The 72,089-nt window shown below is 34.3% G+C and overlaps 4 protein-coding genes across 5 annotated transcripts; 3 read left to right on the forward strand and 1 right to left on the reverse strand.

Annotated features, from left to right (window-relative positions):
* Positions 1 to 2,227: 2,227 nt before the first annotated feature.
* On the forward strand, positions 2,228 to 4,050 carry LOC126698634 (ammonium transporter 1 member 1-like). Its single transcript, XM_050396004.1, has one exon. The coding sequence runs from the start codon at positions 2,369 to 2,371 to the stop codon at positions 3,854 to 3,856; it is 1,488 nt and encodes a 495-aa protein (XP_050251961.1). The 5' UTR covers positions 2,228 to 2,368; the 3' UTR covers positions 3,857 to 4,050.
* An 11,172-nt stretch (positions 4,051 to 15,222) lies between these two features.
* LOC126698637 (alcohol dehydrogenase class-3) lies at positions 15,223 to 21,658 on the reverse strand. Its single transcript, XM_050396008.1, has 9 exons — positions 21,487 to 21,658; positions 21,207 to 21,343; positions 20,062 to 20,108; positions 19,647 to 19,972; positions 18,053 to 18,135; positions 17,902 to 17,977; positions 15,997 to 16,154; positions 15,757 to 15,918; positions 15,223 to 15,553 (listed from the first exon to the last, which is right to left on the reverse strand). The coding sequence occupies exons 1-9, from the start codon at positions 21,518 to 21,520 to the stop codon at positions 15,437 to 15,439; spliced, it is 1,140 nt and encodes a 379-aa protein (XP_050251965.1). The 5' UTR covers positions 21,521 to 21,658; the 3' UTR covers positions 15,223 to 15,436.
* Positions 21,659 to 26,386: 4,728 nt separating this feature from the next.
* LOC126698638 (WD repeat-containing protein WDS homolog) lies at positions 26,387 to 34,540 on the forward strand. The gene is made up of 4 exons (XM_050396009.1): positions 26,387 to 27,951; positions 29,363 to 29,464; positions 33,456 to 34,091; positions 34,177 to 34,540. Exons 1-4 carry the CDS (start codon positions 27,298 to 27,300, stop codon positions 34,360 to 34,362), a joined length of 1,578 nt encoding a protein of 525 aa, XP_050251966.1. The 5' UTR covers positions 26,387 to 27,297; the 3' UTR covers positions 34,363 to 34,540.
* A 9,722-nt stretch (positions 34,541 to 44,262) lies between these two features.
* On the forward strand, positions 44,263 to 56,622 carry LOC126698640 (uncharacterized). 2 transcript variants are annotated; one of them, XM_050396010.1, is made up of 14 exons: positions 44,263 to 44,628; positions 46,572 to 46,715; positions 46,861 to 46,977; positions 47,059 to 47,143; positions 51,936 to 51,977; positions 52,461 to 52,569; positions 52,693 to 52,760; positions 52,903 to 53,028; positions 53,105 to 54,144; positions 54,508 to 54,708; positions 54,838 to 54,898; positions 55,997 to 56,110; positions 56,252 to 56,365; positions 56,448 to 56,622. In XM_050396010.1, the coding sequence occupies exons 1-14, from the start codon at positions 44,549 to 44,551 to the stop codon at positions 56,544 to 56,546; spliced, it is 2,400 nt and encodes a 799-aa protein (XP_050251967.1). In that variant the 5' UTR covers positions 44,263 to 44,548; the 3' UTR covers positions 56,547 to 56,622. The 2 variants fall into 2 exon arrangements, with proteins under 2 accessions (XP_050251967.1, XP_050251968.1); XM_050396011.1 differs by lacking the exon at positions 51,936 to 51,977 and having other exon boundaries at positions 44,264 to 44,628.
* The last annotated feature ends 15,467 nt before the right edge of the window (positions 56,623 to 72,089 follow it).

Consider the following 72,089-nt stretch of genomic DNA (forward strand, 5'->3'; position numbering starts at 1 on the left):
AACTATTCCTATGTTTAGTTTAATTAGGAATCTAATAAGATTCTTAGGAATGTGAGATTATAATGTTTGGTTTATTCATATTAATCTTAATTGAATTATTTATTTTTCCAATTCTATCCTTAAATTTGTAAATTCAATATAAGTCTTTAAAAAAAAAAATCTTCCTCTAAATAAAAAAAAAAATATATAAACTATAAATTATGACAAATTCATTTAAACTATAGTCTAACATTTCATTTTTTTTTTTTCATACGTGAAACCTAAATAAAACTTTGTTAATGAATATATCAATAGAGTTGTCTTTAAAACTTTGTTAATGAATATATCAATAGAGTTGTCTATCCTATTTATGTTGTTTTGGTGGGAAAAGATAATGTTGTTTAGGTGGGAAGAGATAAAGACAGGAAAATATATTACTGATTTGTTTTATATTTTATCTCAATTGCTTAAATGATAAGAAAAAAGTGTTAAAATTGTCAATTTATTAAAAATACAATTTCCTTTGAGTTTGGGAATCTAGATATCCTCATGTTTTAAAGGAAATTCACATTCCTACTGAAATGGGGTTAAAGAGGGGAATTTAGATTCCCTGGCCTCTGATTCCCCAGTGTGATTTGCAATCAAATATGAGAATCTTTAAACATTCCGAGGAATCCTAAAACATTACCCTGTATCAAACACTACATAAGATAATTTATGTAAAGTTTTATTATCTAAGTTTCAAGAAAATTAAAATTCTACTACCTTCTTAAAAAAAAAAAAAAAAAAAAAAAATCTAAAACAGGCCTTTTGATAGATTCTACAATAAAGTCATGAATATCTTTTGAGACAGAGGTATTAAGTCATAAATGTCCAATCCCTTCTAAAAAGAAAAGAAAAAAAAAAGGTCACAAGTATCCAATCAATAGAATTCTATAGAACATTTTTTTTTTTTTTTTTTAACATAGTGTTTCACGAACATTCTCTAGAATATTAATTGGGCCCATTTGAATGGACCAAGGAACCTCTCTTAATATATAAGAAAATTAAATTTCTATTTCAACTAAAACTCTATTTCAAAAAAAAATTCAAAAATTTTAAAATAGATTATGTTTGCATTTTGATAATTTAATCTAGATGACACTTTATTATAAATTTTCAAAATGGCTTACCAAGTTTCAATAATATTTTAAAAATATATATTTCTTTTATACAGAATTTTGGAATAATTCGTACATTGGTCATAAGTGTGTGTATATATAATCTGATCTATATTTGTGATTCTTTTTCAGAATAATTTGTGAAATTGGTTATGGGGTTTACCAACATTTTAGATTAGATAATTATGATTATAAAAAAAAATGATGATTATATAGGTATAAATAATGATACCCAAAAAAAAAAGTCTCTGTGACTTGTGAGAGTAGGTGTCTTTCTTTTGTGTTTTTATTTTTTTGGGTTTTTTTTTTGTTTTTTTTGGTTTTTTGGTTTTTTTTTTTTTTTTGTTGTGTTTTTTGTTTGTTTTATTTATTTATTTATTATTATTTTTTTTCACATTGTAAATGTGAGCCTTGATGAGGTTGGCTTAGCGCTAGAATTGGATCTTCTCTAATTAGCAATAAAAGTTGTATCTGAAATAACTTTCCACCAAAAAAAACCCACTTTTTTTGGGGTTGATTCTTAGCCCCTGGATTATGATTCCAAGGGAGGCTCCAGGTTGTCAAGGAGTATATTCATTCAACAGGAGAAGATTCAGATTCATTTACCTAGATTTAGAAAATATCATTTACAGCGCAAATGGAAAAATTAAACAAGGAAAAAATCGGTAAATCTGAAGTGTACGCTACCATATTTATAGATGTATTTTTTCCAAATGACTTTGAATGTTGCACGCTTCTGGAGTATTTGGTAAAAATATACTTTGTACAATTATAGTCCAGTTTGATTTCATTTGAGATCCTATTAAGTAGGGAAATCAGTCATGATTCTAAGCAATATTTTTTTGTTACGTATCAAGTGTCCTAGTTCAATTAGGAATCTGTTCAAATCAGATTTTCTTAGACTATAATTTTTGTGTCACGACTTTTGTCACAGCTGTGATATTCCAAATAGTAACGAACTAACTACTTTTTTTTCCACCACTCACAGTCACGAGTTTGCTGATTTTTCTCGTTTTGTTAAGCATTAGTGTTCAAGTCCAACTAAGAATTTATTGGAATCATTTAAAGCCAACCTAGTCCAACTAAGAATCTATTGGAAGCTTTTAAAGCCAACCTCAATACGATTCTATATGATACCACTCCATCAAAGCCTGAATTTCTTGTGCAGCCAGAGCCCTTCCTGATTTCTTCTCTTAGATTCTGTAGTCTAAACCTCTTTCCATCCTACCATGGCGGCAGCGGGTTTTTCATGTTCTGCTGCTGATCTCAATCCTTTATTGGGTGCTAATTCATCAGCTGCGGCCGAATACATTTGCAGCGGATTTGATGCAGTCTCAAGCAAGTTTGTTGACACAGGATATGCCATTGACAACACATACCTTCTCTTCTCTGCATATCTTGTGTTTTCCATGCAGCTTGGTTTTGCTATGCTGTGCGCTGGTTCTGTACGTGCTAAGAACACCATGAACATCATGCTGACTAATGTTCTTGATGCTGCCACTGGTGGCGTTTTCTATTATCTCTTTGGCTTTGCCTTTGCCTTTGGTGCTCCATCAAATGGATTCATAGGCAAACACTTCTTTGCCCTGCATGAATACCCTACGGCGTCTTTTGACTACGGGTATTTCCTTTATCAATGGGCTTTTGCCATTGCAGCCGCTGGAATCACCAGTGGTTCAATTGCAGAACGAACCCAATTCGCTTCTTATTTGATCTATTCATCTTTCTTGACTGGTTTTGTCTATCCAATTGTTTCTCATTGGTTCTGGTCTGCTGATGGTTGGGCAAGCCCTGCTGCGTCTGATCTGTTGTTTGGATCTGGGGTTATTGATTTTGCTGGCTCTGGTGTGGTTCACATGGTTGGAGGCATTGCTGGTTTTTGGGGTGCATTCATTGAAGGTCCACGAATGGGCCGGTTTGATCATGCTGGCCGTGCCGTGTCAATGCGTGGACATAGCGGGACATTGGTTGTGTTAGGCACATTTATGCTATGGTTTGGCTGGTATGGTTTCAATCCTGGTTCATTCCTAAACATCTTGAAGGCCTATGGAGAGAGTGGTTCTTATTATGGACAATGGAGTGCTATTGGGAGAACCGCAGTTACAACCACACTTGCTGGTTCTACAGCTGCACTGACCACATTGTTTGGGAAACGCTTGCTTTCTGGCCATTGGAATCTAACTGATGTTTGTAATGGTTTGCTTGGTGGGTTTGCAGCAATTACCTCAGGCTGCTCTGTTGTTGAACCTTGGGCAGCAATCATATGTGGGTTCGTAGCCGCTTGGGTTCTCATCGGATTCAACAAGCTTGCTGAGAAACTCAAGTTTGATGATCCATTGGAAGCAGCACAACTTCATGGAGGGTGTGGTGCATGGGGGATAATCTCTACTGGCTTGTTTGCAAGGAAAGCATATGTCAATGAGGTTTATCCGGGGCAACCGGATAGGCCTTATGGGCTGTTTATGGGAGGTGGTGGAAAGCTCTTGGCAGCACAAATTATCCAGATTTTGGTGATTGTAGGGTGGGTGAGTGCTACCATGGGGACCTTGTTCTGGTTGCTGCACAAATTGAAGCTTTTGAGGATTTCACAAGAAGAGGAGATGGCAGGATTGGATTTGACAAGCCACGGTGGAGTGGCTTATGAATACAATGGATATGCTGCTGAAGTTGTGGATCAGAAGAACAGATTCGAGATGAAAAGTCCCGTCGCTTTTTAATCTTAATTTATGGTTTGCATTCTCTTAATCGTTAGAATTGATCTGCAAAGCATGTACAGATTTATTATTGTGAGAGCGGACAATGTAATTTTAGTGCCTGGTTTCTTTTAGATTTCAATTAAAATGTTGATGTGTGCTGAACCTGTCAATCTTTCTTTGACAATGCAAAATTTCAAATCAAGATGGTAACAAGTGTTTGCAGCACTATTGCAGTGCAAAAGGAAAAAGGTGCTGCTCTTCAATTTGCATTCAATATTTCCTCCCAAACTTGTCCCACTTATAACTGAGTTTGGCATATTTTTTACATTTAGCAACAAAAATGATCTAAATTGAAGTTTATTTTGACCTCTTATTTCAATCATAAATAGTGTTTGGGGTTTTTTGCTACTTCATTCTTAGTAAAGCGTGTATTTAAGATTGATATGTGGAATGGAAGACTATTAGTTGCGTTTGAGATCAGACCAATACACCACCATTAAAATTGCGGGTTTTATCATATGAGCATTGCCAGACCCAAGTAAAACTGTGTGCTTCTCAGAAAAAATAAATAAAATAAAAAGTAAAACTGTGTTTATATACATGGTCAAGCTTCCCAGCATGTGAGGATGGAGAGAATAAACAACAATGCAAGACTAGTTGTAATTTTGTTACATTAGCCGATATATTGTTCGTGGTACATTTTAAAATCATATCATATACTATATAATAAAAGTTGGGCTTAGAAGCCATGGTTGCGTCAAGTGGCTTCACCAAATTGTAGGATTTTTTTTAGATTTTTAAAATATTATATATATATATATATATATTTGTTCTTATCTTCTTCTCCTATAATTTCTAAGTTGATAAAAATTTTGATTTGATTACAATTCAAATTCTTCAACTAATCCTTATCTTAATATAATTTATAAGTCGATAAGTAGAACACTTAAAAACAAAATTTAGCTTCACACTTTCATAAATTTTTTACTACACGTAAAAAATTGTAGAATTTTTTAGATTTTAAATATATATATATAATTTTTCTTCTCCTATAATTTCTAAGTTGATAAAAATCTTAATTTGATTACAATCCAAAATTTTCATCTAATCCATCTACTATAATTTCTAAGTTGATAAAATCTTAATTTGATTACAATCCAAATTCTTCATCTAATCCATCTAATCCTTATTTTTACGTGTAGTGTATTATAAAAAAAAGAAAAAAAAAAAGCAATTTTAACAAAACATGCAACTTACATTCAAAAATAAATGTTTTAATAAAACATACAACTTACATTCAACAAAAAGTAAAATCTTAAAAAGAGATTAAACTTAGTTGGTTTTCTTCTTTGAGAAGTAAATTTAGTTCATTTGTACCATACAACTACAATCTACAATTGTGTCTATCTAAATATTATCAACAAAGTCTAAAATAATATGATAGAAAGAAAAAAAAAATCCAAGCATAAAATATTAAAATTTGTAGTTGTGTATGTAGAAGTATAGCTAATCCCATTTCAAAAAAAAAAAAAAACCACTTTCAATGGGAGGATATACACACAGGTGGAATTAATAATAAATTTGTTATCTACTTTTTTTTCAAATATATTTTGTTTTAATTTATTTATTTATTGGATAAATATCAAATTTTTGGATAACAAAAAAGAAGAAGCTAATTACGTTAACAACTTGATCTTTACCGTATAATTGGGAAAAAAAATTGTAATTAACGTTAACAACTTGATATTATGGTATTTGATTTTAAATAAATTCCTTCTCTTTTTTTGCTTATAACAAATTCTTCACAACTAATTTTTTTTTTTTTAAATAGAAACAATTTCTTATCTTTTTTTTTTTTTTTTGGGTTAAAGTTTACCATGGTTGAAATTTTGTTTGCTAGATAAATATAGGAATGATTATGGATAATAGTTTTATTAAACCATGACTCTCGTCTTTAGATTTTCAAGTCACTATAAGTAATAAGGCCAGATTCATGATTTTTTTTTTCATTAATATTTTGAACGTCCAAGTATCTATCATTTTTTTAGGGATATTTGTTTTCCTCTCAAATTTAGTCCCTCTTCACTTCAAAAAATAAATTCCCAATTTTGTTTTTATTTTTTATTTATTTATTTATGTTGTTTTTTACTTCTTTTTTTTTAGGGAGTTTCCTTGAGGTTTTGAAGCACTCGATCAAAAAAATTTCTCAAAAAAATTTCTTGAAGTTTATATTTACACATTTTGTTTTGATAGGGTGAAATTCGATGCATCATCTCTCACTTTCAAAAAAAAAAATTCAATTCTTATGTAAGTTTATCTACTTTCATTTTTTAATGTTTAGTAATTTGGGTTGTTCATAATTCTTAACTATTACATTGAGGTTACCACTTAAATATGCTTTCAACTATTATTTTTTAATTATTGAATTTAAGGTTTTTTACATTGAGGTTACCACTTAAATATTCTTTCATTTTTTTTTAATTATTGAATTTAAGGTTTTTCATTTAAATATGCACTTGAGTTTTAATTATGTAAACTCCCTTTATATATTTTAGGTATCTCCTTTTATATTAGTTGCATAGTTATCTACCATATTCCATTCAATTAATTTTGGACCTATATAAGATTTTTTTTATTATGAAAACTTAATCTTACACAGTATACATTCATTATATAACTTAAAGTAAAAGGTTACTTTGTTTAAAAAAAATAGAGTAAAAGATTACTTTATTTTTATTATCTATTTAATTTTAATTGATTTAATTTTTTTTTTCCATTAATTTATACATGATTCTTGATTAAGCCGTGCATCGCACGGGTACAATACTAGTATTTTATAAGAATATACTTATGATCCAACCCATGTTCAATATTTATGGTTGTGTTATAATAATTTGGGAGTCGACATCAATAGTATTTTCTATGCATTTGGAAAAATATTTTTTTACTTTTTTGATTTTATGTTTGCTTGTTTGTTTAGATCTGTAATTTTGGGTAACTTATTTGCATAATATTTATCAAATAAATTATACGAAATTACGGGACACCCAAACTAACATTTGTCAAAAATAAAGGAAATGAACACTATTAAAATTAAGAATATGAACCTAATGCCATGTTTGAACAAGAATGTTATATTTCACATCAATTGTTTCTCACATAAATCTTAGAAGCATAATGTTGAAATTTCTTTTTACATAAATAATGGTTTCATATATATATTTATACATACATACATACATACATACATGTGTGTGTGAAAATGTGACTTTTGGTTGACTTCATAATATTTTTTCACATAAACTTTTAAAGTCTCATAATTTTATATATTATTATTCTATTATATATATTTTTAATTGATTTTAAATTCTATTATGTGTTTAAACCCTTTATCGAAAACTTACCAAATCATTTTTCTAGATTGATTTTTTACATTTCAATGAATTAAAAACTTACCAAACCACTTTCTCAAAAAAAAAAAAAAAAAAAAAAAACTTACCAAACCATAGTATCTTTTTTTTAAGAAACATTTCCATAGTAGCAAAACATGAGGAAAAACACATCTTTCTGGAAAAAAAAAAAAAAAAAAAAAAAAAAAAAAAAAAAAAAAAAAAAAAAAAAAAAAAAAAAAAAAAGAGGAAAAGCACATACTCTAAATAAATTATTATAGCACAAAATTTACTTAAAACCTTATAGTTTAAGGCTAGTCCAAATTAAATCCTATAATTTCAAATATACCAAAATAAATCTAGAATTTTTGAAATGTAACAAATTAAAACCTTTACAGTTTTTACCCAATTTTGACTTAAAAGTTTAATTTGTTACCTATAAAAATTTCAAGTTTTAATTAGGCTACCCTGAATCTATAGGGTTTATAGTAAAATTTTCCCATTATTATTATTATTATTTGGATAATAAATATTCTACATAAAATAGTTTTATATAAATAATTATTTGATTCCTTTTATATAAATAATTAATGCATACATATAGAGAATTAATACATGCATTTATTCTATTGGCTTTTATGTCAATGAATTTATACTTTGACATAAATGCAAATTTTGATGAGATGGAAGCCAAAATGAAGAGAATCTTAAAGAATGAGTTACTTGGTAGAAGTTGGACAGAGTTTGGCTACAAACTTAGTTGTAGTCAATAGTTACAATGTCACTCAATATATTTTTATTAAATATGAATTTTGACAAATCCATAATTAGATTAAATTTTCTTCTTATATCCTTTATACTTGCAAAATTTCTAAAAAAATCAAAGACCAATAGCTATGTTCTATCAAATATTTAAATTTTAAGTTTTTGTATTTTAAAATTATGTATAAAAAATAAGTATATGGATCAAAAAGTTAATAATATCTGATTGGCACGAAATTTATCATATATGTTAAGAACATAAAAAATATGTGATCTAACTGTTAGAATTTTAAAAGATGTCATCATGTTAAATTTCTTTTAGTGGAAGTTTTGTAGCTAAACTTTATCCATAGAAGTTTAGGTTATTACAATTAAGGATTTTGTTTAGGACAATGTTTGGCTACAAACTTGGTTGTACCATAAAGCTATAACTTCACTCAATATATTTTTATTGGTGTAAATTTTGACAAATCTATTATTGGATTACATTTTCTTTTTACATCCTTCATGCATGCAAAATTTTTAGAAGATCAAAAGTCAATCGCTATGTTATCAATCAATTGTTTAAATTGCAAGTTTTTGTAGTAAATACATCTTATTGGCCAAAAATTTAACATGTGTGTTAAGAACATAAATAACATGTAATTTAATAATTAGATTTTCAAAATATGTAGCAACATTAATTTTTTTTTTTAAAAGGTTGTAGCCTATACTACAACCAAGTTTGTAGCCAAATTTTTTCCTTTTATTTATATATAAATTTGCTAAGTTGGTCATTAAGGGTTGAGTTGTCATTTTAATTAGGGAGTTAGCATTATTTATTTGTTTATTTATTGATTGATGTAGTTTGCTATTACAAGACCTAGCTAGTTCATCAATTACACTAGTATGTAACTTGTGCTTATGCATGAGAATGATGAATTGTAGTGGTGCTATTGATGTTAGCTTGGGTTATTAAATACATAGGACATAGTTTGACCAGGACATTTGGAGGTACTAAAATAATTTTTTCTTGCAATTTTCATGATATTTGTTATGCCAAGTTTCTCATTATATTGCTATTACATATATAATTTTGAAAATCACTATTAGATACTACATAAACAATATCAATTTACAATTATTGTCTGTGAAATTCTACTACATACAATACAAAGTAAAATAATAAATTTGTCAAATAGTATCTTCTAAATTGAATGAGGATAAGAGCATTGAATTGTTCATCTTAATTACAATTTGTTACGTTCAATATCTTTGCATACAAAATATTTGGATAGAAACTGTATAAAAATGTGCTCATTAGATTAGAGAAAAAATGACAGCAAAAATCTAAACAATTTAATTTGTATGGAAAACTAACAAAAGTAAAATCCAACTTGGATTCTAATTGAATTTTCTCTAAACTTTGGTTTATATATATATATATATATATATATTACTTAGTTAGTAATGAACCATACATAGTTGTGGTAATGGTATATTATCATAAAGAGATTAAATTTTGTAAGGATGTGATGTAAAACCCATGTTTTACCTATCTAATCTCAATATGCCACATCATTTTATCACATATTTAAGAATAAGTACAACCACGCTCAATTAATTATAATACCCATATATAAATCTAACCAAATTGGGAATTTATTGAGATGTTATTTGATATGGTAGAATGTATTGAAATTTACGTAAAATGTTGATTTGGCAATCCATTATTGGATAGTATAAAACCAGTTTTACACTCAATCCTTACCAAATTCGGACTCTTATATAAAGAACATATAAATTTGAATTGTTTTTAGTTATACAAAAGAAAAAAGACTAATAAATATAAAATTATTCAAACTCCCTCTTCATCTAATTTTATATATAGATTCATATATATGATTAGGTTCTTTATGATTTATTTATATTAGATTCCTCATTTTTTACACTGAATTAACTTATTTAGCACAAAAATTAAAAATTTAGATTAGATAGAAAACGTGGTACTAAATTAAACTCTAATTCAAATCTAATTTTTACATTAAATTAACTCACTTGGTAGAAAATTTTGAAATTCAGATTAGATGGAACATGTGGCGCAAAATTAAACTATAATTTAATTCTAATTTGAAATCTAATTAGATTTTCTCTTAACTTTGTGTGTGTCTATATATATATATATATATATATATATATATATGCCAGCTTTTAATAAAGAGAGCATCTCAGAGATTCTTGGTCATGGGATTGGTACCAAAGTTCATTTAATAATTTTTTTTTTGAGAAACTAATATAAATAATTAACACTTGTTTGGTTGGGTGTTTTCCAAAATCTAATCCTAAAAATCATATCCCAAAAATTCTGTGCAGATTTGTTTTTAGAAAATAGCTTTCAAAACCTACTTTTAGTTGCTAATTTAGGGGTGAGCACAGATTGGATTGGGTCAGTGGAGGGAAGTTTTTTTTAACTAATTTGTCATTGGTAGGTTGAAAATTTTTTAAACCATCGCCAACCCACCAAACTACAAAAATGGTGAGTTGGTTGAAAATTTAGGCATGTTAGTTTTAGTTGTGTTGTATACTAAACTTTAATTTTTATTTATTTTTAATTTTTAAAAATAATTTAAAATATATATATTTCCTTTAAATCTAATAAACTATTGAAGGACTTGCAACAAAAATATAAATATTATAAAAAAAATCATAAGAATTGTTTACTTTCTATTATATCAAAGTACATGACCTTATGGTGTGAGAATTTTTAACTTTTTCTTAAAAAAAAAAAAAAAAAATCAAGTCTATCCATGTCACTGTGTATGCTTACGAATATGTTGGAAAAATATCACATTTTTCATATTAACATATGAAGAGTTTGGGTTGGGTCTTGGCAGCTTTTAAAACTAAACTTGCCACCCAACCCAACCCAACCCACCACTCTAATAGTTGAATTTGCTCAATCTGCTTGAAAATAAATATTATATCCAGAAATGGTGGTGTTGCACATGTCTCATTGCTATTTCTACGCAATGACATTTTTGTTAATTTTGGAATCGATTTTAATTTGCATTTTCTTTTTGCTATCTTCTATCTTATTTTTTACATTATCTTTCTTTTCTCTCCCAATCACTGATCCTCTCTCTCAAACAATACTTGTTAATGTTGTCGAATGTTCTCCTGAGTCCAAAATGGCGACAATTTTATGTCCCCGATTACAAGGATTGAGAAATGGACTGGTTAATAATGGGTGCATCCAGGGACAAAGCTATTCCTAGGCTTTGGGGGGCAATGGCCCTTGCTAGCTTAATATATATATATATATATATATATATAATAATTAATAAAAAAAATCCAGTATATATATATAGGTATTAATTTTAGCAATTTCATCAATAAAATTACATTTGGCCCCCTTGACAATATTATTGACCCTTTTAACTAAAATTCTAAGACTACAAATTTTTGCCACAATTGCCCATTTGGCATATTGTGAATGGTAGAGAAAAAGTGGCGGGTTTATGTAAAAGTGACAAGCAATCAATCACAGTCTATTGTGTAAGATAATTATAGATTTGTGGTAAATGTTGTGGCTTTTTATGTGATACTAGAATTACTCTCATTTTCTAAAGGCCATTACAAATTTTATAGACCTAAAAACTAGAACAAAATTAACAAGTCCAAAAAAATTAGTTCAACAACAAAAATTACCAATAGCAAAACTAAAAACAACTAAGCCCAATCAACTAATTTTACTAAAAACAAACAAGATGGCTCTTTAAATAATTTTTAAAAAAAATTATTTTGCTCTTACACAGCAATAGATGCACTTATCAAATACAAAATAAATTCCTTCTCAAAAAAAAAAAATACAAAATAAATAAATAAAAATATATATATATAGCAACAACAAGTCGAGTTCTATTTTCATAAATGATAACATTATAATGTATTAAGAAACAATTATTTTGTATCTTTTTTTTCATTGATGATTTTTTAATATTAAATGGATGCTTATTTAAAATTTTATATATATATATATATAGAGAGAGAGAGAGAGAGAGAGAGAGAGAGAGAGAGAGAGAGAGAGTTACACTTGGTGTAACTTCACAAGTGTTACACCTTTTTTTGGACTATTGATTTATATTATATCTAAGTGTAAAAAAATACTCAAGAGAATGTTATAATTGTTCCCTAAAAATTAGTAATTAAGTCATTAACTCTTCTTATTAAAAAAAAAAAACAGCATTAACTCTCTACTCCCCATCATCATCTTCATCCTCTCCCGCTCTCTCACATGGTCTCGTGTTCTATGTACATTCACCCTCAACCATGGAAACTAAGGGCGAGTTTAGGAAGCAAGTGAAAGCTTTTATTATTATTTTAAGTTTAGGAGTGTTTGGTTGCTTCACTCATTTGCTACCACCTGTGAAGCCGTTCTTTCTTGGGGCCATACTTTGTGTGTTGCACCACCAGTGATGGAGCAGGATAAAAATTTTGGTGATCTGTATATTATATCTATTCTTCCCTTCCTCCCACTCTTATAGATATAAGCCTCTCATTCAATTTCAGTTCTTATAAAATAATTATTATAACAAATCTTTTTTCTTTTTACATTTATTTCCTATATAGTTGTAGCTTGTATATGAAATTTGTGAAGTCCCTTTGATTTTAATTAGAAATAAGTTCTTAAAGGTAGCACATATGCTCTAGCTTTATGGTTGAAAGGGTGATTGACATGCTTCTACAGCTTTATATGCAGTTTATGTAAAGACATTTGGGGTTAGCCTAACAACTTTTTGTTCTTGTTCTAGAGCGATTTGTCCTTAGATCTTAGTTGGGTATACAATTTAACAATAGTATAATTAGAGGTTGCCCTGAAAGTACATAGAACACAAAGGCTGTGTGAGAGAAGGAGAGAGGATGAAGATGATGAGTTGGAGAGTAGAGAGTTAATGCTGATTTTATTTTTAATAAAAAAGAGTTAATGTCCTAATTACTAATTTCTAGAGAATAATAATGATATGAACATGAGTGTTTTTTTTACCCTTAGATCTAATACAAATCAATAGTCTAAAAAATGTGCAACTCCTATGAAGTTACACTAGGTGTAACTTGAACCTTTCTCATATATCTATATATTTATATATTAAGAAAATTCAGAAAATTAGTTATGACTACAAAAAATATAAAAAAATACCCCTAATCTAATTAGATAATTCTTATTCTTAAAAAATAAAAAATAGGGTTAAAATTGTAATTTAACAAAATTCAAAAACAAAAAAATTATCAGAGAAACTTTTTTTTCTAAAAATTAGCACTTTTTATTTAAATATATCTCACGCACGTTTGATACATTTTTTTTTTTCCTAAAACCTAGCACACAATAAAGCCAAGCAGTTTACTTCATTTCAAATATTAAATTTTAGTTTCTTAAAAATTCATTCATGTGTAACCTTACTAATATTAGATAAATTCAAATTGAAAAATTACATTATATATATACACACACTTCTGTCTCCTAACTCCAAATCCTAGCTCCAACCTTAGGTGCATTTTTTGGGTTTTCCAACGTGAATTATGTGGGTCTTATGGCATGGGAGAGGCGACAGTGATTTTAGAGGGTTTATCTAGGTGGTCTTTCGTCTTTGGTGTTGTTGACGACGGGATTTTTTTTTGCATGTTTTAGTTGTGGATGGGTTTGCGTGGGCTTTGTTGTGGGTGGATCATTGTTGCTATGGGTTTTGCAGTCAATGGATGAGTAGGGTTTGTTATGGTTGCTTTTGTTGCCTGGGCTTATTTTCTAAAAGTAGTTTGAGTTGTACTATTCCATACACATTTTTAATTTTGGAAAAAAAAAAAAAAAAAACAGTTTCTATTTACAATCTTAAAAAAATTTTATCAATGCTTTTTAGAACATTTTTTAGAAATTGCTACCAAACAACACTACCATTCATACTTTAATAAATCTAAAGTGTTAAAACAGTACTCACTATAATTTGCCAAACACTCAAAAATACTACAAAAATTTTCAATTAAAACTCTAAGATGAATTCCCTTACCATACTTGAGATTCGGCCTAATGCCAATCAAATCCCAAAACATTTCAAAATTGATCAATTTGATTCCTAAGACCCAACTTGGTCCCTAAGAGTCTAAGATAGTTGAGAAAAATGACTAATTGGGCTAACAATATTTAGGGCCTACGTTGGCATTAGGGACTAAATTATTCAATTTCTAAATGTTTTAGACAAAATTAACATTAGCCTTACCTGTTATTGGAATTTACTAAAAACTCTACTACTTCCTCCACAGTAAACACTAAATTTAATTTTTATAACTTTATCCATGGACCTTCTTTGTTTCGAAGAATATTAGATCATTAAATATTAAGAATGGGGGGGGGGGGGGGGGGGGGGGGGGGGGGGGGGTGGTGGAACTTACCTTTAAAATTCGCTTTTATTTTTATTTTTTTTAACCAATGTAAGTAAGTGTAAAGAAAGTCATATGATATCTCATCATATGCTTAAGGGGGCTTACTTTATAGAAACTGTAGTTTAGAAACTAAAGAGTGAAACAGAATGATAAATAACGTAAAAGAATTATTGATCGGATTCATAATCCAAATTGCAATTCGGTATGGATAAAGTAAAAGAATTATTGATCAGATTGATAATCCAAATTGCAATTCGGTATGGATAATAAGCATCTCCCTTCAACTCTTCTTCCCCTGGTTCAAAGAGGATTTAATCCCAAGTTTCTTGCATGAAGGCAAGAAATTATACTGATTGAGTTGACCGACACTTGGACAACTTCAAGACTCGTTAATACAAGAATTGAATTAATAATGGGAAAATATCATGACTTTCACAATGACATTGGAATGTGCCATTTGAAATCCACATTGTAAAAGGTTCTGTTCAGCAATACCCTCTCTTTCTATCTCTGCGAATTACAACATTATCCGGTTAGCCAAATTTCAAGTTTTACACTAATGACCTCTATCACAGATGCATGAAAGTAATTTGAGATTCATGCCAATTAGATGAAAACCGGAGTGCACAAGAATTCATAGGGAAGAAAACCCAAATATAACCGTCAATATTATCATATTCTTAAACTGTATATAGCATTTCAAATTTATTTATTTATTTTAAAATCCTGCTGGATGATTTTACTCTGTTGTCATTTGTCATTAGAAGAAGATGACATTTTGGCGTCATGGCGTCACGTATCTCATGCATGCTCTGTACCAGTACCAGATTGAAAAATCCGGACTTCCATTCATATAACCATAAATATAGTTTATAGACAAAGGCAGTAATAGAGAAATGGACTTACACTTGGAATTCTTCACATTACCCATTTATACTAGTTAATAGCATCCACACTCAGTTTATTTTTACTTCCATTAAAGCAAGGCAAAACAGTAAATCCACTCCACAAGTAACTCACGATGAACACTTGGATCACCTTATTCATGCACTTTAAGCACACAGCGGAGACATCCCCCTTCATGCATCAAATGAAATGCCTCATTAATCTCTCCAAGAGTCAGATTGTGAGTTATGTACTCATCAACCTTTATTTCCTGCAATATGAACAAGGAGGATGGATAAGTTCATGGCATTCGTTTTGGTGTTTTTATAAGTTATTTTGGCACAAGTGGAGGGGGAAAGGAAGATTCATATTAACAGCTCCGCTTCATGGGGGGTGATCCTTAGTTGATTGTGCTACCCTTGAGGTTTAAATAATTTACTTTAGTGTTAAAGAAATATGTGTAAAATGTGTTACCTTCTTCAAGTACTTTTCCACAAGCCAAGGAACTTGTGAACGGCTCTTGAAACCACCAAAAGCTGTTCCTTTCCAGACACGCCCAGTCACCAACTGAAAAGGACGGGTGGATATTTCCTGTCCCGATGCTGCAACACCCACAATAACCGATGTTCCCCAGCCCTAAAAGATTGTGGAAAATCAGTAGTGTTCTATAAATATACATACAATTTGAGCCAGAAATTCACACAGAATACTTGCCTTATGGCAGCACTCCAAAGCTGCCCTCATCACTGAGACATTTCCAATGCACTCAAAACTGTAGTCAACACCACCGTCAGTGAGATCAACAATAACCTGCTGAATTGGTTTCTCATGGTCCTTTGGATTCACAAATTCAGTAACTCCAAATTTCTTTGCTGCATGTCACAATGCAATATAAGCAAATAATCAAGCACTCATAAAAACATAAATTCCTCCTTGAGGTTGGTAGACCCATCTAACTTAAAATGACAAGAACAACTCTATTAGTTTATCTACGAGTTCACAACCCTTTGCAATTAAGAACAACTTGAAAGCTGCATGTTTAATAATCAAATAATCCTTCCCTTTGCATATTACTCCTTCTGGAGAAGGGCTTGAGAGTTGCCCATGGGCCTCTTTTTCTTCTATTTCTCTCAGGTTAGATGGTTTTAATTTTGTGGGAATAAATTAATTAAGAAATACACTTAAAAAAAAAGACAAAACACAAGTACAAAAACTCATTCACTCATTGACTGACATGCAAAGACAAAAAAAAGATAAAGAAAAAAGAAACACAATTAAGCAGAAAAGAAGTGGCTGACAAGTGATGAAACTAGAAAAGGATGTTTAGCTAAAAAAATAATAAAGAAAGAAGAGAAAGGTGGTGGACTAAACAAGAAAGAAAGACAAATCAACAAGAAAAGCGGAGATGAAGGGCTTTGGTGTGGGCTGGCAAAGAAGACGATGTGGAGTAATAAGAAAGAGAAGAACAAGAAGTGATGCGGGGCTGTGGTGTGGGCGACTTGGAAAAAGAAAAAAAATTCAGAAGTGTGTCCACTTGCAGGCCCAGCACCGCTATTCCAGTGAGTTCATCCACCAGAAATAAATGTATGTTTAAAAAAAAAAAAAAAAAACACTATTTGTACTGGTATGACAACATTTCACTGCCTGAAACAGCCCAGTATTGAACTGGTATAATTCATTATGGGTAAGTGTACTGGATTTGTGGCTGGCATGCAAAATTCCGGCTGTACCAACCGATATGGTGCGGAAGGCTGGAAGCAATAACTGACAGTAACCCATATACCTGGCAAGGTATGTTGGGACTTGGTTTAATTGGTTCTCTATTTGGGCTCATTTCTAGATCAAAAACTATTTGTTCCACAAGTGATAAGCCTTTTCACAATGAATCAATAAGTGATCCACTGTCTACCCATTATACCAACACATACATCACCGATCTACAATAGAAAAAACCTCTTCTCCTCAAATTATCACCAGTGAGTATCTTTCCCCATACTGCAGTCCAAACAAAGAAGGAAACCCGCTTAGGTGCCTTAAACCACAAATACCTTTTCAAGGAAAGATGGCAGAATAGGATCCTCTTAGCATATTATAATAAGAGCAGATATCGCAGTCCCCAGATGCACTTTGAGATTTATGAATGAACAAACACATAAAATTTCTCAATAAAAAGTCTTTATCTCCTTTTCTTTTCTTTAGCTTCTGTAAATATCAGAATTTCTCCTACAAAGTTTTAGCCAAATTCCCCTTTTTTATCCGACAATGATGAACAAACACAACTTATCAGGATGCATGACTGGCTTTGCAGTTTGTAGGATGTGTAGTCTAGTAACTCTATTTCGTTGTTTGAGGGTAGAGGGTAGGGACCCAGAAATATTCTTAGGAAAGAATTTCTCCTCAAGGGCATGGCAATTTTTTCTTTCCCTACATTAAAATAGATAGAATTGCAACATTCAAATGATAACTTGTAACCAACCATGTACTTCAATACCAGGTTGGATAATACCAATAAAGAAGTTAGGATTAGGAAACTTTATACTGAATCAGCTCAGAATATCATCCTATACCAAAAAAAAAAAAAAAAAAAAAAAACCAGAAATGGGAGAACTCAAGATATACCTGTGTCAAACTTTTTGCTGTCTATATCTATGCCAATGATTCGTGAAGCACCAGCTGTCTTTGCACCCTCTGCAACCTGTCCAGTAATTACTTTAATAGATAATTTATAAAATACATCAGCTGTACAAGAACATGACTAATCAAGACTTACCGCAAGACCAACAGTCCCAAGCCCAAAAATAGCAACTATTGACCCTGATTCTACTTTTGCTGTGTTCCAAACAGCTCCAAGACCTAAAAGACAGCACATAATAAGTGGCTTATATAATTTAAATTACTTAGAAAAAAAAAAAGGATAAAGAGAACTACTTTATGGCATTATAATTCATAGCATACCACATTCCAAAATACAAATATATCTTATGAATAGCAAAACAGAGTTGATAAATATAATCCTTTTACCAAAGGAGTAATTACATAAGCCCAAAAAAATTCCAGCCAACAGCCCCAGTGATCTATAATTAATAACTCCACAGTTTTTTTTTTGTTGGGGGAGGGGGGCGAGGGGGATATGATGCCCATAAACTCCACCACTGATGTATTTCACAACAGATTTCAAAACCAAGTCATGACTAGAGTCTTCAACTGATTCATCCACATTTTAATGTCTACAAGTCTTTTATAACTAGTTTGCAGCCAAGAAAAGGGATGGTGAACACCATTAACATATCAGAAAGCAAGGCATGAATCAAATAAGTTCCATGCATGTGAAATGTGAATGTCTACTGAATAGACAAGATCTCAACAAAACATTTGTCAATGCCAGCTTCAAAGAAAACAGAATACGTGAAGGTTTCCATTTACCAATGAAACTATAATGAATGCTTAACATAAGTTGATAACAAATTCAAAAGTATGCTACTGCGTGCTTAAAATACTCACAGATAATTGTGTTAAATCCATTCTTATCCACTAATACGCATTCATGTGGGAGGTACTTTAATTAAAACTCTTGCAACACAAAAGTACAGAATGTTTTAAAACTCTTACTAAATCAATAGTACAAATTTCATGGAATTATGAATGAGTTGGTTTTCAAGCAATTAAATATGAATAAAGAAAGGCATGGCATTTTATTAAAAAAAAAAAAAAAGGAACAAGACTGGTTTTTGGCCTTTTAGCCAGTTAAAGGAGTTGAATGTAACCTGAGAGACAAGTATTTATAGTAAGGAAAGCATAGCAATACCTTTCCAATATTTTAGATCATGACTAGCTATCATCTTTTATATCTATAGTAAAGCTTTTGCATTTTTTATTTATTTTTATTTTGATAGAAAAGATAGAATATCAGCCAAAACACCTATCAATTTCAGCCAAACCCAAATCTCTTATTCAACAACAAGAGACTTTACCAATTGAGCTAACTAAAATCCACTACATTGTTTATTTTATTGATTTGTTAACATCAACTCACTAATGCTGAAATATAAAAAAGGAGAAAGGGGAGTTGACATAACAAGCTCCTCAGATATGAGGTTATATTGTGCTGAGCAGGATGATGAAAGTTCCTCTGCATGAAGTTTGACAATCTATCTAAAGGGCAGGAAGGAAAATACTTTTATACCACAGAAGGTTATAGGCTTCAAAAGCCCAACGTAAATCTCCATAAGCAATTGTAATATCAAAAGAGAACACGTAGGATTTATGGGCTGATCAAACAGGACTATCATAATAAACCAAAAGATTAACTACTTTAAAGTAAATTAAGATATTCCAAAGAGGGTATAAGTGTAGTAAATTCTTACCAGTAGGAACACCACATCCCAGAAGGCATACTTTCTCCAAAGGAGCTTTAGGATCAATCTTTGCAACACTGACATCATGAACAACAGTATACTGGCTAAATGTTGAGGTTCCCATAAAATGATAGATAGGCTTTCCGTTTACGGAGAAACGGCTCTTGCGATCACTCAACATGACTCCAACTCCGGTTGCAGAACGAACTTTGCCACAGAGGTTTGTCTTCCCAGATTTGCAAAACTTGCATTCTCGACATTCTGCCTGGTAACAGGGAATAACATGGTCCCCAGGCTGAACTTCAGTTACACCTTCCCCAATACTCTCCACAATCCTGTGTCAAAAAAAAAAAAATGCAATTTTCAGCACATAACATAATATAACAAGTCAATATCTAACATGATGCATGTCCACTAAACATACCCAGCAGCCTCATGACCAAGAATGCATGGGAAGAGACCTTCAGGGTCCTACAAGACAAGAATCCATATCAGAACAAATGATAATAAGAAACAAACTAGTTTTCTTTTAGTGAGTTGAAAGAGGGGCAAAAAGAAGAAGAAAAAAGAAGAAAGACATCATCCAAAAACAATGACATTAATAATCTCAATGCTAGAAGCACAGAAAACGCACACAAAAGTTTGGTAACATACCCGTATAGCATTTAGTTTACACTACACAACTCCCTCACCTCCTCAACTACTACCCCCCCAACAACAACACCTAAAAAAACCCCAAACTCCCACCTCTCCGCCTCTCTCTCTTGTCTGCGTATGTCTGAATCTATATACACAGATAGAAATTGATAGTGCATACAAGTAACTTTAAATCAAAGCCATAAGGAATAGGCAGTATATTACTATGCTTCCTCCACAATGTGCTCTAAATTTCCATATGCTGTAAACCCTTCATTTTCACAATGGAATTGATTGGCTCATCATATATCAATGAAGGAACAAAACCATCATGTGAAATTTTGCCTTTAAAAAAAAAAATTAGAGTTAACACCATTCACCACAACCACTAGCATGAGTTCAGTTCCATTATACAATGCACCCTAAGAGTTCTTACAATTGTTTACATCAATGCCTGCCATTTTTGCCAATCTCCCAATGCTCAATTATAATGAAATATAAATGGGTTATTTGAATTTCCATGCAATGTCCACAATTTTATTTAAAAAAAGCAAGCCCATGATCTGTTTGTTTTTTAGGGGAAAAAAAGTCTAACTTTACAAGTTAGCTTCTTCAAATAAGGTACCTAATATGAATCCCGCCTACCAAAGAAACCAATTGGTGTCTAGGCATGATGGTAAAAGGCATTCATCTTCGAGTGGACACCATAGGTTTCAAATCCTATCGAATTTATATTAAAATAAAACAAAACCAAAAAAAACAAAACAATGCAAAACAGTCAAACAAAAGCATCTACACAGATGCCCAAAACTTACATTAAAGTACCAAAATTTAACACGAGACATGAACATAGTAATTTCCACTTATTATATTTTTGAATCTGAACAAAAATGATAATATTTGGGAGAAAAAAAAAGGTGGGTATTACTATACCTTGCCACTCCAAGTGTAGGCATCAGTGTGACACAGAGCAGTGAAGAGGATCTTGATTCGGACCTCACCGGCCTGCGGCGGAGCCACCTGCACGTCCTCTATCACCAGTGGCTTATTGGGTTCCCAGGCCACCGCAGCTTTTTTTATTTATATTGTTTATGCAAACAGATCAACCAATCAGAATCACACACACCCATTTCTGGGTTTTCTCATATATATTCAAATATATGTTCATATATGTAAATGAACAGAAAAATAGAGTGTGTGAGTGAGAGAGTACCTTTGCAGGTGATGACTTGACCTTGAGTAGCCATGGAAGGAAACTGTGAGTGTGAGAGCACAAAATGCAGAGAAAAAGAGAAGGGATTTTAGAGGTTAGAAATGAGAGTTAGTGGGACACACACATCAAATACAATAATGCATTTTACATCCCTATTTAATAGACTATAGAGCCACCACTCTGATCTTACCCAATGGCTTTGGTCATTAGGATTTTTTTTTTTTTTTTTTTTTATTTAAATTTAAAGGATAGCGGTCATGAAAATAAATAAATTATAAAAAAGATAATGAGTTTTTTTTTTTTTTTTTTTTTTTTGAGGAATAAAGATAATGAAATCTTTTTTCTATTTTTTATTTTGGGGAATAAAGATAATGAAATCTGAGTGTTGTAGCTGCACTTGTCTGGGTAGGCTACGTGTTATTTTCAATGAGTTAACAAAAAAGCTAACAGTATATGACAAGGTTTGGTAAAGTTTTTTATAAGAAAAGAAAAAATAATATTAGTGATGGATAACAAATGATAATTTTCTGAAATGAAAATTTAAAATTTTTTGTGTTATTACCTATCAGTTATGTATTATTTCAGCGCAAAATAAAAAATAAAAAAATAAAAAAAAGATTTGTGTGTGCATTGTATGCATTATCAATATGGGAGAGGATTTACTAAACTTTTATATGTGGTAATTGTTGTATATGAGATTAGGCAACAGTCAAAGAAAAGTGAAGTATTCAATGGTCATGCACAATACACATAACCAGCTTAACCTATGATTTATTGTTACTTCTTTTTTATTATCACTTTATCTTATATGCAGTAATTGCTACATATAAGATTATAGCATATAAGGTTGCTGCAATGAAATTCCATGGGATGTTTCAAAATTCCAATCGGTCTATGCAATGAAATTGAGACCATGATTAAAAAATTTTGGTGGGGACAACGTGGAGATCGAAGGAAGATACATTGGGTCAAGTGGGATGAGTTGATTAAAGCCAAAGGAGTGGGTGGCATGGGCTTTAGAGACTTAGCAAAATTCAATGACTCTCTATTAGCAAAGCAAGCGTGGAGGCTCTTGCATAATCATAACTCCCTTTTCTACAAAGTGTTCAAGGCGCGGTTTTTTCCAAATTCAACCATTATGGAGGCCAAGGAATCAAGGATGGGGTCTTATGCTTGGAGGAGCATACTTGTAGGGAGGGATGTCATTCGAAGGGGTGCTAGATGGAGAGTCGGTGATGGAAAAAAAATTCGAATTTGGCAAGATCATTGGCTGCCAAGAAAACATCCACCACAAGTACTTTCTTCTCCCTTGACAGATTTTGAAAACTCTAGAGTTGATATTCTTATAGACCCAAGTACGAGGAGGTGGGATGAAGAGATGATACACGGTCTGTTCAGTGCAGAGGAGGCAGATCTAATCAAGACCATCCCCTTAAGTAGTGGAGCTTCCGAAGATATCCTATATTGGCCTCACTCAAGCAATGGTCACTATAGTTGCAAGACCGGTTATAAATTCTTAAAAATGGATGAGGAGCTGCCTGCTGCACCACAAGTAGCCGTAAATGAAGAGAAGAAACTGTGGAATGGAATATGGTCACTCCGAGTTCCCCCCAAGGTGAAAACACTGCTTTGGCGTGCATGCCGTGAAGCTATGCCGACAAAGAAGGCTCTATTCCGTCGAACTATTGCAACGGACTCAGACTGTGTTAGATGTCACGGCCATGTTGAAGATTCATTGCATGCTATGTGGTCCTGCCCAGAACTAGACACGGTGTGGTCGGACTTGGAGCTTTGGAATTTCAGGTGTGATGTTCAGTTCATGACCTTCAAGGAGCTGCTGTCGTGGTTAATTGCAAACAACCATCAAACAGAGGTCTTTGCTGTAACGGCTTGGACAATCTGGAATCAGCGGAACCGGGTTCGTCTCAACCAACCGGCGGACTCACTTCACCAAATCCCTCAGATTTCAAAGTCTTGGCTAGCCGAATATAAAGCTCGGCAACTTCCTGTGACTATTCCAGTGCAGCAGAACCGGAATACCAGAACTCTTTGGAGGCCACCACCATCGGAGCTTTTCAAAATAAATTTCGATGGCGCCGTCTTCAAACATGAAAAGAAGTCTGGCATTGGAGTTGTTATAAGAGATCACCAGGGCTCTGTTATTGCCTCATGCTCAAAACCGGTGCACCAGGAGCTAGGCAGTGAGGATGTTGAGGCAACGGCTGCGGCATGGGCTCTGTTTTTTGCTTTGGACGTGGGGGTGAAAAGGGTAGTACTTGAGGGTGATTCTTTGTCTGTTATCAAAGGGTTAATGGGGGAAGGAAGGCTGCTAACTCCAATGGGATTGATCATTGAGGAGGCCAAACATTTATCTAGACATTTTGAAGAATTACATTACTCTCATGTTAAGAGGGATTGTAATATTTTAGCTCATAATCTGGCTAGACATGCCGCTGGCATTCCGGATTTATTAGTTTGGATGGAGGATATTCCTTCACATTTTCATGATGTACTTCAAGCCGATTTATTAGGCTTATCTGAATAAAAGTATGTTACGTGTCTTTCTCAAAAAAAAAAAAAAAAAAAAGGTTGCTGCATATCGTCCCCTATTATGATACACCACTCCCACACAATTTTGTTGCAACTTTGGTCTCGATGAAGTGGCACACACAAGTGGTCAACTGAATCAAATTTTACATGACCCATTACCATTTTTAAAACAAATAGTAAGAAGAATTGTAACACAAGAATTGTCCTCTTTCAAAAACTCTCTTATAATATGTATATATGAATATTATACGAATGGACTGGCCCACATGGATTGAAACATCAAAATAATATATTGGATGTGTTTAGAGCATTTTATTGCATTGGTCTTCCACATGTCACTGTCATCCCAGCCTCCCTGCTAAACGTGACGCCCCGTTTCCACATGTTGCTGGCGCTACCAGGCCAAACACAAATAAAAAGAGGTAGAGAGGTGTTTTTTAAGGGTAGCATGTGGATGGTTGGTAGGGACAGCAACTTGAGCTTTTTGGCTAGAAAATTGGACGAAGAAAGGGCCTATTCGTCATCTGATTCAAGGCCCCTTAAACTCAGGAAGCATCTCAATGCGAAGTCAAGGATGTTATGTTGGACACGGGTTGGGACTGGAACAAAATACCCTTTGATCTTCCTGAAGATATTAAGTAGATGATCCAAACCACTCCTATTTCAATGACAGGTAGAGGTAGCGACAGATTAGCATGGGTGGATGATCCAAAAGGCAACTTTGACTTAAGGAGTGCCTATAGTATTGCAGTGGGTGCTGCTCCCAGCCAAACCTTTACTGTCAGTTGGATATGGAAGTCTAAAACCCTGCCTCGAATCAGAACGTTTTTGTGGAAATGTGCTCATGACAGTATTAGAGTGAAGTATTGCCTTCTGCAAAGAGGGGTGGTTGATGATGATATTTGTCCCATTTGTCCAAGAGATCCAGAAACAGTGCTGCATGCTCTCAGAGATTGGTCTCGGGTTAAGGCTGTTTGGATCCATTTGGAAGTCAAGCTGACGAATCAAGGCTTTTGGTTGACTAACTTGCAAGAGTGGCTTAATGTGAATGGGAAGATTAATAGCAGCTAATGCCCATTCTTCACACCCCAACAAGTGACTCTCTTTAACGAGTTATTATTGGGTACTTCGAGAATATACTTTTTTTTTCTCTCACATAAAGGTGAGTTCCACTCATCATAAGGTTCACCCTATGTGAGAGGGAGGAAATATACTATTAGAGTATCTAATAAATTTTCCTCTTTAACAAGGGTTTGGTTGCTGTGATGATTTTCCATATAAAAAAGTTTTTTTTTTTTTTTTTTTTTTTGCTTTTGAGAATCTAAGAAAAAAATATATATATATATATATATTTGGATAGGGATTTAGGGTCTGTTTGGATACTGTTTATTGTTGAAAACTGAAAACACTATAGCGAAATAATTTTTAAATGTGTGAATAATGCCGTGAGACCCAGTTTTAAAGTTAGATTTACGTTTTTTCGTACTTGCGGGTCCTTTGAACAGTACACTGGACCTAACCAAAAAAATATGTACGCGCGAAATGTTGGGTTTTGCGGGTATCCAAACTCACACTAAGATTATGTGCAATACATTATGATTATATGTGATAGTTTTTAATAGTTGAGATTATGTATCAAAAAAATAATTGAGATTAAGAGTTTAAAAAAGTAATAAAAAAAAAGTTAAAAAGTAAAAATTGTTGTTAGAATTTTTTTTTTTTTAAATTAAAAAAAAAGGAGTAATTGCATGCGGTGCAATACCGGTCTATCCATGGCATGCGGTATCCAAGAAGTGGCTTTGTGCAAAATATTTAACTTTGAAGCATTTATAAAATAGAGAGTCATGTTCATGTAAGAGTTGCCATAACAATGCCAAATTGAATGCTTTGACATCACCGAAAGCTTATATCTCCTTTTGCTTTAGGAAAATATAGAATAAAATTCACCTTTACTTAATAATAGTGTGTAAATTAGTAAAGTTTCAAAAGTTTACGTGACACAATATAGATTGAGATCGCATATAATATCTAGAGTATTGCATCACATGCATTTACTGTCATTCTTCTCACAAAAATTTTTACTCCTTTACTTTTTAAAATTTTTTTATTTAAGAGTTGAAATTAAAAGCTGATTTTCTTTACTCTCAACCCACCATCCCCTAAAAGTTACCATAATTTTTTAGTAGAGTTGTGGTATGCTTTTGTGTTAAAACCTCTTTCCTTCTCCCTTGTGTGTGTTTGTTTCTCAAAAAAAAAAAAAAAAAAACCCTTAGCTATTAAAAGCTTTTTTAGGTTGAGAGAGAAACCAAAAAAAGGAAAATGCTTAATTTGAGACAGAATTTCACTGAAAAATGGTTATTTTGCAAAAATGGAAAACGACAGCGTGTTGAAGGATTTGCTTGCCTCGCAGTTTCTCCACTAGATTTCGAATCTATCACAATTTGCTAGTTTCCATCCCAAACCATCACTCACACAAAACCACCATTTTCTTCCCCAACGACCACATTTTTGACACTGCAAATCCCATTAAAGCTTCTGTGTTGCTCACTCTCTCTCTCTCTCCACCATTTCTACTAACTCATACCTCTCTCTCCTCCTCAGTAGAACTTATTTTCTCCATTTCTGCCCACAAAGCTCTTCTGGGTCATAAACGCTTTTTGCTCTTATCCGCTTTTACGTACATGGGTCAGTGCACTATATTTTCTGTTATTCACTAGCGGTTTTTGGATATTAACCGTTTTGGGATTCTGGGTTTTTGTTCCTTAGTTTTCCCAATAGTTTTTAGGTATATGGGGGTCGTTCTGTTATAGGTTTGTTCGGTGCTTTTGAGGTTTAACGAACTTTTGGTTTTTTTTTTTTTTTTTTTTTTTGAGTTTAGAGCTTCTGTATTGTCAATATGAAAAATTGGGTTATTTTTGTTTAGGGTTTATCAGGCTTTACAAGTTTGTTGCTTCATAATTTCGAGGTTTTGGGTTGTACCAAATGTTGCATTTATACTCAATACTAAGCTTTTGATTCAAATTTTTATTCTTTTGGTTTTGGGTATTTGGCTTCTTATTCGTTCTACCTCATTTGGTATCTACTTTGAGCTCTTGGGAAATTGGTTTCCTGGAAAATTAGTTCTCAGACTTGAGTGGAAAATTTACTTCTTTTTGCTTTGGGGTCAATTTCAATGCAACAAATTCATGGCTGGTGGAGGAAACGGGAGTTTTTGAGTATGAAAAGCAAGGAAGTTCTCCTAATAAAACCTGCAGCAACCCCATGTTAATGGAGAATTCGTCGACGGTGCTTGGCTCGAAAGGCCTGATAAGGAAGCATGAGTTTGTAAGAATCATAATTCAGTGCTTATATTCATTAGGATACAGAAATTCTGCGTCGTGTTTGGAATCAGAATCTGGAATTTCATACAAATCCATGGATTTTGAATTGCTTGAATCACAGTTGCTTAGCGGGAACTGGGATGGTTGCATTGATACCCTTATTGCAATCAAGGATTTGATGGATGAGACAAGAGCCTCGGCTTTGTTTCTTGTATTCAAACAGTGTTTATTGGAGTGCTTGAATCGAGGGGATGATGCTATGGCTTTAGCTGTTTTACGAAAAGAGGTTTCTGCGTCAAGGTTGGGCAAAGATAAGGCTCAAAAACTTGCTCGGACTATCCTATCCTTTAAGGATGTCCAGTTTGGTGAAATAGAAGATAATGTTGTTCGAGAGCTGCGAAAAAAGTTGTTGGCAGAGTTGGAAAAATTGCTTCCTCCACCAACTATGCTGCCTGAAAGAAGGTTGGAACATCTTGTTGAAACTGCTGTTACTGCCCAAATTGATTCTTGTATGTATCACAATACACTGGATGCAGTTTCACTTTATGAGGACCATTGCTGTGGTAGGGTTCAGATCCCCACGGAGACTGTTCAGGTGTGCTTTGGTGCCAATAAAATTGTTACTGCCTAGATTTTTTGAGTTTTTTTGTTTTGTTTTTTGGTCTTTTCCCATAGTATATTTTGAGACATATTTAAGTTATTGGGAAAATTGTGTTTATTTGATCTTCTTGCCAATAGCTATACCGAAATTGAATTTAGGGACATGATCATTGCATACACAATTTCAAAAAATGGACTGTAGTCATATGCATTGCGTAGTTTAAATCTGTTGAATGACAAGTTCTTCAAACAGGTGTATCAGTCAACATTTGCATATTTTAAACCTATCTGAGTATGCAATGATTTTGTTATGATAGAAAATGTTTTGAGACCTGTGAGATGACATGAATCTTAAATGCATATGATACCAGCAGAATTTTTAAAATGATATATTTCCTTTTAGATATTATTTTTGGTTTATAAAAAAAAAAAAAAAAACTTTTTAGTAAGAGAGGGCTTGGCCTTCAATGTGATGAAAACCTAAAATGTATTTGATTTCAGTTTATTGTGGTTAGCAAATGCAAATAATACCAGCAGTATAGATAATAGCAATGCAGTTTCTGAACTCAAAGATATGTAGTTAATCTTTGGACTTGGAGTGAGGATGCAACCCAAAAGTGGACAACAGTTTAACTTGCTATAACCAGTTTTCAAACAACACAATGAAATACAAAGGATCCTGTGCAACATAAAAATTCAAAGCATAGCATTCTCTTGACCTTGATGTCATCTTTGGTATGCTGTATTTTATAAGCACTAGTTAGTAACCCATGTAATATACTCCAAATTTTAACAAAATAGGAAATTTTTTTCTATTTTATTTTTTTTATATAAATTTGAAAATTGATAATTACGGTAGTTATGAATGGGCATTTATTATAATTTTTTTTTGCATATGGAACTATTTATTCAATCTTTGATGTGGTGTGATTCAAATGGAGGGTCTAAATATAGAAATAGAATTTAGACTCAATTAATATATATATTTATATATATTAAAATAATGACGCGTAAAATTGTGAGGCCACAAAAGCTTATGTGGCATAGTATTAGGTCAACCAAAAGTCAAACTTCGGTTATAAAACTATATTAAAGAAGTTGGCATTGTTTTTTCTTCTAAGCTTAGTTGGGTTCTGATAACATAGTTGAACCCCTCCCCCCCCCCAAAAAAAAAATTAAAATTAAAAACTTGGTAAAAATGGGCAATACCCTGTCAATGCATTTCTCATACTCTTCAATTAGTCAGGCTATTTACCTAGGTAATGATTATGAGAACTGCTTTCATTTATATTAAATATGAATTCTATTCAATTGTGAATCCATGAAGAATAAACATGACATCTTCTTTTAATTGCTCACATATTTTGCTAGCCTGTACATGTGACATTTGTTTGCCACTGATGCAGATTTTGAAGGAGCATAAGAATGAAGTTTGGTTTGTACAATTTTCTAATAATGGGGACTACTTAGCCTCTTCATCAAGTGATTGCACAGCCATCATATGGCAGGTACTGTTCAAATTATATATCATAGCATTATGTATTAGCAGTACTAATTTAAGTCTGAAATTGCATTCTTATTCTTCTCAGAAGTTATCTTGTCAATTATGACATTTTATTGTGATTAATTATTCTAGAGGGCATTTAATGCTTTTTGCATTTTGGGATCCTAATTTTTTTTCTTAAATTTTTAAAATTTAAAATGGCAGGAAACAAATACGTAATCTCTAGTCAATAGTACTAACTCGTTGATACAATCAACATTATAGGCTTGCCATAAAAATAAAAAACTCTATAAAGAGATTTTTTTTTTAGAGAACATAGAAATTAAAATTTAGAAAGAAAAAATGGTTTTACTTTCTCCATGCATATGTCTTGGAGAACTCATGGGTGTGGTTTGTGGCGGAGTATTAATAAAGGGTGGGAAAGCTTCTCTAAGCATTTTTCCTTTGTTGTGGGTGATGGTACTTAGATTCGTTTTTGGCATGATAGATGGGTTGGGGTTGATCCCCATAAAATCTTCTACCCTAAGTTATATGTGATTTCGGCGGATAAGGAAGCTTGTATTTCTAATGTTGTGAGTCATCAAGAGGGGGATGATGTTAGATTTTGGAACCTAAGATTTTATAGGGATTTCGAAGACTGGGAGCTTGCTGCTTCTTTTCTCTTCTTGATTTTATTCAAGCTCATCTTCCACCTGGAGTAGGCAGCGATTCTTTGTGTTGGAGTCTTAATGGAAATGGTAAGGTGGATACCCATTCCTTTTACAATGAGTTAAGGACGACTCCCAAATCTATCTTCCCTTGGAAGGGCATTTGGAAAGAAAAGGTTCCCAAAAGGGTGGCTTTTTTTTTTCTATGGACGGCAACTCATGATCACATTCTTACATTGGATAATCTCATACTTAGAGGTCGTCCTTTGGCAAATCGGTGTTGTATGTGCCGGTGCAGTGGGGAATCTATGCATCATCTCTTTATTCACTGTCATGTGGTGAATTCTTTATGGGTTTTTATGCTTCAGGTTTTCGGTATTCAGTGGGTCTTGCCTAGCTCTGTGGCAGAATTATTATTTTGTTGGAATCATTGGCTTGGGAAACATGATTCAGATATTTGGAATTTAATTCCAGGATGTTTGATGTGGATTGTATGGATGGAGCGTAATCATCAGTCCTTTGAAGATTCTGAGAAGTATTTGGTTGAGTTAATAGGCCTGTGCCAGAGAAGTCTTTTTGATTGGTCTCAATGCTGGGGTTTTACAGAATGTTCTTCTATTGTTCAGTTTTTTTCTTCTCTTAGTTTAGTCTCTTCATTGTTTTCTGTGGTGTTCTGCTTTGTGCTTTGCTGTGTTCATTCTCATGACCACATTGTATGTTCTGCCGAAGAACATTGTTTCTCTTCTCTCTGCATGGTGGAATTGGTTAGGGAGTCACACTTCAAATGTGTGGAATATGGTTCCAGCGTGTCTTATGTGGTTAATTTGGAAGGAGCGCAATGCCCGAACTTTTGAGGATATTGAGAGACTTGTAGATTGTGTGAAGTCTTTGCTGCTTAGGACTTTGTTTGAGTGGTCTCGTATTTGGGGGTTTACGCATTGTCATTCTTTGTTTGATTTTCTTAATTCTGTTAGTCTTTCTTTTTGATTGGTTTGTATTTTTTTCAGTGCAGTGAATTTACTATCGTAAATCCATTGTACTTCTATTATCAATAAATTTGTTATTACCTATCAAAAAAAAAAATGTTTCGTTTTCCTTTTTCATCAATAATAATTCATGTATTACCTATCAAAAAAAAAAAAAAAAAGAGTATGTCTAGGTAGCATAATTAAGGGTTGCCATCCGGGAGTGATTTGCAAACTAGATATTGAAAATTCATGTGATCATATCAACTAGGATTGCTTGCTATATTTATTAGGGAGAATGACTTTTTGGTGAAAAGTGGAGAAGTTGTTTTTTTTACCATTGTTGGTGTTTCTGATTTGATCAATGGAAGTCCTTTACCGTGTGTTTAGTGCATCATTTATGGCCAGGATTTTAAATTTACTATTTACAAATCCCAAGTTTGGCCAAGCCTGATGTGGAATTTTCAAAGGGATTTAAAGGTGGGATTTGGGGATCACAAATCCTGCCTCTAAATCCTGTCAAAACAAATGTTATTTTATAATTCCATATTAACTACCATTGAATGGTTTCCTCTCTTCTTGTGCTAATGGCAGACCGCTTGTGAAGTCAAAATTGGTCTTCTCTCACCTTCCCTGCTCTGAAAATTGAAGAGAACAAAAGATAAAGGGCCCGTTTGGTAATGTTGTTCTAATAACGTTGTTTAAGTGTTGTGACAAAAAGGCAAGCATAGTTTTGCCACATGGGGTATGGTAGTGAAATAGTGCACAGTGCACATACTGTGATGCTGCTGCAAGCAGAGTTTTAGTATTAACAGCAAAGTGTTATAAGATAAGTGCTGTGAAATTATTGGCGTTAGCAACAAATTCAAAGGCCATAAATGTGACATGTGTATGGTATTGAAATAGCGCTCTGAGATTTTCTAGAAACAATACATTCAAGCTATCATTACCCAAACAATGAATTTTGTAAATACTGGGATTTTAAATCATGGGAGTTTAAATACTTTCATTTATCAAATTTTGAGTAAATAGTAAATACTTCACCCAAACACAGGCTTAGGTTTCTTCAAAAGCTCTACTTATAAAATAAAAAAAAAGGTTTCTTGAAAAGCCCCAGGGATTGAGGGTGATCCTTTATTGCATTACCCTTTATTTTTCTCATTGAGATTTTAAGCAGAATTGTTGTCAAAATTGTGGAGGGTCATTACATTTTAGGCTTTCAAGTGGGAGATGCTGCTTGGGGTACTATTCAAGATTCTCATTTGTTATTTGCTAGTGATACAATTTTATTTTAGTACATCTCACAGTGGTGAGTTGCATCTAGTTATTGATCTTAGTCTGCCAATCAATAATCTAGAACAATTTATTAGCCAGTTAGAATGCCTAGGTGGAGTTTGTTCCTAAGTTCATCATGTTCGTAATTCTCTCACTGGTGAGATGCATCCACTTATTGATCTTAGTTTGCATATCAATAATCCAGAACAATTTATCAGCCTGTTAGAAATATATGTAGGTATTATAGCCATGCATTTCCGAGAATATAAACAACAATGCATGAAGTCAAAAGATTTTATGCAGTTTGATTCTGCTGTTAAGGGAGGTGGGTTTCTCTTGGTTTCATTGTCTCTGTATTTAGTAATAAACCTGTCAAACTAAAGCTATCTTGTTCGTGGAAAATAAACTGTAGCAAAACATGTTTCTGATTTTTCCTCTGTTTGGTACAACATCAAATTTTGGAAAATGTTTCTTGATGAAGAGAAAAACTTAGCATAAAATCTGAAAAAGAACTTATACCTTTCAAATTTGCTTTCCTGAATGAGATTCCACCAGCACCAGCCATCTCTTAGCTGATCTGTGATCAAACCTCCATTGATACTCAAATCACTCCAGGTTCATCAACATGGGTTGGATTCCATAACTATAAGTTGCAATGACAAACAAGCATTGCAACTATTTTTTTTTGGTGGTGGTTGTTTTCTCCGGAACAGATATGGTGGAAGTCAAACCTTTTTCTCTTCCTCCCCCCCAGGCACCTATGTTGAACCGAAATTCTGCCATACTAAGTCAATCCTCTGGGAATAAATTTTTATGTTTAATTTTGAGAACACAAACAAGCAGATTAAAAAATGTTATAAAAAAAAAAAAAAAAACCTAACATAGTAGAAACATAGATCAATGAAGCCTACGGTTTATTTTGATCACAACAATTTTGTCAGTTTGCTCGAGTTTCTTGATGTGTTTTTCTTAAGCACTCATTTGCCCAAAAAAAAAAAAAAAAGGAAAAAATACTGTCATATAGAAGCTCTAACTGTCATGCAGGTTCCTATTCTTTAATTTTAAGGCACATGAAGCTCTAACTGTACCACCAAAATTCTTGTGCTAGGTGCTGCAAGATGGTAAATTAATGTTGCTGCATACTCTACGAAGCCATCAAAATCCTGTATCCTTTGTAGCATGGAGCCCTGATGACACAAAGCTGCTGACATGTGGAAATGTGGAAGTCCTTAAGCTATGGGATGTAGAAACAGGAACATGCAAGCATACTTTTGGAGATGATGGCTTCATTGTCAGCTCATGCGCTTGGTTTCCCGACTCAAAGAGACTTGTTTGTGGCAGTTCTGACCCTGAAAAAGGCATCTATATGTGGGATTGTGATGGCAACGAGATAAAAGCATGGAAGGGGATGAGAATGCCCAAGATTTTAGATTTGGCAGTGACACCAGATGGGGAAAATCTGATCAGTATATTCTCAGATAAAGAAATCCGGATATTAAATTTAGGAACAAGTACTGAGCGGGTTATATCAGAGGAGCACCCAATCACGTCACTTTCAGTTTCCGGAGATAGTAAGTTTTTTATGGTGAACCTTAATAGCCAAGAGATTCATATGTGGGATGTTGCTGGGAAATGGGATTCACCATTGAAATACATGGGCCACAAGCAACACAAGTATGTGATACGGTCTTGCTTTGGTGGGTTGAATAGCTCATTTATTGCTAGTGGTAGTGAGAATTCACAGGTATGCTCGTAAAATAACTAAATGTGCAAGCTTAGAAATCACAATTCTTTGATCTGGAATCTAAAGTTTGTTTTCCAAATAGCAGGTTTACATCTGGAATCGGCGAGACACTAGGCCAATTGAGGTTTTGTCTGGGCATGATAAGACCGTGAATAGTGTCAGCTGGAATCCTAGGAGACCTCAAATGTTGGCATCTGCAAGTGATGACCAAACTATCCGTATATGGGGACCTAGCCTATCCAAGAAGATTCAGGCTAATAAACTCAATTGAACAGACCAGATTGTTCAATTTTAAGCCAGTGTATATAGCGTATATATTCTTTTCAATAGCTTATTCGTTCATGGGTTTGTAATAAATTTTGGTGCACGTCTACATTTGTAGATTCCATTTCTTGTGGTTGTCCTTTTCTATTGCATTTGTTAAGATGTTGGAGTCGGGTTCCCCAGCTTGTGCTCATGTTTTAACCCACCACACCATAGGCCTTGTCCACCAACTCTGAATTTTGGTCCAAGCACCATCCTGTGGAGGGCTAGACCATTGCCAAACCTAGCCATGCAGCCCACAACATGAGCACTACCTAATGCATATGGCTCCATGCTTTGTCAAGCATTCCACAACCAAGTCACATTATACCCTCATCGATCTAATATGTCTTACACTCGAGTGGTCTACTGTAGCCTAGCCTTGCACACAAGTGGCATACCCATTGCACCACAACTTGCCCATGGCCAAGCCCATGCAAGGATAGCAGGACAATCCAACACATGCTACACTCAACATATACACCCGCATGTAATTACTAATAATATAAATACATTTATTATTTATATTAATTACTTTAAGTGTTCATAAATTATTTAAGTATAATGAAATTTCAATATTATATTTTATTAAGATTTATATGAGAAAGAATTAATTTAAAATGTGATATTTTTGCTCAAATTTAGTTGCTTTTGAAACATTTGAAACAAAGTCAAACAAAAGAAATAATAATAATAATAATAATAATAATAATCAAAATCAAAATTAAAATCAAAATATTATAAAAAAATTATTAAAAAATCTTTGCATTTTTATTTTATCAAAACAATATATGCATTCTTCAGTAGGCATGAAACATGTCTATATATCAATTATTATATCATGCAAATTTTAAATTTTAAAACACATATCGTATGATCAAATCAGACTCTTATTATCATTCAATTTTGTCTATAAAATAAAACACTAAAGTTTACAAATTTTTATCAGAAAAATTATTAAAATATTAGAGAAAATTAATAACAACTGCATGTTGTGCAAGAAATCAGGCTTTCATGGAGTGTCGATTAAAATCATAAAAAGTAGATCTCAATCCTCCTCTATTCAATCCTAAATGTAAAATTTTTATTACAAATTATTCTAACATAGAAATTATGAATATAGACCACTTCACTACCCACCTTAATTTTATTACATGGACATTTTCATAAGAAACAACTATTGTTAAAAAAATAATTTTAAAATTAAAATTCATTTTAACCACGTAATTTATGAATATAGAACACTTTCCTAGCAATCTTAATTTTAGTACATGGACATTTTGGCAAGAATAGAACTAGTTAGAGCTCATGGGCATTTTGGTAAGAATAGAACAAGTTAGAAGCAACAATCCCTAGATGGGCAACTTGGCTTCTGTAATACTAAATTGTCCCATTTGATAACTTCATGTATCTTATGGGTTTAATAAGAAATTACATGTCCTTTAATATTGGTTAATGGAAGAGGGGCTTTACAAATACCATGATAGTTTCATCATTGGATCCTCATGGCGATGGATGGGGTTTAGTAAGGCTTGCTCCCTTAAGCCATTTGGACATCTTGGGATGAAATGACAAATGTTTTTGGGAGCTTGTCATCATTGATTAGCATGTCAAAGAGTTTCTCTTTGTGGGTAAATTCTATATAAACTCTATGCTAACTTGCCCCTGCCTTGATTAACACATTAACCTTCCTTCTACTTCCTCTTTTTATCTCTTCTGTCATTTGGTTGCTAGGTATTGAGGATTAAGGTTACTATTTTTGAGTTAATGAATACATGCTCAGGGGTGGCACCAAATGTTGTTCAGGGTTGTCACATGACCACAATGACTTAATTTTTTTTTAATATACCTTAAAAAAATTGAATTTTAAATTAATATGGGTCTTTAATCACCCTAAAAAAAAAAATAACTTGACCACCCTAAAAAAACTTGAACACCTTAAATAACAATTTGTGCCCATTAAGAATTAAATTCAACCTCTTCAAAATTTTGGTCCGTTGAATGTTGAACCAAAAAATTGTGAGAAATGCTATGTTCACAACACTTTTATAATAAATCTTAAATAGCAGATTGTTACTAGTAGACAAAAAAAAAAAAAAAATTCAATGGTATGTTCAAATTAGAAGTAGAACTAGTAAAATCTTGTCATCTAAGCTTTGTTGTGTAAATATTGTAAAAATGTTGTGGACGTAACACTTTTCAAAAATTGTCCAAATAAACAAATTAGCCTAAAAGCCCAAATCAAAGTTTAATTGTAATTTTTTAAATTGTGTTTTCAAATGGCATATTTTAAAATTGCTATTTTTTTTTTAAATGCACACTTTTCAAATAGCTGATAGTGCTTGCTTTAGTTTTTATTTGAATCTGTTGGATTTATGTGATACATTTTTTCAAAAAGATAATGCATTTTGTTTATATTGTTACTTATTTAGGCAATATGTTGGTAATTCAATGGGAGATCAATAGTTTAATGATTGCTTAATTTATACATTAAAAAAGATGTATCTAATAATATTGAAAGTGAAGCCATCATATAATACAACGATTTCAAAATATGAAAACTTGTGAAGGAAATTTTAAAATTTTATGTATTTGCGCTTTTTTTTTTTTTTTTTTTTTTTTTTGTGGTGATGTTAATATATTCAAGGAGTATATGCTAAAAAGTAGAGGACAGTCCTCCTTTATTCAAATCTAAAAATTTCTTTTATTGTGAAAAAGAAAAAAAGTTTAAATAAAAACTCAATTTAACTAGTTAATTAAATTAACCTTAAAAAAAAAAAAAAAAAAAATCTAACCCCATAACTTATGAATATAGTCCCCTTTACTACCAACTTTAATCCTACTATATTGGCATTTATAGCATTCTCTTCAATACACATATAATACCACGGGCCCATCTCAATACCATGGGCCCATCTCATCTGACTTTCTTTGGGCCTCAACCATGTGAGTCCTCTTTTGTTCCGATTGAATCGTGTGTGCCTGCTCTAACTGAATCACGTGCTGCTCAAAACTCCTCACGGGGATCGGGCTCTAATGTTAGAAGAGTCATGTGTTACCCATGATTCCATTAGGGCTCCTCATCCTTCAAACCTGCGTATCCTTCCAACATGGACTCGAAAACTCAAACCTGTAATATCCAGTATTAGTACATGGGTGGAGCAAATTTCAAGAACAAAGCGTGATTCATCGTCCATTGCTGACTAGCCAGATTTGTCTTCTAAACGTTATCAAGTCCTTCAAGGTGATGGAGGCGCATCATATGTATTGGTGGAGGCTGATAATCAGCCCCGCCAACAATAATGAGTTGCATAACATGGAACTGTTATGGGCTTAAAAATTTACGTATAGGTAGAGAGGTTGTAGAGATAATACAGACAAAAGATCCCTCTGTAGTGTTTTTAACTGAGACACTGACAGATGAGGTAAGGCTAAAGATTGTTAAACGAAACATAGACTTTGAGCACCAGTGGGTGGTTCCTAGGGAAGGCAGAGGAAGTGGTTTATAGTCCTTTAGATTAATTTGACAGTTGAAGCTTCAAGGAAGTATTATATTGATGCGATCATTGACAAGAACATAGAGAATGCATGGCGATTGACAGGTTTTTATGGGGAACCCAAGACAGCAAGAAGAATTGAAGCATGGAATAAACTTGGGTCTCTTAACTCTCAACCCGATATTCCATGGTTGTGTGTAGGCGACTTCAACGAAATCACTAGACAAGATGAAAAGGTTGGTAGTGCAACGAAATCACTAGACAACCAAATGCAGTTGTTTCAAGATGAAATCAATGAACACAGATTTATGGATTTGGGCTATGTGGGCCCAAAAATTGGATGGAGTAGGCACTTTGAAAATGGAAAATCAATTTGGGAAAGATGGGATAGAGGTTTGGTGACAAACAATTGGTTTTTGAAATTTCTCGGGTCTCGGGTATATCACTTACAATGTGACTCATCTGACCATTGTCCCCTCCTTGTTACCTTTGCAAATTTAATTCCTCCATCGAATAAGAAGCTTTTCAGATTTGAGGAGATGTGGCTTTTAAATTCTAGATGTGAGGAAATAGTTCGATTGGCGAGGAATAGTATCGGTGGAGTAGGAATTGAGGCAGACTTAGTAGCAAAGGTGGACAAATGTGGTAGGGATTTGGCTTGGTGGAACCAAAATGTTTTTGGGAATGTAAGAAAAGAGCTAGACCATTTGAAGTAGCTGCTGGTCCAGGCTGAATCGGTTGCAGTACTTAGTGGCAATAATCATCAAGTTCGACAATTAAAGGCGGACATTAATGTGCTTTTGGACTAAGAAGCTATGATGTGGGCACAACGATCACACTTTTTGTGGGTGAGAAATGGAGATAGGAATACAAACTAATTCCATTTTTGGGCAAGTAAGAGATATGGAAGGAATCTAATTGTGGGTATTAGAGATGAGCAGGATGTATGGCGAGAACAACTGGAAGAAATTGCCATTGTAATAATAAATTATTACAAGGATCTCTTTTCCTCATCCAGGTGGGCTGATTCCACAAATGTGTTGGCATGTGTACCAAGTGCCATTATTGATGAGATGAATGCTTCTCTTTGTTGTGACTTTGTTGAAAGTGAAGTATATGTTGCAATAAATCAGATGGCAACTCTCAAAGCATATGGTTCGGATGGGATGCCACCACTTTTTTACCAACATTTTTGGGGTACAGTTGACCATGATGTGACATCTTCCATTTTGTCTTAGGTAAATTCAAGTACCCTACTGTTAGCTCTAAATCATACATTTATTACTCTTATCCCTAAGACAAATTCTCCAGATTATGTACACTAGTTTCGCCTTATTAGCCTATGTAATGTGTTATACAAAAATTTTTCCAAAGTGCTTGCCAATAGATTGAAAAAATTACTTCCCACTATTATTACAGAGCACCAATTTGCTTTTACGAAGAATAGATTGATCTTTGATAATATTCTTGTGGCTTTCAAGACCTTACATTGTATGAAAAAGCAAAATTCTGGCTCACATGCTTTTATGGCACTTAAATTCAATATGGGCAAAGCATATGACTGTGTTGAATGGTTTTTTCTTGAGAAGCTTATGAGGAAGATGGACTTTAATGAAATGTGGATCAACCTTATTATCCTGTGTGTGAAGTCGTCACTTACTCGGTTTTAGTGAATGGTGAACCTTGTGGCATGATCCATCCCACCAGAGGAATAAGACAAGATGACCCTTTATCCCCCTTTCTTTTCCTGCTCTGCACTGAAGGGCTGAATAGGCTGATCAAACAAGCTGATTTGAATGGGGATATTCATGGATTCTCCCTTTGTAGGAGGAGTCCAAAGCTAACACATCTTTTTTTTGCAGGGCAACTTTGGAGGAGTGTGGCATAGTCTTGGAGATTTTGGATATGTATGAGGGAGCTTCAGGCCAAAAAGTGAATAGGAGTAAGACAGCTCTATTTTTAGTAAAACCACTGCTGCTAATGTTAGATCACAAATTAAAGAAGCATTGGGTGTATCAGAGATAATGCATTATGAAAGATATTTGGGACTTCCATAGCTTATTGGTAAAGGTAAGAAAGCAAGTTTCAATTATATAAAGGAAAGGGTGTGACGAAAACTTCAAGGATGGGAGGGGAAGCTACTCTCTCAAGCAAGTAGAAATTTTGATTAAATCTGTTATTTAGGCTATTCCTACCTACACTATGGGTTGTTTCAATACAACTTCTTTTTTCTACAATCTTTAAAGCCAGATTTTCCCCTAATACCTCTATTATGGAAGCAGCTGATTCTAGGATGGGTTCATGTGCATGGAAAAACATCTTTAAAGGTAGAGATGTCCTACAACGTGGTGCTTGTTGGTGGGTAAGCAATGGTGAAAAAATAAAAAATTGGCAACATCATTGGTTGCCAAGGAAGCATCCTCTACACCCATGGAATCCTTTGAAAATTCAACTCTGGATTTACTTATTGACCCAAATACAAGACAATTGATTGATGAATTGGTTGATATATTATTTGCACTTGATGAAGCTGAAATCATCAAGAAAATGCCACTAGCACGAGTTACTGCTGAGGATAGTGATTTGGCCCTACTCACATGGTGGAAAGTACAATTGCAAGTCTGGTTACAAGTTTCTAAAGGAGGAATCGGATTTGCTTTCTTCACAGCAACCTTCATGCCATGATAAGCATCTTTGGAGAGGGAAATGGTCCCTGCATGTGCTACAAAAAATGAAGAACTTACTATGTTGAGCTTGTCAAAATGCCATGCTAACAAAGGAGAACTTTGTGTGACGTACCATCATTGAAGACCCACCGTGTGACCATTGCCTTGGTACCTCAGAAAATCCACACCATGTGTTATGGTCATGTAAGGAACTTGATATCACTTGGGTTGACTTGGAGCTATGGGGTTTTCGAAGCTCAATCCAATTTCAAAATTTCAAGGAAGCTCTCTCATGGATTATCGGCCAAGGACAATATCATGACCTGTTTGCTGCCACAGTTTGGGTTATTTGGTCTCAACGAAACAATGGCCGACTCTATAAACCAGAATGCGCACTCCATCAGGTACCCCAAATTGCTAGAGACATTGGTAGAGTTTTGGGCTGGTCAGATTACCCCAATAGCTCAGTTCCATTCATCAGTTCGCCACAACTGTTGATGGAAAGCACCACCGCCGGAGCTTGTGAAGATAAACTACGACAGAATAATTTTTCCTAACTTCTACAAGGCTGGGATAATTGTAGTTATTAAAGACAACTAGGGATCGATTCTTGTTCAAAAAAACTACCAAGGGCCTTCAGTGGAGAGGAGATCAAAGCATTGGTAGGGGCTTTTGCTCTTTCTTTTGCGTCGGACATTGGCTTCTCAAGAGCTGTGCTTAAAGGAGATTCATGGACAGTGTATAGAGCTTTGATGGGTGATGATTTCTCATTGGTAAGGGTCATCAAATAGCCCATGGCTCACGACCCGACCTAGAAACCCGGTAGCCCATCGGGGTAATGGGCGGCCCAGCCCATTGTTATTGAGGCCCATGGGTAGCCCACTAGCCCACTTGATTAGGCCGTGGGCTAGTTTTTATGCCCATGGGCACTCGGAGGGCTAGCCCAGTATCCCAGCCCATTGGTCCAACTTGTTGCCCAATCCAATAACTTAGAATATATAACAAAAATATATAGGAGATATATGAAGGATTGATCTTGAGATATTGTAGAGAAATTTCTTAAGAGAACTCTTCCAACCACTAAGATACTTAAAGTAATTGTGCTAAACTTAGTTTATTAAATATATATATTTTTCTAGTAGTCTAGCAAATTTGAATTAATGATTTTATATTTTTTTTATTAAAGATAAAAATAAAAAACTATTTGAAGCCTTAATAAAAATAAATAAATAAGTTTCCATCAACAAAACAAAAAATTAAATTGATTTGACTGTAATAAAAAAAAATTGTAATTAAGTATTAAATTCTTTGATTCTTTCCTTTAAAAAAAATAGATTGATTATTCCCTTATAAAAATGATTCTTTCTTTATAAAAATAACTAGTCGCTAACCCGTGCGATGCACGGGATAGTTAAACAAAATTTATACATATTCACTTTTATTGGTACAATCATTTGAAAATAATTCTAACTAATACCAAAATGTAAGATTCACATTGACTTACTATTTAAAGTAGACTTCTGAAGAATTTACACATATTGTGCAATTGAGCCTTAATTTCTCATCAACAATAAAAACATGGAAATTCAAAACATGGAAAGAAAATAAAAATTACAACAATTAATTTCATTATCTTTCATGCTATACTTTGTAACTATACGGAATTAAGTCAACTTAATTTAAGTAATTGTAATAAAATTGGCTTCTACTATTCTCTATTCTATAGAGATATGAACATATTGGATTTCTCAAACAATTACCGGTATTGCAATAAAATGATTTATTATTGAAAATAAGAAACAAAGAAAATCTGTCTATAGCTTAAGAAACACAATATACTAAAATTAAAGAGATAAAATTTTTGGAGGACAAAATATTATAGATAATTTTAGAAACAGATTATACACTTAAAAGGGTTAGTAATTTATAGCACTTACCCCCCACTATTAGTATACAGATACCAAGTGCAGTCGTCGTAACCCTTTGAAAGAACCTTCCCCAATTGGACCCTATAAAAAAAAAAAAAAAAAAAAAAAAAAACGCTCAATTAACAAAATTGATCCAAAAGGGTCTAAAAAGCACACAAAATCAATTCAAAAAACAAAAATATGAGACAAAGTAATTACTTTCCGCTGCCAATGAAATCGTCTTTTGTATTACTGTTCCAAACTGCAACACTTATCTCTCTAAGGCCTTCAATTAACGAAAACACAAACTTCTCTTGGAATACCGGAGTATTATGACCATTTATACACACACACACACACACACACACACAAAACAAAATTAGCATAACTCACTATAACTCTATAGAAGCCCCAAAAACATAAAGAGAAATTAAAGGGGTTGAATTTGATATTTACGTTTGGAAAGAGAGAGTTTGCAGAAGCTGTGACTTTATATTTCTTAATTTGAGAGAGGGATAAGGTTGCTAGGGTTTTGAGGTGTTATAATGTTTTTATTTTTATTTTTTATTTTTTAAATATTGTGCTGACGTGGAAAATTGTGGTGCCAGCAGAAGCTTCGGTTTTATATATATATATATATATATATAGATAAAATAATATGCTAACACAATCCCATTGATATCCCATTAGGCCCAACCTAGTAGCCTAGCCTGTTTTAGACAAAATGGGCATTGCCCATGGGCAAGGTCGTTGGGTTGGGGTTTTCTCTTTCGGCCAAACCCGATCCGGCCTATTAACTAGTTAATAGCCCATTATGCCCAGCCCATTGTGCTCTTGGGCCAAGTAAAAATGGGCCGGGCCAGCCCGACCTGGCCCATTGATGACCCTTACTCATTGGCTTCGTTTGGTTTATTTGATTGAAGATGCGAAGTTTGAGGCACAAAAATTTGAACAATTACTCTACTCTCATACTAAGAGAGATGATAACTTTGTTACTCATAGTCTAACTAGATATGCTATTGGCATTCTGGACTTTTTAGTGTGGGTGGAAGATGTTCTACCATAGTTTCATGCTGTTTTTCAAGCTAATTTAGAAGGCTTATGTTCATAAAAGTTCAAACTTTTCCTTCTAACAAAAAAAAGAGAGTCAATACACATAAATAGAAAAAGGGTATAAAATTTACACATTTTTGCTTAAAAATGACTCATATCAATCTGTGTATAATTGTGTAAATTTACAAGGTTTTATATTAATATTTAACACATTAAAATAATATAAACAACATAATAAAATAATATATCTAACACAATAACCAACAACCGCAACTATTAATACATTAAAATACTTTTTTTATAACACTCTACATTAAAATATTATTTTTTGTTTTGAGTTTTGAGCTACAATAGGATGATATAGATAACAACTCATTGTAGCTGAAACTCAAATACTTTGAGCTACTGCTAATGCTCTAATCACGTAAAATTACTTTGATACTATTTATTTTGTATCTAGTTTTTTTTACGTGTCTCGAAGATAAAGAAAGAAAGTGAATGACAGTTATTGTATGTAAAGAAAGAAAAATAATTAAAAAAATAATATTTTAATGAAATATAGTCTAAAATAGATAATCTGACGATGTTCTAAAAAGTGAGAATAAAAAAAAAAAAAAAAAGAGTTTTAGGCTAAGATAGACCCAAAAAAAAAAAAATTTGGGACGAAATGCTATTATTATTGTGAAAAATAAAAAATACAAAATCAAAATTGATTTTAAGCAGGCAATTTATGAATGTAGACGACTTTGCTGGTAAGTGGTAACCTTAATTTTACTACATAGATTAGTAAGAACAGAAACGAGTTGGAGCTAGACTCATGTGTTAATGTCCGTCGACTCTCAAATTTGGTCTCAGCCACCCTTCTCCTCTTTATAGGTTTTGTCGCCCCCATTTTCAAATCAAATCTACAGCTACAACCAATTCTTCATCTACTTTGCTTTCTTCAAATATACCCAATTCTGCTCTGCTCTGCTCCACAAGAAAATGTTTAATCTCTCAAAAGAAAAGTCTTCTCTAGCATAACAGAAGAAATGGTGGGTCTATCTGGGCCGCACGATCAGACCCATCTCTCATCCTCGCCTTCCAATCATTTCCACCACCACCACCACAGGTCACAACTTTTCCTTATTTGAATTTATATTCCCTTTGTGTTTACTATTTTAGTTGGAACTTGGAACTTAGAATTTTCAATGGAAATTGTTCTGATTGTTTATAGATTTAAGAAAACTCGGCCCCAGGAGCTGAAATCTCTAGCTCATGTAGGTGTACTCGAGAGTGTTGGATTTGCATTTATGTGATGCTTGTAAATTGTAGTAATACCCAATTATGCTTGTATATTGTTTGGTTATTATTCCATTTTGGGGTTTCCTAAAAGAATTGTTAACATTAGACATTATTTTAGTAACTTTCCTAACTTACCATTTTCTTTATTTGAGAAGTCAATACCCATTTTTTTATTTGGTTTATTTGAGTTCAAATTATGGAGTTTAATGTTGTGAACTGGTAACTTTTTATTGCAAGTCACCTTTAAAATGTTGAGATTCTTAAGGTGGACAAAAAAAAATTTGAGATGGAGGGAGTGTATGATTTTTTTTTTTTTTTTTTGTTGATAATTCAATAGTTGGAGAGAGGGATTTGAACCCGTTATGTTGGAAACACTAGGAGGTGCTAGTTGAGCTAGAAGGTTTTTGGTGGGAGTGTATGAATTTTTGAGTATCAATTATTGCTGAAGTTTTTGGTTATATGTTGCTCTTGCTGATTGTGAGACGCTAAATATTGACATACTTGTTAAGATTTGAAGTGGTTTTACTTTGTGGTTAGTGTGGAAGGAACCTCTTGCACCATTTTGGACATTGAAAAGCTTGGATAAATTGAAATCATTAATGCTTTACACCTTGTTTTAGTGGTCTCGGGTTTGGGGTTTTACTCATTGAGCAAACATATTTGAGTTTCATTCTTCTCTTAGATTTGATGGTTGAAATTTGTAATTGCTTGAGAGCCTTTGTGCTCATCATCGTGAATGTGCAGTATTTCTTTGTTTTAATAAAGATTCATTACTTATAAAAAAAAACTTTGGGAACTTTCACTTTGGCTAGCTTTTTTGTAAACTAATCTAACTCATAGAGTATTTTTTTTTTTTTGGGACAAAGTTTGGTTACAAACTTGGTTGTAGCCCATGACTACAACTCCACTTAATATCTTTTTATTAAATGTGAATTTTGACAAATCCACCATTAGATTACATTTTTTTTTTTTTTTTTTTTAACATCCTCTATGCTTGCAAAATTTCCAAAAAATAAAAAATCAATAGCTATATTATCAATCAAATGTTTAAATTTTAAGCTCTTGTAGGCTAAAATTATGCATAACAAATAAGTCTATAGATCGTATAGTAAATAATATCCAATTGACATAAAATTTGACATGATTGATAAGAACATAAATAGCATATAATCCAAATGTTAGATTTTCAAAATATGTAGCCATGTTAATGTTTTTAGTGAGAGTTATAGCCATTGACTATAACCAAATTTGTAACCAAACTTTTTAATTTTTTTTTCTTGGAATTCCCAAATATTTAATTGATTTTCTTCTTCAGAAGGTAATAATTTATTAAGAAAAACAAATGGGCACAACCCAAGTACAAGGAAAGTATACAAAAGGCTTGAACCTGTAAAGATGTAAAGAGCTAACAAGGACTAATGTTTACAGAAGATAGAATTTAAAGTAATCAAGAAAAGAAGTGGAAGAAGGAAATTTCAACCAATTCTCCTGTACTTTAGAATTTTTAATTATTTTGCTTGTATAGGTTTTTATGTTCTATGTTTGGTCTTTGGTGGTGGATGTGGTTTGGAGGGGTGGGTGTGTTGGATTACAGTGCATGAGTGATTTTATTTTGTATCAATAATGCAATTATCTCAATGACATATGGCAGTGCTTTTGGAAGGCTTGATTCAACAGATAATAAGCTTTAGTAGACTAGTTTTGTTGAAGTTTCATGACTTTATGTTCATACGATGCATCTCTGATACAGTGGCATTTCCATATTTTCAGTGGTAGAAATGTTTTCCATTTGATAGCGCTGAGGGAGATCTCTCCTAGAACAAAGCATGTGCCAAAAAGGCGGTGGGGAGAAGCTTCTAAACCTGGGCCCAAAACTGAAGCAACCAGAGATGCAAGATGTGGTCTTCTTTCATGGTACACAACCAATTCACTCTTTATCTCTCTATTTTAATTTATTCTTGTGAAATGGAAGCACACAATTCGTGAATGAGCATTACGCCATTTATCCTATCCAGAGGAGCCATCTTTGTTTCTGAAGCTCTTTTTTGATATTTTTAAGGGTTGAGGCAGAGACATTGCGCCATTTATCCGCTAAGTACTGCTCATTGGTGCCTCCTCCAAGGTCAACTATTGCAGCAGCATTCAGTCCTGATGGAAGAACACTTGCTTCTACACAGTAAGTTGTCACTAGTTGTTTCCTGATTCCATTTCAGGCCTCCCTTTGTTATTGAACTTCCCTCTGTTTTGATTCTTGCAGTGGTGACCATACTGTAAAGATAATTGATTGTCAAACTGGACGTTGCTTAAAGGTCTTAAGCGGTCATAGGAGGACTCCTTGGGTGGTAAGGCAGTCAACTTGCTTCATACAAAAGTATGCTTTATTTATATTATGTTACTTGATCTTTTCTCATCCTGAAAATAGTTTCTTTAAATTTAATTTGTGCATTATTGTCGATGAAACTCTCACTGAGGAAGTTGATATCTTATGAAGAAGTTTATTGAAAATGCAGCACAACTGGATGAGGCTTTATCCAGGTTATTTGGCACTGGATAAAGGGATTTGTTATCCAGGTTATTTGATTTCTTCTGTGAAACATTATGACAAGTATTTTTCTCCTGGAATTTGTGTTTCTGTCTCGTTAAAAGGTGGCTGATGGTTGGAAGTCAAGTCACCTTATGGCTAATGTGCTTAACCAGTGTACTTACAAGGAGGCCTTAAGTTTGAGGTCTAATTATGAGGTGGCCTTAAGTTTGAGGTCATGGATATAAGCTACCCAATTTTAATTTACGGTGGGGGAGCTGTTAGGGGTGGATTTCTGTGTGCTTATATATACCTGATGAAGGTTCTGGCAAAGACAGTTCAATTATTGCTTAGGATTGATTATATATGTATTTGAAAATTAGAACTTTCCTTAATTAATATTAGGTAGTGAAGTAAGATGGAGACCTAAGTAACATATGATAGATTAAAAGTGTTATTGCACATGTTCACTAATTGGAAGGTAAAAGACACTCTTCATGAATGGTCAAATTGACAGGCTTTCACCTTTTCTTCTAAAAACCATGCTAACATTGTTGAATTTAATATTTCAATCTAAAAAACGCGAATATAGTTGATGTCCATTCCTTTCTTTCGAGGTATTGTTGGGCTTAAGAGCTGAGTAAATGTGAGTTGGTACAAGTAGATAACCTGGTGCAGCACAAAATTCTCAAGAAAATTGCAGGAAACAAATAGAACTGCAAGAGAAATAGGTAAATGGAATCAACACCTAGGTTGCTTGGAATTAGAACCTAGGGTTGCTACTTGCTTGGAATTAGTACCAAGAGGGAAAATCTAGGAATTTTCACTAGGGTTGCCTAGAATTAGCACCAAGACATTGAAAAAAGTGCAACAAAAATTGTATTAAACAGGGATACATTCCAATAATGTTTTCTCTGTGGCCTTTAGATAGGACTCCTGAATAACATCAAATAAGGAAGGAATTTAATTGCATATTTCCTTTCTCTTTTACCACCTGTATTTATGTTGCTAATACACTTGAAAAACTTGAGAAAGATTTTTTGTGAGTCAGGATGGGAGATGGATCAAAGATTCAAAATTTCATTTGGTGAACTGGGGTGGTGTGTTCTCCATTGAACTAGAAAGGATTAAGGTCTCTTATGTTGAGGTAGGGGTGGGGGATAGAGTGAAGCTTTGGACAGATCTATGGTGCGGGGATTCTCCTCTTCAATTGATTTTTCCAATTGTGTATGGGATGGTTTCCGATAAAGGGGCATTGGTGGCCTCTTCTCTTGAATAGTTGGGGATAGAGGAGCGGAGAAGCTGGGATGTTCATTTTTCTCAGAGACCAAATGATTGGGAAATGGGTGGTGTGGATGATTTTCTCCGTACCTTGGGCTCAAATCTTCCTCCCACTGAGAACGGAGATCGTATGCGATGGAAGTTGACAAAGAATGGGGTCTTCGATATTCGATCGTTCTACAATAAGTTAAGAAGCCCCCTGCCCATTATTTTTCCTTGGAAAGGTGTTTGGAAGGTTAAGGCTCCTCAGTGTGTTTCCTTCTTTGTGTGGACTGCTGTATGGGATAGGATTTTTACAGGTGATAATTTGAGGGGTAGAAGGTTGGATTTTGTCGACTGGTGTATCATGTGCCGCAGTAATGGGGAGACGGTGGATCATTTGTTACTACATTGTGAAAAGGCTTATCGGTTGTGGTCTTTGGTGTTTAGATCCTTTGGGTTCTCTTGGGTCTTGCCAAGATCGATTGCGGATACTCTTTTTTGGTTAGTGGAATTGGCTTGGAAAGCATTCGTCTAGCATTTGGAATTTAGCTCCATTATGCTTGATGTGGTGTCTCTGGAGGGAGTGAAATAGGAGGACGTTTGAAGACATGGATTGCTCGGATGACCAGCTATTGGCCTCTTTCAGTGACACTTTGTTTGATTGGTCTAGGGCGTGGGCGCTCACCTCTAGTGATTCTCTCCCTATGTTCCTTAGCTCCCTCCTTTGTTCTTAGTATCATTCCTTTTCTTTTTCTTTTCACTCTTTCTTTTCCCTTTGTATTTTTCTCTCTGCCTTATGTTTTTTTTGCATAAGGTAGTGTTTTTGAATATAATCTTTATTACCTATCAAAAAAATGTTAAGAACTTTTAACCAAACTCTATTAGGAAAATGGTTATGGCAATTAAAAAATGAGCGGGATTAACTGTTGAGGTGTGCTAGTAGAGTTAAGTATAGGGAAGTATAGAGTGGGTGGACATCTGTTGTGGTTAGAAGGCCATTTAAGGTGATTTTGTTGAAGTTTAGAGGATGTTGGATTTATTTTTTTGGACAGGTTAAGTTTGTTATTGGTGATGGCCTGAGGCTGTGTTTGGCATGATTATAGTTTGGTGAGTCTTCTTTAGTTCCCTGCTTTGTTTCTTTTTGCTGCGAACAAGGATGATTTAGTTGATTCATATCTAGGTGGCTCAGCCATTGAAATCCTTGAATTTGCAAATGCCTTTCAGATTGAGAATTTGAATTTGTGGCTATTATTTTGAAATTTTGGATTATCAATTTTCCTACAGGAGGAGAAGATAAAATTAAAATCTATTGAAAGTTTGGTTTGGAAAGTTGGGGGTTTGTTTTTTGCCTTGAGAAGAGCTTATTGGGGTTGGTAAGGTGCCTCAAAAGTTTGAGGTTCTTTGGAGGAATATATTGATGATATATTGGTGTGGTTTGTGCAGTAGTAAAGTCAGTTTATCATGTTTTACTCCATTGTTTAAGGGCAGGAGAGATATGGTGGTTGTGTTTTCCCCAATGTTGTTAATACTGTACCAGTGTACCATTTCCAGATTTTATATATATAAAAAGCTAACATTTCTTTGGGAAAAAAAAAAATTTCAATTGATTCATCAAAAGATAATGATGTAATAAAGAGCAATGTAAGAAGTAATTTAGTAAAGCTATGAATATTTTAATAGTTTGTGAGAACAAAAGGCAAATAGCATGTCAGTACTTATTCATAAAAAGGTTCAAGTACTAGTTTCAGGTGAATTTATGCTGTGTGCTAGTTCATGACAGCCAGGTAGTGTTAGAAAAAACAACAAAAGGTGCTGATCTGTTGATCTTATCTTTTCTTTCTGGCATAGAACAAGAACGTCACAGAAACTTGGTTCTCTTCTGTACACTCAGACCTATGGTTCTAGAAAGTTCCAAAGCACAAATCAAAGGTGGCAATCGTCTTGTGCTTCGACCATGTTTCACTGAAAAAAGCTTTGCTTCTTCCTTGGCTCTGCTAGACAAGCAAGGAAATTCAAAGAACCAAAGTCTGGAGAATTCTTTGAGCCATTATTATGAAATTGAAGAAGAACAAGGAGGAGGTGGAAAGGAAAGAGACTAATGGTAGTGACGAAGAACTGAAGAAGATGAGTAAATTTGGTGACGAGTTTTTTTATTTTAATTTTTTTTAACCTTATTACCTTATACCGGTCTGAAACCAATATACTGGCTGAAATTGCTGAAATCCACTGAAATGGCCGAAACAAACTGAGGCAATTCGGTAATTGGACTGGTATTCTTTGAGGGGGTTATTTGTACTGGTTTGGTAACTGATACAATAATTTTTGGTTGTACTGACTAGTATGGTACAATTTAAACTACATTGGTTTCCTTGTTTGGGTCTTACAGGTAATGATGAATAACTTGATTCAGCTGCTTGCATATTGGCAAGGGAATTTAGGTGGCACAAGGGTGCTAATATTTGGAATGCTATTCCATTATGTGTAATATGGATGATTTTGAGATAAAAATAATGGGATTTTCCAATAAACTTTTTCTCAAATAGCTCTTCTTTACCTTGTGAGAGCAAGGGTGAGATCATGGGGTTGTGTAACTTACCATAAAAAAGAAGGAAAATATAGGAATTTTGATGGCGTAGAACATCCTTGACATATTAAGTCGTTATTTTTAGATCATGGTATGAATGGATGATTGCTTTATTTATTTACTTTGATCTTATGAAGTTTAGATTGTAATAATTTAAGTGTAGCTTTAATACAATAATAAAAACTCCCTATGTATTTGAATTATCTCCTTTATCTGATGAAATTATTACTTATAAAAAATGAAGTGAGACTTAAAAATATTGGCTCTATCATTTTGATGCTTTATTGTACATCATGATCATTGATTTCAACAGAAATATGAGTAGTATGGACATCTCCACAATCAGATTCTTTCTACTTCATTAAAAGTGTCGCAACTTTTAGCATGAACTTTATATCTTGTTTAGACATGTTATGGGACCAGCTCCATTAACTAATAGATTCAGACTCCAGCCTTGGCAATATGACATGATGAGCCTGGAAAGCAATGATCAAAGCAAAATCAGTAACTTGCTGTTGGAAAAATATCATAAAAATTTATTAAAAATATCTCAAATTGATTGCTCAGTTTTAGTTGCTGGTGTACATTTTGCTAGGCAATTGTAACGAGTGAAGATAGTTTTTTTCAGTAACTCATGAGGATGTATTATAGTGTATTTCCCAATAGTTCAAACCACTTGAAATATGTTCTGTTAAATTGGCTAATATTTTTGTGTACCTATACATCTTTGATTGGTTAATTGTTTTGACAATTACTATGTTTTCAGCCTGAAACTCCTGGGGATAGGAGTGACTGCTTGAATAACAAAGTAGGATTTCAGGAAGAAAGAGGGTTGTGAATCGTTTTTGTGAGGCTGCATGTTTTCAAGATATGTCAATTCTTTTTGTTACTTGTTTTATTCGTCACTCTTTTTGGTCATTTATATCTGCTGAGTAAAAGTTCAAATTTTATGTTTCCAATGGTTTCTTTGCTTAACTGGATACTTTCTATTTGACACGTGTATTAACCCTAAAAATCTATATCTTGTCAGCAGCCACTTCCTTTTTCTATTGTTTTGCTTGGATTTTCTGTCTCCATATGTCACAATACTGTAGGATTTCAGTTGTTGGTTTGGCTTATGTTTGCATTTCTGTCCCCCTCCTCCTCCCTTTCCTTTCTGTTCATTATTCCTCAATAATAATGCATTCTAACTTGTCAACCAGATGTGATTTTGAATCTTTTTTGTCATGTGTATGATAAACAATCTTTAAAGTTCAGTCTTTGTATCAAAGTACTAATGGCGCTTTTACAGGTTAGGTTCCATCCTTTGCATCCAGAAATAATTGCGAGTGGGAGCTTGGATTATGAAGTTCGATTATGGGATGCAAGCACATCAGAGTGTATAGGATCACGGGATTTTTGTAAATTTTACTGACTCTCTCCTTCAGATACCTTCTGCAATAGTGGCTGCAGTTTTCAGTTAATAATATTCTTTAAGCTTATATTACTAATTGTGGATCTTATTGCTACTTTTCTTGTAACAGATCGCCCTATTGCATCCATTGCTTTCCACGCTAAAGGGGATATCCTTGCTGTTGCATCAGGACACAAGGTATTGATTTTTGTCTTACAACTTTTCTGTAGTTCTATCATGCTTAAAGGTTTTTCTTTTGATCCTAACTTTTTTTCATATTTAAGTTCGCAAGCCATGATTTGGTAGATCTATTGTTGCTGACAAATCAAATTCTGTTCAGTTATACATATGGCAGTACAACAAGAGAGGAGAAGCTTCACACCCAAACTTTATATTAAAGACAAGGCGTTCACTTCGAGCAGTGCATTTTCACCCTCATGCTGCTCCATTTCTATTAACTGCTGAGGTGAATTATCCAAAAATATTCAATTGATTATTCTATTTTTCTATAATATATATTACATTCTTGGACTGATATGCAGGTCAATGATCTTGACTCTTCAGATTCCTCGATGACGCATGCAACATCTTTGGGATACTTGCGATATCCTCCTCCAGCTGTTTTTGTGGCAAATGCTTATTCCAGTGAATGTGTTAGTTTGACTGCTGAACTACCTCTCGTATCCTTACCTTTCTTGTTTGTGCCTTCATTTGCCATAGATGGTTCGACTAGCATGCAAGTCGAGCCTTCTCCATCAATGCAGTTTCAAGTGGATGCAAATGAAGTGCAGCAAAATTATAATATTATGGTTTCTCCAACAGAGGCATTTCGTACTATTCCTACTGGCTCACACGGTGGAATAGAAGATGTTGCTGATAATCATTTACCTAGTGGAACAGGAAATGCTGTTTTTGACACCACAGTGGATGCTATGGAAACTGATGAAATACAGCCCATTGGGAGAAGCCAGCAGGGAAGCTCTACTAACTTAGATACTACTGGTGGTGTCAATACTGCGATTCGTGGAGTACCTGTGTATATTCCAAACCGCCTGGATCTTGCTGAGATTGGACACCATCAATTCTTACCTGAGAGAGATCCAAGTAGTTGGGAGCTACCGTTCTTGCAAGGATGGTTAATGGGTCAAAGCCAAGCTGATGTTCCTTCAGTGCTGCCTCTTAATGGTGATGGCAGTAGTCGTGAGCCATCAGCTCAATATATAAATTCTTCCATCTTAGCATCTCATCTGTCTACTCATAACATGACAATGCCAGGCGGCATCAGCCTGTCTGGCATTTCTGGAAGATCTAGCTTGCAAAATCGCTTTTCAAACTCCCACCTGTCTGTATCTGATTCTGTGGAGGGTGCTGCTCAGGTTAATGCCCCAAGTGATTGGGTTGATACTCAACCCATTATCAGTAGAATCCAGTCAGAAATCACCACCTCACTGGCTGCTGTAGCTACTGCAGAGCTACCTTGCACTGTGAAGCTAAGAGTATGGCCACATGATGTTGAAAATCCTTTTGCCCTACTTAATGCTGAAAGATGTTGCTTAACCATACCCCATGCCGTCCTCTGTAGGTAAGCAGGAAATTTAAATATTGAGATACAACTGTTATGGTGCTTTAGTATTGCAGTGGGTATTAGTGCCATGGCATGGGTGAGGTCATGGGTTCAAGACCCATTGAATGTGTGTGTAACTTACCAAACCAAAAAAAAAGGGTTGCAGTGGGATGGCTTTCAATTTTCAAATGTTTATTGCATTTTCTTTTAGCATAATCTTTTTTCTTTAGGTTACAAAGGCCACCATTTGTATGGACCTGCAATATTCTTTATTAGGAGTGATGTCATTTTTACTTTTTTATCAGACATGAAGCTCAGCTTATTGAATTTTAAACAGGGTATTGCATTTAACAATTTTTTGGGCCGCATTTGTATTTGCAGTGAAATGGGTGCCCATTTTTCTCCTTGTGGGAGATTTTTAGCTGCCTGTGTTGCATGCATGCTTCCTCACATGGAGGCTGATCCAGGATATCAGACTCTAATCCATCAAGATCCTGGAGCTGGAACATCCCCAACACGACATCCAGTCTCAGCTCACCAAGTTATATATGAGCTTCGGATTTATTCTCTTGAGAAGGCAACGTAAGGCTTCATTCCCATCATCAACTCTTGTCATGCATTCAACAGTTTCCTTCTGTTATTTTTTTTTCCTGTTAAATTTTTATATTGGTATGTCACCTATAATTTACCTTTTCTATTTTACTTTTGCAGCTTTGGTTTAGTGCTTGTATCAAGAGCCATTAGAGCTGCTCATTGTTTGACTTCTATCCAGGTCAGTTGTACTATTGGCTGAAAATTTGTGTCAAGTTCTCATATTTCAATCTTTTAAAACCACAATTCTTCATTGATCCATAAAACAACTGGGTCGCGAACGTTGAGACCCATGGTCTCAAAGGATAGTCTTGCTGTTTTTGGGACCATTCCAACCATTTAGGCAATTGTGATTGGTCCATTATTCAAAAAATGTATTAATTTTTACTTAAAAAGCTTACTTTTTTTTAAAAAGTGTATGCATAATAGGAAAAAAGGAAACTTTGTGAGACCTCAATGATGTGCCAGTGATTTCACCAGTGCTCCAGTTCAAATTTTATGCATGAGTTGTTCACATATAGGATACTAGTTTAAGTTTTTGCACCATGTACATTGACGCTTTTGTGTTAACCTTGCTTCAAAAGGAACTGCAGGATGCAAGATGTCTCTGCAGTTTAATAATCCACCAGTTTGAATGGTGATTCAAACTGTTTAATGTAGTTTGGCCAGAACTAAATCAAGACTGGTCAATGAGAATGGCCAACAATCTAAGCAGTCCAACTTTACAGTTCTGGGTTAAGACATTGCTCATTACAACTGTGACCTATATATTATAATATGGAGGTCTTTGGCCCTCTTGTTTCTGGAATGGCGTAAAGTTTGTAATAAGGTCAAAATGCTTTTGTTACTCATTCTGAATGTTAGTGGACATAGGTCTTTTGTATACTGCTTTTCCCTGGGCTTCTTTATCTTAACTTTGAACACTTGTAAGTATGAGTAATGCAATTTCCCATATGAAGTGATTGTTTCATAGAATTTGACAAGCCTACTTAATGAATTTTATAAATGGATTTAACTGAAGATGCTCAAAATTTGTGTAGGATTTTGCATATTGTGTAAAAACAACCCCACCTTTGAAATTTGACAGTTTATATACTGTTACCCAAATTACAGTATATACTTTGTGAATGTTCATTTGGTTTATTTAATTGATTGAAGTGTTGATACTTCAGTGTTCTGTTTGCATTGTTGCCTAAGATCCCAGAGGTAAATTTGTTTGTTACAACCAAAAAACTTCATATTATTGTGAGCTGAACATGTGCATTTGTTGTATTTGCAGTTCTCACCTACATCTGAGCACATATTACTTGCCTATGGTCGACGTCATGGTTCTCTTCTTAAAAGTATTGTCATTGATGGGGAAACAACATTACCTATTTACACTATTCTGGAGGTAACAGCATTTTCTTTTCATGGTTTTTGTTAGAAACTTAAATAGTTTCCTATCATGAATTTTCTTTTCAATTGCTTCTTTACTATGCTGGAAATTTCTCTGTTAGATTCAGGTTCTCTACATTTTGTTTTTGTCATTCAGGTTTACAGAGTTTCAGATATGGAACTTGTGGGAGTGCTTCCAAGTGCAGAGGATGAGGTCAATGTTGCTTGCTTTCATCCATTTGCTGGAGGAGGTCTTGTTTATGGAACAAAGGTGCACTTGCGTACTTTCAGAGAAATCTTGGTTATTATGAGTGTATATATTATTTAAATTGCAATTTTACTTTTGACTACAGGAAGGGAAGCTTAGGGTTTTACAGTGTGATGGTGCTCGTGGTGTGAATTGCACTGGATCAAATTACATTCCTGAGGAAAACATGACTCTTGTAGGATAATGAACCAGGTTGTGGCCTATTCTTCATTTTTTGTTTATGATTTTTAATTTGAATTTGAAAAGCTTTGTTCTTTTTACTTTTTTATGCATACTCCCCCCTCCCTTCCCTTTTTTTTTGTTCTTATTTCTCTTTTATTCCTCCTTTCATTTGGTCACAAAACTATTTCTAACTTAATTGTAAGAGAAATGATATGTCTACAACATTTTTACAACAAATACTAAGTGACAGGTTGTTACTGGTTGTTATTGTTAGGGCAAAAAAGTAATCTTAGTATTAGTTTCAAATTTGAACCAATAATAACTAACCACCTATGATTTGTTGTAAAAATGTTGTAGATGTAGCATCTCTCTAATTGTAAATACGATTGTAGCTTAAGGAATTTTAACATGCTAAGAAAGCGGTGGGTTATCTTCTACTTGTCATGTGGCTGGAATCGGTGATGTTACTAGTGTGTGCGTCTATATATATATATATATATATATATTTATTTATATTATTTGATATTTACAATAATAGGGAGGGGGATTTGAACCCTAGTTATCCTCATAAAGGAGAGCAGGAATGCCACTAAACCAGGCTCTTGGCCAGTGATCTTACTAATATGTAATGGAGTTGATTCAATCAACATACGTTTAAAAATCATAGACCAAAAAGTATGAGAAATATAAATTAATCTTATTTGTATCTTTTGACATATAACTAAAAAAAATTGTTTGTGTAATACAACACCTTAAGAATAGTGGTTATATGGTAAATCGTTGGCTCGTGTCAACCTTTTTCCAAGATGAAGCAATTAATTTTGATGATTATATCTTTTTTAGCAATAAAATAAAAAACATGCGTAGATGGGCTTTGTTCTTCTTCAAAAACGGCCAAAAAAGTGTGCCTAAAGAGCGCTTCATGAATTGAGTCTTTTTTTTTGCCAAGCAAAGTGCTCAGACCTTGGGGTCCTGAACTTTGAGCTTTAAGCCTACCTAATAGGGTTGTCCACGGGTTGGGTTTGTGCCCAACCAGGAACTGACCCAACCACTTTGGGTCTCCAAAATCTAGACCCATCGCCGACCAGTAAGATGAGTTGGTTTGGGCAAGTCAGACCTCAGTTGGCGTCGGCTGGTAGTCCGTTGGACTCAGGGAAGAAGGATATGGTTGAAACATGGCGAAAGTGGCCGAAATTTGCCAAAATCTACCAGATTCTGTTGACATATGGTTGGATTTAGCAAGATCTCAAAGAGAACTAGTCGGATCTTGAAGAGATCTCGAAGGATGTCGACGAGATCTCATTGGATCTTGACATATTTGGCAACAAATGACTAAAAATTCCTCTTACCTACAAAAATCAACCTGTTTTTGATGTATTGGTTGGTCGGGTTGGCTGGAATTAGATTTTGAAGAGAAGACTTGTCCACCAACCCTCTAGTCTCGATTGCTAGAGGCTGAGATCCGCCACTGATCGTCACTGATGTCGGGTTGATTGGTTTTCTAGTACGAATTAGATGGTTTGTATTGGGTGGATCAAGTTTCAGGTTCTGGTGGATAATCCCATACCTAAGCATGCTTTTAACAACATTGAATTTGACACTGACATTCCAAGGGTGATATGTATAGAAAGTCTTATTTAAAATGTATTAGTACAAAGTTAATCAACTTCAGATAATCTTGTTCAAAAGCTTTACAATTTGAAATTTGAATTGAGGCTTGTAATCTTAGTAGCTTGCTTGAAGCCATACATGATTCTCAATTAGCTTTATATATATTGTATTTAAGTTTTCATTGGGTAATATTGGAGAAATTACATCTTACTCCCCTAAACTATACTTTTTTTTTTTTTTTTTTATACTTAATCCCCTAGAATATTACCCATGTAACACTTGCTCTCCTAAACTATGAGAGTGCATATTTACCCCTCTAAACAATTACCCATGTAAATAAAGATACCAATTAGTAGTGATTGAATTCCTTCTGTGGTTCCACATGAGAAACCAGTACGAATATAACCTACATGTCCAATTGAACTAAACTGCGAGTTCCACTGACCCAGTGACACACCAACCACGCCCCCCTTTCTTTGTCTTTCAGGCCCCCTAAACAGAATAAGTAAGGCTTCGCTCTTTCTAATTAAAAAAAAAAAATATATATATATATATATATATATATATATATATATAGGGGGCAAAGTGCCTGTTTGAAGTAGCGAAGGCTTATGCTAAAGTAAGAAAAAAAGTACGTTAAGGTTACAAAATAAGGTCAACTGGTTAAGAAAAGTTCAGGTTATAAAATCGCTTAGCCGTTAATGAATTAATTAAGTAGTAGTAAGGCGTTAGTACGGAGTTGCGTTAGCTGTAGATATCGACTAGGCTAAGGGACAGACTTCATCTCTTCTATTCTCTTTACTCACACCTTAAACTTTTGCTGAGTCTAACGAGGCTTGGGTGCGGAGCCTTCCACTATGGGCCGAGACTACGCAAAAGTAGAACACCATAGAAACTTCGTTGACTTTATCATAAACCTTGATTTCGCTACGCTTAATAAGAACCCGGAATAGCAGAAATCGATTTGTGTTCCGCTTCCAAAGTCAGTCGTCTTTGCCCAAGTGTGAATTGCAAATGACTCTCCAGTGGTTCCATTCCTTCTTACTTAACTTCTGGGTCAACCCAACCCGAATAGGAAGAAGAGGGTCAGCTAAATAGCGGGCAGCTCCACTTTGTACATTTGCTAAGGCAGACCTATTAGGCATTTTAGAAAAGGGAAGGGAGCTTCTCACCAAAGGAGGCAGTAGGGATGAAGGAGGTGGGAAGCTACCGCTTCTAGAATGCAATCATACCTTGACTTTTTTTTAAAGCGTACCACTATTGAAATAATAAAAAAAGATTTGTGGATGAAGTAATCGAAGTAACAAATGATTACGGTTGCGGAAACCGGAGAAAGTCGGTTACCTTTTAAATCAAAGTAGCGACGAGCCGAGTACTATGACTATTGGGGGGGAGCTAAGCTTCGTAGACAGCTTCACTTCCTCGTCGCTTCTTTCTGGTGACTAGCTTCTCAAGTGGGTGGCTTGGTAAGCAAGCTACCTTCAGCATCGGTAAAATCCTTAAAAAGAATAAGTCGGAATGGTGGGGAAGGAGGCCCTCCCTACTTCAATGGAAAGGGGGGAATTGCCGTTTCACAACCGCTCCTCTGCAACTACCTTTCGCCCAACATGATCACGAACGAAGACAGAGAATTGCGTAGATAGAAGGACGAAACAATCACTTGCATTAGACACTATCCAGCAATCCTCCATCGAAGTGAATCCTACTCCAAGGTCTTCTATATGCTTTGAGAGCAGTAAAAGCCCATGTCTAACTCTAAAAGGGCTTATGCACTCCACTTTCCACAAGGTGTAAAAGAAAGGACCAAGCTAGATTATTGAAAGGAGACAGCAAGCGAGCTTACACCCCATCCCATGGGTAATAGTTTAGGGAAGTAAATGTGCATTCTCGTAGTTTAAGGGATAAGGGATAGGTGTAAAAGGGGTATAGTTTAAGGGGTAAAGTGTAATTTCCCCTATGCCATATCAAAATATCAATTCAAAACCAAATAATATTCACTCTTAATATTTTCATTTTATAACAAGAAGGTTTATTATATCTCATTACCAAACAAGGAGCTTATTAATTTGGATGAATCAATAACTAATAGGACAAATTATGATAAATCAAATTAAAAACTATAATTACTCAAATTTCTAATCGCAATAATATCAAATGAAAAAAAAAAAATCAAAATCATATTGTCAAAAGGAAATGATAAAAAAAAAAGACCAAGAAAAAAAGTTACGAACTAGAATTTAGTGAATATACCAAAATGGACAGAACAGACCGAAATATAGACCAAGATAAAACAAGAAGGTAATTTGTATTAGCTAACTAACTGGTACAAAATTTTTTGAAAACTAAAAGTGATAACTTAGGCTGTTAGTCCTCCAAAGGTTGTGCCAAAAGGCTCTCCCTAATTCCAAGGGATCCACTTTGAAAGAATAAGAGCAACATCTGCACCAGGAGAAGGTTGTATAAGATGTTTAGAAACTTCAGAAACATGTGTCAGTTAGACCTGGAATTGTAAATGTAACATTGCAGACTTTTCATTCACTGTTTGATTTCATTTTATTCTTAAATGGTAAATGCTTAAGAAACTGGCATTCTCTAATATGACAACTAAACCTAGATAATAACCTCGATTTCTTAGGTATTTTTTTCAATGCTCGTGATTAGCTAGCTAGCTTGTCAGCTTGGTGTTGAGCATCTAGGTTCATCTCTATGACAGTATGACCTCTTTAAGGACCGGGTGGGAGTTAGATGATAGTTATTTGGGTAGGCAAATCAGAAATGGTGATTAGAACAAGAAGTGATGGAAGCCCTGAAGTGAGTTTTCATTGGCAATAATGGAATGTGGGTCATGGGCAATAAATGTTCACCATGGAAATCAAGGTCAAGGACCCAACTAAGAAATGGGGCTCTGCTAGAGAAATGATCACCGACATAGGACCTACAACAAAGAAAAGGCCACTGCACCTAAGCTTAACCAGCGGGGTTGGTCTTGGTCAGATGTGCTCCGATGATTAAGGTAGACAGATGACTGGGAAATTCCGAAATAATGATGAAAACATAATGTACTCCCTATAAGCTTGATGAGTTGTCATTTCAATCACCTAATTTAAATTTGTCATTTTAGTTATTTAACTTTTATAGGACAATTATTTTAGTCATTTTGTTTATTGCGACTTGGAATCATTGTTAAATCTTTGAAAGCGACACCGTTTCACTTTGTGTAACATTGAAAAAAAAAAAAGCTTTAAAATAATGCCATTTTGTGAGAATTAATGATGTTTTTCAAATGAAAAATGAACAAAATGACTAAAATAACAGCATTGCAAAGTTAACGGACTACAATGACAAAATTTAAACTTGGTGAACTAAAATAACAATCCATTAAACTTATTGACAGTGAATTGTATTTTTGTCCAATTTTATCAAATTAAGTGTACATACCTTGATTGTGTATTTGTGTAATGGTCTTAGTATCTAAAGGGACTCCCTGATGGGAAATATGGGATTTTCCCCATCCTTTGAATCTGAAGGTTAGGTATGACATCCCCATTCCTTTTGGGGCGACAACAAATCTCACATCAAGCAACAAATAATGCGATGCGATTGAAGGTAGTTGTCAACAATAGTAGCTGAGATGAGTGGGATATGTACTTGTTCGGAATCCTAATTTAGGCTTTGATTGAATGGGAATGGGAATGGGAATAGCTTTTCTTATGTTTGTTTGGGATTTCACCTTAACTACATGGTCATAAAGAAGAGGTTATTAGAGTAGGGCCAACATTAGTTAGAGGTGCAGAGGTGGGAGGCTGGGAATTATCAATTACTTCAATTGAAATTTCTGACTTGATAACGGGGTGCCTGAATTGGGTTTCATTATTAGTCTATTTGAATTTTTAACAATATTATGGGCCTGAAAGTTTTACAGTTTACACCCTCCAATTGTACCCAGCTTTCACTTGCCCAAAGTAGGTGGGGGAGTGGAGCTTAATGGACGATCTGATCAGAGTTTTTTGGGTTATTATTTTTATATTGAGCTAACCATTGCTCTGCTTTCAATTTAAACTATTTATTTTCTTGTAGTGGATAGTTGGATTTGAATTCTAAGAGCATTTATATATGGGGTGCTAAAAAATTATCGTTCACTATCTTAAAAAAAAATTATTTTATCTATTTTAAGATTTCTTTTAACAATACATCTAATATCTCATTTCTTATTTTAACATACAATCTATTAAAATAATATAAACAATTTCAACCAATTTAATTAAATAAAATCTCATACACCCTTCTCTCTTCCCCTCCTATCAGTCTCTCTTCTTCAAACAAATGAATCAAAGCCTTTTAACCAAAATTAAACGACCCAACCATCACAGCACAACCAGCAACCACGACACCCAACCATAACGACCCACAACACAGCCAGTCACAACCTATAATAACCAGCCACCCAACCACCATCGTAATCTTGCAACCACCACCCATAACCACAAATCTGCAAATCTACCATGACCCATATACATCATCAATCATTTGAAGCCTAAGGATCCAACAAAAGAGAAAGCAATCCACCCAAACCCACATCACAAAACATATTGCAAAACTCACCATTGTTGTCCACCCCAGGCCAATTTGAGAGAGTTTTTGAGAGTATGAAGAGAGAAGAGAGGAGACTAGAGAGAGAGAAGAGAGTGAGAGAGATAGGGAGAGTGCAAGAGAAAGAAAAGAGAAATTATTTTAAAAATGAGTAACAACCTGCTACAGTAACTACCACTAGTAATAGATTACTATAGCAAATTGCAAATTTTTTTTTTTTAGCTTTGGCAACCCAAATGTAGGGTGTTATTTGGTTTTTAGGGTGCTAAAATAGAAGAAAAAATACATCAAATCCTCACTACATCCCTCAACATATGAACACTCCTCCTATCTCCTAAACTACCCCTCCCCGTATGAGTATGACTACTCTCATCTCAAAACTACTTCCCCTTTTTGTCACGAGTGACAAAAGGGTAAGTACATCAAGTAGACATCTCATCATCACTTGGCGAGCCATTATCATCATCAGCATTGCCGGAGCCATCACTCTCATCCTCAAATGCCTCGGGAGAGGAAGCCACCGTGTGACCACCCATTACAGCCTATCGTCACACAATACAACCGACACGGGTGTTCACCTGACACAACTCATCACTGATAGTGTCAAGGCGAGCATCCATGCGCACAAGCTGTGCCATGATGGTCTCAAGTGTGACTCCACCTGTGGAAGAAGAAGGTGCAGAGGTGGATGGAGCGGTAGGAGCTGGAGGAGCTGTCGTCTGCGATTGGGGTTGCCTCCAGCAAAGCTGTGCAAAACTCCGCTTAACAGTAGCGGCGTTAATGGCACACATAAAAGAAAAATGGGGAGATTCAGGATAGGAGACAGAAAAGTGGCGAAGGAGCCTCGTGATAGCAGAAGGAAAGATGAGCTTATCACTAGTCGCCGTGTCCTTATAGATATCTATAAGGGAGAGTATAAAGTGTGAGGGGAAATCAATAGTGAGGACCTCAATGAGAGACAACAAAAATTGAGCACGAGGCTCTGTGATAGTGTTGTAATGAGACAATGGATGAAGAATAAATGTCATCACCATGTTTAGGAATCTCGGACCTTTAGCAAAGGCCGAGCATGAGGTGTTTTGACGGTCACCCCATGAAGAAGGTGTCTCACAAAACAAAGACGAGAGTTTGTCCTTGGACACAGTCCTCAGACGCTGACAGCCAGGATAGTCAGGATGTGCTACCCTAGGTGCGTGTAGTAACTCACAGACAATTTCCGGAGTAATTACCATGCGTATATCCTGAACGCGAGTAGAAAACTAGGGTATAGAGTAATCAAATCCGTGCATATTAGAGTAGAACTCCTGTATAATCACGGAAGGGCACGTGACTAGGGCACCACATAGCGACTCCCAACCCCTACTATAGATGGCAGTGGCTAGGTCAGTGTCAGAAAAGTCTGACAGAATGACTTGGTGTTTCGAATGAATGCCGCGTCAAAAAAAGTTCTCAAAGAAGTCCGATTTGTCTTTCTTATCACGGAACTGGATGTGAGAGGGTGTGGGGTCAGAAGGAGAAGAAGAAGAAGAAGCCCCAGAACGAAGAGGGTTCCGGGACGGAGTAGACTTACGCTTAGGTGCCATGACGCAACTAACGTAAGAGGGAGAGAAAGAAAGAAAAAGAGAGAGACGATCAGAAAAGTCCAAAGCAGTTGATATAACAAGATATAGAATTGAAGGTATGTACACATGAGAATGCATGAACATGTGACATGCAAAAATAAATTCATCATGGGCTCAGCCCAAACTAAACCTACTAGCACACAATATTGCACAAAGTAAACACACATCTAAAATGCATGAAACATTGTTATAATGCTCATGTGATGCAATGCATGAGGTTTTAAACTCAAATAAGTAACACCCAACCCAAAAATTGCACAAAGCCTTCATCAATTTTGAAAAACCCCAAAAATTTTCAAACAACCCAAAACCTAGATCTAAATGCATGAAGAATGAAAGGTAGAGAGGTCATACCAAGTGATTAGAAGCAAGAACAGGCTGAAAATCACGTGGAGTGAAGGTTTAGAGAGAGAGAAATGAGTTTGGAAGGTGAAAGGCTTGAAAACTATCGAGAGAGATCGAGGGTGTGAGATCTGAAATCGCGACAACTCCTTATATAGAAAACTCATAAATCTTGACCGATCGAGAGCTGTCAAGCATCCGTCGAAGTTTAAAACGCATGTTTTAGTTGTCGAACTAGCTAACGAGGAGCTATCGAGGATCAACCAAAAGGTTTTCAACAAAAGAAGCTCGATAGATCGAGACAGCTATCGAGGAGACAGAAAGTTTCTCGATTGATCGAACTAGCTATCGAGATTGCAATAAAAGCAACTGAAGAGTCTCGATAGATAGCTTATCTGTTGAGAGCTATTGAGAAGCTATCGAGATTGCTTAAAAAAAAATTTCAAAGGAGAGAAAAACACAGATATGAATGCAATCAAACATACTCAAACAAAGATCCAAACAATATTTTAAGCTCTTAAAAACATCTCTCAACAATAAAAATGATGGGCATTTAGATCCAAAATACACACACACATACACTAAACAAGTCTAACCAATTTTATATTTCAAAAACAAGTTAAGATAGTTTAGTGAGTATACATCAACACATGTATTCCTTGTGATGGCCAAATCACATTGTATCTGCACATATATCAAAAGTAGCAAAGAATATTGCGTGGCGTGTGTGAAAAACATCGCAAGCTTGCATTAGTGTCTACATGTTATGACGATTTGAGATATGATAAAATCACTTTAACTCATATACAATCATAACTGTTTGATAGAGACTATCACCTTCAAAGTACATCCTATAACTCTCACATCTCCTAGAATACACGCTTGCAATCATATATAAAGCATTTTGATCTTTCTGCTTTTATTTTTCTTTGCATATTTTTCTTTTAATAAGCATATCATACATGAACATATAAAAGAAAGAAAAGAAATACCCAATGATGTTAAGCTTTTGACATTGTACTTTTACTATGTCAAAGTATACAGATGTCATTTCATAATTGGCGTGCAACAGTGGTGAGATGGTTATTTATGCATTTCTCATAGGATTTTCTAATCCTTCCCATCAAAAAGAGTGATATGAGTGCTAAGTACAAGAAATTACCTAATCTTACTCATCACAAACACGAGCCATAGATAGTTTAGTGAGCATACATCAACACATGTATTCCTTGTGATGACCAAATCACATTGTATCTGCACATATATCAAAAGTAGCAAAGAATATTGCGTGGCGTGTGTGAAAAACATCGCAAGCTTGCATAAGTGTCTACATGTTATGACGATTTGAGATATGAGAAAATCACTTTAACTCATATACAATCATAACTGTTTGATAGAGACTATCACCTTCAAAGTACATCCTATAACTCTCACATCTCCTAGAATACACGCTTGCAATCATATATAAAACATTTTGATCTTTTTGCTTTTATTTTTCTTTGCATATTATTCTTTTAATAAGCATATCATACATGGACATATAAAAGAAAGAAAAGAAATACCCAATGATGTTAAGCTTTTGACATTGTACTTTTACTATGTCAAAGCATACAGATGTCATTTCATAATTGGCGTGCAACAGTGGTGAGATGGTTATTTATGCATTTCTCATAGGATTTTCTAATCCTTCCCATCAAAAAGAGTGATATGAGTGCTAAGTACAAGAAATTACCTAATCTTACTCATCACAAACACGAGTCATAGAGCTCACTTGCTTAGTTATGCATAGAGATGTTCATTTAAGTTACAAAAGATACAAAGTTTAGAAAACTTTATTTCAATGGTCATCCAAAGTACACAAGTACCAATGTACACAAACACACATTGTTTTTGTATTTTTCTTTTTAATTTTTCAATTTTTATTTTTTTTATATGAAAAAAAAAAAAACCAAAACTGAAAAGAAAAAAAAAATTAAACAAAAACAAAGCAATGCATAAAACTAAACTGACTCAAAATAATAAAGCAAAATACACAAATAATGCAAACAAAAACAAGAAGGGGAGAGAGAAAAAGTGACAGAATCATTTGGAGCTCTTTTCTTTCCACACCTTGGAAGAACCTTTTTGTTTAGCGAATCCTTGATCTGGTGGTGAGGGGGAAGAGTTAAAACCGTTCAAGTTCGAAAGGAACATGAGGGCTTTGAGAAGATCTCCAAGGGGAGCAAGAGAGGATGGAAGCTGACTCTAGTCTCCCGACGCGATCATGTTGTTGCTCTTTTGAGTGGCTAACCACATGTAGCAATTAGGTCGAGTATGTCCAGCTGCGCCACAGTGATGATAGAAATGTTTCTTTTTATGTTTTGGCTTTTGAGAGTTTCCCTTCTTAACCCTAGTGTTTTTAATCTCTTTCTTGTCAAGTTTAGGGGGTGCTCCTAAGATAGATTTACCTTTGTTTATATTCTCACTAGTTAATTCATTTTTAACAACATTGTTCTCAGTTTCAATATTATTAGCAGGAGGAACAAAAACAGTAGTACTAGTAGAAGCAATACTAGGAGAAGAGAAATCATACCCTAAACTGGTTTGATCAGAAGCGGATTTCTGAAGACTGAGCATCTCATCGAGCTTAGCACTTGAAGTCCTTTCCAATTAAGCTCTGACTTGGAAAAGTTTTGCCTCAAGTTTCTTGGTCTTTTCAACCAAGAAATTATTCTCAAATCTCAGTGCTCCAATAGTCTGATTGGCTTCATCAAACTTTGTAGAGATTTCCTCTCGCTCAAGCTCCACATCACTAAGCTTCTTGGTGGTCAACCTATACTGCTTCTCATGCTTTTCTAAGACTTTGTATAACTTTGCATAGGCTGTGTGGATGTCATCTTGTTCATCCATCTTTTCAAACTTAGACTCCATCAATTTCTCTTTTTCATCCACATCTTCAACAATCCCCTCAGTAGGATTGACAGTGGTAGTGAAGGCATTCGGGATTCTATCATTCTCATTGTCGGAATCATCCTCAGGCTTAGTGTTACTCAATGTAGCAGCAAGTTCCTTACTTTCCCTAATGGTCTTGAGATATATGGGGCACTCTTGTTTCATGTGATCAAAACCTTGACACCCAAAGCATTTTGGTCCTAAGGGAACAGTGTATTGACTGTCATCCCTAGCATCCTTCTTCCCCTTGTCTTGGCTTTTGAACTGAGAGGAACTAGATTGCCTACGGTCCTTATTGAAGCCCTTCCCATTTGCATTCTTCATGAACTTCTTGAATTGTTTGGTGATGTAGGACTTCATCTTAGAATCTTCATCGTCCGAAGACTCATTCGTGTCACTACTCTTGGCCTTCAGTGCCATGCTCTTGCTTGATTTCCCAATTCTAGATAAACCCAACTCATAGGTCTGTAGATTGCCAACCAGCTCTGTCAAAGGAATTTTGTCAATATCCTTTGATTCCTCAATTGCGATGATCTTGGCATGAAATCTCTCGGGTAGAGATCTAAGCACCTTTCTCACAATCTTGGGTTCAGGACTGGTTTCCCCAAGATTAAACGCTGAATTCACTATTTCCTTAAGCTTAGCATAGAACTTATCGAACGACTTATCCTCCTCCATCTTGATCTCTTCAAAGTTGGTAGTGAGCCTCTAAAACTTTGAATCTTTGATAGCCTTGGTTCCCTCAAAGGTTGTTTGGAGGATGGTCCATGCTTCCTTTGCAGTTGTAGTGGAGGATATCTTCTTAAACTCTTCATTCATGACTGCACTGAATAGAGCATTCAATGCCTTGCTGTTGAAGTTTGCCACCTTGATCTTTGCATCATCCCAATTAGCCGGCGCTTCCATGGGCTTGGTCTAGCCAATCTCCACAACTTACTACATTTTCTCATCTAAAGACTGCAAGAAAGTTCTCATGCGTACTTTCCAGTATGCATAGTTAGTGCCATAAAATAAAGGAGGTATAATGAGAGACTATCCTCTATCCATGACAAACATAGGTCAATGGATCACACAGCAAAGATTAAAACCTAATCAGAGTGTGTCTGTTCTGATACCACTTGATAGGCCAAAAACGTATTGACCCCTTATGATAAATTAATTGATTAATTAGCCAAGTTTATTAATTAATCAAATTAACATGCAAAGCGCGTGGTAGCACAAACAAATCACCACTTAAACTAATTATACAGTGGAAAATAAATTAACAGGGTGATTTGTTTACGATTGGAGAAAACTTACATGGCAAAAACCCTACCAGGTGATTTTAAGGTTACTACTCCCAAAAATTCACTATTATCAAAACAAGCGGTTACAAATAAAGGAATTCTAGTACCTTATATCAACTTACAATTGAACCTTTACCCCAATACCCAATTGAACTTGTTCTATAGTGATAATCTCTCATTTCAATGCACGGCTCCCAGTACATGACTAACCAATTGCGCGGATCCCAGTACGCGACTTGATCACCAACCTAAGAAGGATGTTGGCTACAAAGTTCTTTAGTTCATCACTTGATGAAGATCATGAAGTTGCTTGGTCACAAAATCCTATGGTGTACAAAACATAACAGCTTCTTGAAGAGAATGAAGAATTAAGGCAAACTAGGTTTCTGGTTACATTTTTCTTCACACTTGTGCAATTGTGCTCTTATGCAACTTGTCTAACCTTTTACGACCCTTAAAATAATCCTTATATATGTTTAGGGTTATGAGAAAAGAAAGCCCAAACATATACCCACGGATTGGATGAAAAACAGAACAGAAAATATGAATTTCATAAACCTTGATAGATAGCCATCTATCGAGCTAGCTATCAAGTCACAGGTTTCAGTGGCTTTTAAACCTCGATAGATGCTAGCTGTCAAGCTTTAAAATCCTGCACTTTCTGACTTGATTCTTGGACAGACTTTCATGGTTTTAACACTTGAATTTGAAACCTTGTTTCTTGAAGTATTAAACATATCATAGATCTACCCAATTACAAGTAAAATGCATTTTGTCAAAGGATTAGTCAATTACATAAAATAGTGACATATGTTCCTAACATTTAATCACATATGTCCTAACATTTTCCAAATATATTATGAATTAATAGAAATCAACCAATTATCATTAAGTCAATTAATTATTTTAAAAAGTAAATGTAAGAATAACAGGTTTTAAATAAAAAAATTACAATATTGAACCTAAACTAAACAATATTAAGTGACGTTTTAATATTAAAAAAAGGCTCATTTAAATTATCACCTTAGGCCCCAAACAATATTTAGCTGATCCTGCTGCTCGCTAAGGCCCCTTCTAATTCCATTCCCACGTGCTCCAACCATTACATGGAGAATTGTATGGAAAACCTGTATTTAGTTTTATTAAAATTAAGTTGTGCATTCATTTTCTTTCCATTAAGGTTAAAGATTTCTTCCAAACTGGTACATGGTAGTTAAGGAGATCTTCTACTTGTATTAAACTATATGATTCATTAAATGATTTAAATGAGTCACGTGATTATTAAGTAAATCATGTAGTTTACTCATACAATAAAAGGAAAAAAGATGTAAATCCTGTGATTAAAATTATATGTATATAGATTTTTGAGTTGCCTCACATTCATAATGGGTTCGAGAAAAATTTCATCTTTTGGATAAAGGTAAGTTAGTCTTGTACTAGTTTGAGAGGGTATGAGGAGTTTTACTTTTACTTGTTGAATTTTCCATTAAGGAGGAGAGTTCGCTGCTCGTGACAAGTCTATGAGAGCATCTTCTTGATAGAGACTACTTTTGGTAAATGAAAAGTAATTGTATAATGTGGAAAGGGTGAGGTTCGGGTCTGGTTCTAGTTGCACTAGATCCGTTGAGATAATAACATGTGCCCACTTTTGGACAAATGCCATCATCTCAAGAGGTCCATTGCACTGGATGCATTGGACCTAAGCCTCTCCCATATGAAAATGATGTACAATAGAATGCTTGTAAGTTGCAAATATGGATTCGGATCTCTCAATTTCAAAGTGAAAAAATGTAGGATAAACCTAAGCCCCTTAAGGTAGAAAGTGAAGGACGTTGCAACAACGTGATTTAAGGATTTGGGATAGACCCTATGAATAACAACAAAAAAAAAAGTATCAACTGACGTTAATATCCTTAGTTTGTTTTGAACTAAAATATTTTTCTATTTTTAGGTGTTTGTTTGCATATAAAATGTGGTCAAATTTATAAAATATTTTTTATTAATTCTAAAATATTTTGTAAAAAATTGTTAAAAGTTTTATCTTAAAAATTTTAGTAAAACATTTTATAAAAACACATAGTGGCTAGGTTGTTGGTACAATCGCCGAAACCAATGCTTCAATGGCTAGTGCCGGCTATCAAGTTGTTGGAGATGGCAGTTTCAGTGATCCAATCATTAGAGTCATTGGTCCTATAGCTAGAATGGTGGTTTGGTCATCGAACCTTTGGCATTGTAGCTAAGTGGCCGATTTTGGTTGTTTGTATTTAAAATTTTTTGCATATTATACCAAGCATCTGAAAATATTTTACATGAAATGTTTTATATGTAAAATTTTTTACAAATAAAATATTTTACTTCGAAACAAATGGAGCTAATACAATGAGAAAATGAGCGATTTCCCTTCTTCTTTTTTTCTTCCTAAATAGAAAATGATAAGATAATTTAAATAAGAGAGTCACCATGCTAACAAATGTCTTGATCTAAGAGCATTAGTATAGGCTCCTGAAACTAGCATTTAGTCAAAAATACTTAGCTAAGCTCTCTTAATCCTATATCAGTGTCTTGGTGCAAACGTATTTCATTCTTTTACTTTATGTTTCCTTGGATGTCGGTGGTTAATCCAAATAATAGGATCATAGAATGATTCTATGATTCTATTGTTTGGAAGCTGACCTCTGAAAGAACTAATTAAGAAATTTTAGTTGCAAATGGGAAGGCTTTTGTTAGAGCTATTTGGCTTCGTTTTTGCATCTCTTAGATTCAATGAACATTAGTGACGGCTTCATAATCAGCCAAAAAAGTTGTGACTAAATTCAGCCACCCAATTTCTTATTAGATGAAACATGCAATGCAAGTTGCGAAGGAAGGGGTCTTCACTGGATGAAGCAATTTTCTATGATTGAAAACTGGATGCACAAAATTGACGGTGGTGGCAATTGAACTTGAAAATAGCAAAATTAATAAAATAAATGAAGAAGATGGACAACGTTTTGTACCTGGGGAATTATATCAATGCCGTGATAATATTGCAAACCAAGTTCAAAGAAGAATTTTTTGGTTGGAAAATGGTCAGCTTTGCAATAGTTTGATCCATTAACTATTAAAATATATATTACTTTGGGGATTTTGGTAACAACAAAATTGTCTTCTAAAGTTGGAAGGATACCAAATTTGCTATTAAAT

Source organism: Quercus robur, chromosome 9 (genome assembly GCF_932294415.1).
Source record: "Quercus robur chromosome 9, dhQueRobu3.1, whole genome shotgun sequence".
NCBI classification, from domain to species: Eukaryota; Viridiplantae; Streptophyta; class Magnoliopsida; order Fagales; family Fagaceae; genus Quercus; species Quercus robur.

Excerpts from the sequence above, each read along its gene's own strand:
- LOC126698634 (XM_050396004.1), top strand. The coding sequence starts at position 2,369 with ATGGCGGCAGCGGGTTTTTCATGTTCTGCTGCTGATCTCAATCCTTTA.
- LOC126698637 (XM_050396008.1), bottom strand. The coding sequence starts at position 21,520 with ATGGCTACTCAAGGTCAAGTCATCACCTGCAAAG. Across the intron at positions 21,344-21,486 it reads TCAAGTCATCACCTGCAAAG|CTGCGGTGGCCTGGGAACCC; the intron begins GTACTCTCTCAC and ends AAATAAAAAAAG. Across the intron at positions 19,973-20,061 it reads CTTGGTCATGAGGCTGCTGG|GATTGTGGAGAGTATTGGGG; the intron begins GTATGTTTAGTG and ends TTTTTGACACAG.
- LOC126698638 (XM_050396009.1), top strand. The coding sequence starts at position 27,298 with ATGTTAATGGAGAATTCGTCGACGGTGCTTGGCTCGAAAGGCCTGATA. Across the intron at positions 27,952-29,362 it reads TCCCCACGGAGACTGTTCAG|ATTTTGAAGGAGCATAAGAA; the intron begins GTGTGCTTTGGT and ends CCACTGATGCAG. Across the intron at positions 29,465-33,455 it reads GCACAGCCATCATATGGCAG|GTGCTGCAAGATGGTAAATT; the intron begins GTACTGTTCAAA and ends TTCTTGTGCTAG.
- LOC126698640 (XM_050396010.1), top strand. The coding sequence starts at position 44,549 with ATGGTGGGTCTATCTGGGCCGCACGATCAGACCCATCTCTCATCCTCG. Across the intron at positions 46,716-46,860 it reads AGATGTGGTCTTCTTTCATG|GGTTGAGGCAGAGACATTGC; the intron begins GTACACAACCAA and ends GATATTTTTAAG. Across the intron at positions 56,111-56,251 it reads CTATTTACACTATTCTGGAG|GTTTACAGAGTTTCAGATAT; the intron begins GTAACAGCATTT and ends TTTGTCATTCAG.